Raw genomic sequence first — 64,438 nt, forward strand, 5'->3', positions numbered from 1 at the left:
CATTTCATATTAGTTGGGTCTCAACATCATCACAATGCCTTTGATCCAACAGACTCTCTGGTTGTCAGAGTTTCTGTTCAAAAAGCTGTAGAGACAATACTGGACTCTGGAACTAGCAATACTTTATAATCTAACAGTAATCTTTACCAAATAGTTTTGTCAACTGCAGTTTCTGAAAGCCTTTATGACTAGCCTGTCATTGCAGAAAACCTCACAAGGTAAAATTCATATATGAATTATATATATTATATATATGAATCACATTTTATTTATATTTTTTGGGGGGTGAGGGGTTGTTTTAAATGTGAGAACCTATTTACCTACTGTAGCCACTACAGGAAACAATAACAGGCCTGCTAGCCAATTTTCTGGCCCCTAAGTATTTGGGACATTCTGAAGTCCCTGTTCAGCTCCTGGCCTCCTCTCCCGCACTCTGCCCGGTCCATCCCACCCCTCCATCCCATCCCATCCTCCATCCTCCATCATCCACCCTCCATCATCCATCCACCATCATCCATCCTGCGCCCGTCTCTCCACTCACTTTCATTTCACTCCCAGTGCAGAGGATTAGTGTAAAACAGACGCGCCTCCCGCCTCCACCTCAAACCGGCCCTTTGTTTTTCCCAGAGTCTTATTCTGGGTGCCCCCCCCCCCCTCCCCCCCGAGAGCCCCCCCCCCAACACCCCACCCCCTCACCCCGCATCCTATCTTGCTGATGCAGACCTTTCGTAATCTGCGCGAAATAAATAAATAAATCACGGGGGCCCCCGACGACTGCTTTACACGTTCCTCGTTTCTCTCTCCCCCTTTCTCTTTTTTCTCCCCCCCACCCCCTTTCGCAAATTCTTCTCTTTTTTGATAAAAGGAATTCGGGGGGCTTTTTGACAAATCCTGGAGTCTGGCCGGTCTTCCTGCGTTTTTTGGGAACGGTTGAGTCGTGCTCCTTGTAAAGAGGATGTGGCGGAGCAGCGCTGTTTCCTGCCTGATAAGGGGAAAGCTTCTCTCCGTCAGGATGTTTGGGCCTGGCTGGTCCTCGCATTAAAGAGCCCGAGCCAGGGAAGGGAACCCGCTGCTCTCCTCGCGGGGGAGGAAGCGCGGCCTCGCTGATTAACATCTCACACCCGCCTTTTTTTTTTTCTTTTCGGGGAAGGCCTCGTCGACCCTGGCCCGTGGAGCCGCCCGCGCACGCAGGCGTACGCACGCGGGCGTACACACACACATGCCGACACACACGCGCACACCAACACGTTAGACACTGATTTCTTACCCCACCAATCCAGTCCAATTTGACCTCGGTGAAGAATGTCCGAGCCCCGAGTCAACAACACCCATGGGGTGAACACATGCGTCCGGTTAGCGCTCTCCTTCCCAGCACGCCGTCACCACGTGTCTGGTTCCCCTCAACGGCTCTTCGCTCCCGGTCAATTTGATTAAATTGACCGGAATGACAACATTCATCATGCGTCAAGAGTTTACAGTTGTGAGACATGGTGCTCATTTCAGCGGGGCTAGATCATTATTCCTGTTGTGGCCCGTAGGGCGGCGAGAGCACAGCAGAGGGCCCCCAGAAACTAGAGGGTGATTTGGACGCGGCGGCCGAGGCGACATGCCACCCCCAGGCATGGGGCTCTTTAGTGTAGCGTCCCCCCCCCCCCCCCCCCAGCACCACAGGGGTCAGGTCGGGGGCGTTTAGCTAGACTCCCTTGACAAAGACTCCCCGCGGTGTACCCCCCCGACAAGCACTTCCGCCACCCCGGGGGTAGGGCATTGTGAGGTGGACAAGGACGAACGCTCGGTACTCAAACAAAGGATCGAGCCTCCGTGGTCAGTGTATCACTCTCGCTTGGGGTTCAGTACAATTAGTTGTCACATCATCGTTTGTTTTGAGTTTGCCCCCCCCCCCCGTTACGACTATCTAGTGCTTATACTTCTGTGAGGAGACATTTCGGAGGGACAGTGGGAGACTCTGACGATGCCCTGGTTCTCCAGCAAAGCTAACGCAAAGAACAAAGTCAGTAGAGGTTATCCCTATCAAACAACGTCCACTTCACTGGACATTCACTGATCTGATCAATGAATTTCAAATTCCCATGGTAAGATTCCTTGGATGAATTTCAGTTTAATCCAAAATGGATTAGTTCAGTTTCTTGATCATTTAAAGCCCACCGTGTAAATAATTCAGGAGGTAGGCCTAGTGTTTCTTTAGAAACAGTTATGACCTTACCTTGGAACCAAAACTGCTCTCTCAGTGACCTGAACAGAGGAATGCCACTTGCTGCCCTCGACGTGTTGATTCTGAAACGATTAGTTCTCAGGAAGCGAGGGCAAAACACTCAGCTTGTCAGCTTCAATCCCTTCCTCTCCGAGAGACGACTCGTCCTCAACGTAACCTTTGTTCGCAGAGCTCTGCTGAACACCACAACAGAACTGGCTCCCGTTTTAGCGTGTAAGACACTAACTCAAATCAAGGGTGAAGAATGTGCACAAACAAATGGCACAGCATCGATGTTCATTATTGAGCATTAACTGTACTCTGACCACCAAAACAATGGCTACTGTACTTCAATTTGACTTTAACATAACTCTTGACACTTGTACAGTATAGGATTGCCACATATTTGTCAGGTAGAGATAATCGGATGCACTCATTCTTATCTACATCAGTAGATGAACGGTGTTTACGTTATTAGGATATAGGCTGAACAAACAAATCGGACTAGCTCTTGTTATTCCTCCGTGATTGGTCCCTGGCTGGGCTCCAGTCTCAGGTCAGGTCGGTGGAATGAGACGGTCAGGTAGTCTGTTATGTTTCCTGCTTCCACCCCTCCTGCCCCCACGTCACTTCCCTGGACAAACAAACAACTCAGCCCCCCGCGCTAACGGCAACCGTCGCTAGCGTAGCTGATATACCGCCTGTGGACGGGGCTAGGGCGGGGTAGTTACAGCTGTGTAAAGTATTAGCGCGGCGATGACTTTGCGTATCGTGTCCTCCGGAGGTGCTCGGGAGGCTGTGTGTCGCCCCTACGTTGAGACGCGTGGGTAATTACTTTCCCAAACGTGTCGCGCACCAGGGCGGCGAAGTGCAAAGGAAGACGTGTGTTGCTCATCAGCTCCTGAGCAGGGGGGGAGAGGCTGATGGGCTCTACGTGACTCACGCTGGTGTGTGTCGTGCGAGCGAGGCCAGGTTCTCCTCTCTGTCGGCCCTGTGAAGTCTTTTTCGCCTCCGCCCCAGGAAAGCACAGGGCGACTATAAGTGTTTTCGGTGGGGTGTGTCGGTTTATTGGTTTATTTGTTGGTTTATTTGTTAGGATTACGCTAAAACTACCAGACCGATTTTCATGAAACTCAGTGGAGGGGTGTACTGTAGCATGGGCCAACTTAGAACCCATTACATTTGGAGCGGGTAGGGGGGGGGGAACCACAAGCCGCCCAAACACGGCTGGCCATTGATCTCCATTCATTTTTTGGGCTCAGGAGTGAAAAATTCCCCCCATTCATTGTCAATGAAGGGGATTGAAACAGCCATATCTCGACATGAGAAGTTCTGAGATAGAGAAGACTGAGATATAGTACAGGGTTCGAGAAGACTGAGATACAGTACAGGGTTTGAGAAGACTGAGATGCAGTACAGGGTTTGAGAAGACTGAGATACAGTACAGGGTTTGAGAAGACTGAGATACAGTACAGGGTTTGGACTGGCATAAAGCTCTCGACCTAACAAATGCAGCAATACCAAACATGTCCTGCTAGGGCACACAGAGCCACGAAATGCATTCATGGGCGAAGGTCTGTGCTCTCCGAGTACCATTTCTAGTTGTTCATGGTATAATATACTGTATGACAATAATTCTTAATGGAATATTGTTTATTAAATCTTGCACATCTTTGTTTGCACAACCTATTGTATGCATCCCTAGGAATATATCCCCTCGTTAAACACTTATTATTCTGTAGCATGATTGTATAGTTCATCTTTAGATTTGCATATACTGTATAATGTATAATGAGTCGTTGGTACCTGCACCGATTGTGCTTTGTTTCCTAATCTGCTTTGATGTCCTGAGAATGTGACTGGTGTAACAAGGTGTGCAATTTCTCTTCAGGAATTAATAAAATACTTACCTACTTACAGTTCAGTCACTACCTACCTGCCTACTGTACCTACCTACCTACCTTCCTACTGTACCTACCTACCTACAGTACCTATTGCATGGAAGCCCTGTAAAAAAATAAAGTATATATAAAAAAACAACTATGTAATGCACTGAACTTACAATAATGTAAAAATGTTTCTGTGAGAATAAAGACATTGGGTAAAATATAAAAACTGTCAACATGAGATAATGCCACAAGCATTGCAGGAGTAAATTTCCAGTTGGAGTGTGTTACAGCACCATAATAACCTGTTTACAATTTGTACCTGGCTTCAAGCGTGGCCAACGGAGAGAGAGAGAGGGAAAAAAACCACATCTTACAGCAAGGGATTATGGGTACAGCTATTCTCCACCTCATTGTGGTCGAACAACAGGCACAGCGTGCGGCGGCGAGCGGGCCTGCGCTCGCCGGGCAAAGAATGGACCAGACTCGACGAGGGACGGGCGCCATGTGGCAGAGGAGGCGCGGGGACGCAGATGGGGACCCCTGGAAGACTTGGGGGACGGCGCAGGCGGCCAACGGGCCACCCACCTGTACCTGCGCATGAATGCTGCAGCCGGGCGCGGTCCGGCGCCTGCTCCGAGCAGATATACCGGCAGGTTGAGTGAACGCGCAGGGGGGGGCCAGCGCACTGCTGCCAAGCCTGAGAAGGGAGCAGATTTCCATTCACCCACAAGAGCAATCTGAATCCCCACGAAAATCTACACAGCTAAGAAGCCTGTGTTTTCCGATGCATTTTGTTGTTTTGCTGTTTGCAGAAATAAAATAACACTACTGTATCAGGCAAAATTTGGCTTAATTTGCATTTGACGAAAGTATTCTTACAAGGATAGGTGATATCTCTGCAGAGCTAACAAGCTCATTTGTCATTATGTTGTGTCACATATGGCAAAAAGATCCATTCTTTTCCAGCTATGCAAACAGCATAGCGGTGTGTCCTATTTTTATCAGCATGGCCTCACTCAGTACGATAAGAGGCCGAGTTCTCTGGTTGTTTTTGACCGGCGTGCCGTGTCCCAGGGGTGATATAACTCTTCACCTCAATATGGAGGAGGATGTTCCTATTGTGCTTCCTAATTGCAATGTGGAGCTTTCATTCAGTGGACTGGTCCGCCCTCATCTCTCCCTTGTTTGCACGTTTTGATAGGGGGACAGGTTGGTATTGAGAAATGTTATTCCAGTTAATTTTGTAGGTCGAGGTTTGACAATTTCAAGTCATGACCTTGATTCCCGCCCTCCCCAGAAAAGACTTAGTGGAGTATTTTTGTGCATACACCCAACGGTACTAGCACCTATTCTGCCCCCACAATTGTGAAATAAGATAAAAACAACTATTATTTGAAAGTAGCAAAGCCCCACAAATAGATACTAGTGTTTGTTGCTTAAAGCACCTCACACAGCTATGTGTTGATGATGATGTTTATCAATTGAACATACAAATTACATTTCACTGCTCCGAGCACTGAGAGTTTTGGAGCCTCTCGCGTTTGGTCGAAACGTTAACGGCTCTGATCCCCATTCAGTCTCCCTCGTTTCCATCACTCGTCCATATGGACTTCCATACTGCGACAGGGCCAGCCCGCCGCCCCGCGCCCTCTGAGTGTACTCAGCCTGCATCCTGAGAAGCAGACAGGGTAATGATGTTGATGAGTGACAATATACGGTCAGCTGTTTGAGAGAGCCCCTTTTAACGGCTACTCTAGATACGCTAGACATAGCAAGCCACTACATGACCTGTTGAAAGTTTTAGGGGGACACAGGAACTCAAACTAAAAAAAACACTAACATTTTCTCTAATTGAACGTCTCACCATCAATCTGACTACAGTGAATTGCTTGTTGGAGTCCAGTGCCATAACAACCAGTCCTGTTTTCTACATCAGAACGATGAATTGTTTAAATTATCGATTAAAAATGTCTTGAGAATAATGTACTGTACTCCACTCAACTCAAGGCCTTGGTTTTTGACATCCGACTGATCTCAGCCGACACTTCATGCTTGTTTTGCCTAACATCTCCCAAAGGCTTACACATGGAAACGTAAAAAACCAAGATGTCCGCTGAATGATGCACGTTCCTGTACATGAAAACAACAGAAACTCTGGACATGTAGCACGTCAGCCATTACACGGATATTTCCGTTGCCTTGATGTGTAGTGTTTACACAAGGAGCATTTGGGGAGACACAGAAGCGGTGACCTTGACAACTGGATATGGTAGCATCATTTCCATGCCAACTCCCACCCAGCGATCCACACACGGGCGCGATACTCGGGATGTTGTTGATGTCTGAGTTTGAAGGAATCCCTTCCTGGTGGATGCTAGCTGGCTCATTTCCTCTAAGACTTCACATCAAATGAAACGCATGGAAATGACTCACACACTGAGTTTGGACCCTCCAAACACGTACTATACGCTAACAGGTACTGTACCAAACAGGATATGAGCTATAGCCTATGAGTTTCACATATAGGCCAATAAGACAGTCGCTGGAATTGCAGTAATGAAAGCTGTTTAAGCTCTTTAAAAGCTGAGGTGTGCATATTCACAGGGTCTAATTTGCAGCAGGGTCGTTCTTAGAGCAAAAATTGATGAAAAAAAAACCTAAGAGGGATCCAAAAACCCTTCCTGAATTATTTCAGTAGGCCTGAGCTAAACCTGTTGTTTAGAAAACTTGCATCTGCAAAATGGACATGGTTTGCACTTCTAAAAGGGCATCATGCTTGCCCTGGGGTTTTAAAACTATCCCGCAAACTTTTTAATTAGTGTCTGTCATGACCTTACAGACTACTGTCATTAGTCTGCTGACCATTTTATGAATTACACTTGGCAACATTCAGTAAGCGTAAGCATATTAATTTTGCACCTTTAGGAAAATAACTTCCCTGGAATCTTTCAATAGGCCAACTGATGCTTCCTCAGAATCTACAACATGAACTAATTGAATCCTTGTAGGCTACAGTAATGTAGTTGATAGCAGGAATATTTGCTGGCTACTGCAGCTCATTAAATGTACTGGCTTTTACGTGCAATGTGGCCTACACGTCTTTTTCTTTTATCCAAAAATCACACCCAGGCGGTGAAGTAAGCAGTGTAGGTTTATGGGCAATCTGTTCAAACCTGACTACTAGTAAGTAAATGGACCGTTGCTCTAGAAGAAAGAAAATGAACGGCCGTTCGATGGGCTATTTAAGTGCAAAAAAAGTGTTTTTTAGATGGGGGATGAAAAATCAAGCCACCTCAGAGAAAAAATAGTCTTTCATCATTTGAAAACTGTCTTCACTTCGGTGTAAAGAAAGTATATTATTTCTAGACACTGAAGAGTAAACAGGGTGAACAGTGGTAATGGATAAATGTATGATCCCTGACAGGGCATAAGTGAGAGCTGCCTCACTAACGCCCTGAACCAGAGCTAATGTTAGCCAAAGTAGCATTAGCCTAGCATGCAAGCTGCTAATTAGCCTACTATGCGATGTGTGTGGAACCAAATAATGTCTGAGAGTTGGATTAACCAAAATACATGGTAACTACAGTATATGAGTAACTATGCTCAGGTTGCAGTCTCTATCCTCCTCTAACTTCTGACAACTCTAACTCTTCTGACAAGATTACATTTTTTACAATTCAAACATAAAGAGATTGTCAGAAAAAAAGATTATTGATTAACACACTCAGGCAATCAGTCAGAAAGGTAAACTTATAGGGTGATTTTTTTGAGTAGCCCTATTCCAGAGGGATGGATTGAGATGTCATTTTTCCTGTTTATGGTTCCACTGAGTCTATTGATTTTAGCTGGGCCAAAAGGCCTAGTTCTTACAGCTTGATGTCAGTCTGTCAATGGAAAGTATTCTTTTACTAAAATATTACATTAATCAGCTTAATTTTCTATTCCATTATTTGTAGATTTGTAGAAAGTTGTATAAGAAAAGGCTTCAGCATTGATCACCCAAAACAACATGTAGGCTACTGGATATCTGAATAGAATAGAATAACTTTTTTAAATTGAAGTTTAGATTGAATATCTTGAAACTTCACAATAGCTAATAGAGCACATTGAATGCATGCGAATTATAAGACTGGATTGCTCATCAGGATTCATTTTTCTCATTGTAGCAGTAGGCATATCTTGTAATCCAACACAAACACCTTAAATGTAGAAGAGGCTTTACTGTTATGGAGATGCTGCATCCAACTAATAGGATTTTTTGGCCTCCAAAGATGGTGCCTTTGTTGGACAGCTCATGCTGGCAGGCTACATTTTTTAGAAAAAAAACCCACCCCCCCACCCCTCTCTCTCTCTCTCTCTCTCACTCTCTCACACACACACACGCGCATACATGCATGCACACGCGCACGCACGCACACATACACATACTACACACACGTCTTTGAGCACAAAATCTGGGTACTTGAATTATTGTTTTAGAATCGTATTGTTTTTTTTTTAGAATCACAGGATCCTTCCAAACGTGATCCTGTCTTTAAAACCTGCTGTGTTTGCACTGTACAGTATGCGCTGATACAATGTGCTATAGTATTAAAATAAGTATTATAGAATTAGCAAGGCTTTGTTATTCAAATGAAATGGAATGCAAATAAACATGGTAATAAGCACTGTAGTCAGTTTCAACTGGCCTAAAAATATGTATTCTTTCAGTTTGGCCTAAAAATATATATTCTTCTAATAAGTTATTGAGCAATACAGCTTGGCTTAGCATTAACAGCATACAGCTTGGCTTAGCACTCATCGTTCACTGCTGAATAAGCTACGGCCATTGGATCTATTTAACAGATGTGCCACACAATCTTGTAGAGAGCACTTACTCTAGCTCAATATTTCGGCTTTATAAGATCAAACAAATCATATTTTAAGTATGAAGAACACTTAATACTTAGTGTTTTGTAAGATGAAACTGCCCAGGTTCATTGGGCATATCATCAACGACTTTGAGAAAAGCACTGTGCTTCCTAGACGCCAGAAATAAATGATAGAGAGGAGAATCCTGTGGAATCGGGCCCAACAACTCTGCGTGAACTCTTGTGTGCTACGGAGGGATTGTGTCAATTGTATTAGAGGCTTAAAAGGCCAGGGGTCTCAACTCTGTTACATTAATACTCTCTGGTTCCCCTGGCCTGGAGACAGGGAGGTGGAGGAGCCTCTACGACCTGCTCAGTCCTTCTTGGAGTTTCTCACATCACAGGTACAGTATGAGAAAAGGATCGTGAGTAGCACCTGTTGCTGGCACCATGTTGCTGGTACCTCGCTGCTAACGCCCGAAGGATAACCCACATGCTAGAGTATCAAACTGGCCCTTTGAAAAAGAGGCCACACACCTACAAAATGGCATCGGAATACAACATAGGCAACATATTTTTTTTTAAAATTATTATCAAATTGTGCATTAGGTCCTAGGTATTTAGGTATTTTGTTGTTTGAAATAACAATTTTGATAAAAAAAAAAAAAAAAAAAATGTGCATTAGGTTACTTAACTCTGATTTGTAATTGCTTATGCAATATTAATATGCCAGTGTATCAGTAGCTGAGGTGGAAAGATAAACTGACACATTTTCTCAAAGTCTTTGACCGGGGGAGACATCTCTTCCAACGCCGCCCAGGTCCAAAGCTGGGGAAAGATGGCGACCAACGCAGCCGTGGTTCTGCTGCCGAGCGGTTTCTGCTGTGCTTAGCCCTGGCGGAGGGGGGCGAGGCTAAGCCTGGGCGTCATGTGGGACTGAGGAATTAGCCTCTCGGCGCCCTGCTGCTCGGACAGTGACCCAAGCAGGCGATGGGTCTTGACCGCGCGCTCGGAGGAGGAGGGGATGACGGTGCTCGCTGTGATACTGCAGAGTCAAATTGATTACCGCATTACCTTGCAATGCTTCCTCAGAGAAAGTAGGTTGGAACTGGAAGCACCGGTTGTAGTGGTTAATAGTGGTTGTATAGTGGATGCCTGGATGAAGGCCTTCAATAATAACAGGACTCTGTAGTACAGTATGTCTTTGAGCTCTGATAATCAGGGTTGTAGACCAGAAAGGGATGGAATTATATATTCTCCTTGAAAAACGTACACATATGACTTTTAGAGTACTGTAGTCTAATCCACACATTCAGACATTTGTATCACCATTTGCTTGAGGGTTTGGGGTTGTAGCCACTTGTATCCCAAGTGTGTGTGTCAGCAGAGCAGCCTATGGTGGGGAGGGGGCCCTTGTGTCTTCCTGGTTCAGGAAAGACCCCTTGTGGGAATGTACAGTACGTTTGTTTGTGCATGACATCATCCGCACATCCTCTTGACTCACCAGCCGGGCAGAGGCTCAACAGGGGGTCTCTCGCCTTCTGTGAGTCATGAGAGAATAAATCTGTCCTCCTCCAACCGTGATCTGACCGGTACCTGACCCGGCCCGGGAAGCTCCTTAAGACAGGAGACAGACGGCCGGGGGACGACAGCAGGGACTCCGTAAGCGCGCGTGTTTGCGGGAGCCGGCCCTCCCATGATTAAGCACTTCTCTTACCGGAGACCAACCAGTGTGACGCATCACAGAGAGTGGGTCTGCAGGCCCCTCATAAGAAAGGACACTCGCAATTGTTCTGTGGTGGGGCATTCGATCTTGAGAAGAGTGGGCTGACCCCGAGTGATAAAGACTGACCCAAATTAAGGTTTTCTTGTTTTGATGGTGTCTGATTAAGTATTGGATTAAATATTGGATACATTAGTCAGACTTGGGAAAAGAAACGATTTTAGAACCAAGTCCTGGATTGGACAGTATGTGTGGAATACAATGTGGCTATCGATATTATACAAATTACAAATAATAAAATAGCTTATAAGATTTCGTTAAATGAATCAGGAAGACTGATTTTTGACTAACAAAGCAGAATGATGCTCTTTCATGAGTAGTGCCAGACAAGTCTCTCCTTGGAGAATGTACAGTAACTTTAGCCTACTGTAGCAGGGTAGGTGAAATAAATGCTATCCTTGGCAGGTATGCAGCTAATAAAGCAAAAACAATTGTAAAAACCTTATTCTGTCTAATTTCTAACTGATAAAAATAATAATATAATTACACAACTTTTGCCAAAAGTTTCACTTTCAACATAGGCCATTATATAAATTAAAATGCACTTGGGTTCCCTCTGAACTTAATTGATTAATTACTTAATTGAAAAGGAATTGACACTGACCTTATAATGACATAATTATTATTTCCAGTTCCAGTTGTAGCCATTTAGAACTGATTGATCAATTGAAACGAGGAGAAAGTGGAACCAAACATTTTTTTAACATTCCTATTGGACCCACTCAAATAGTACTGTACACCTCCTCCATTCAAAAAACGTTCTATTTAATTTCCTGTGGGCTGATTCATTGGAAGTACTGATGAACTGTCAATAATCTTTGGAATGACTGGAAATCAACGTCTTTGTCTCACCATCATAAGAAGGCTTTATAAACTGCTAAATTAGTGATATTAATCCTCCCTTGGTGTTAATCCCTATATTGACAGGCCCAGTCACTTGTGATTAATCCACTGGAATCAAAATATAACTGTACCCCTAGGACTGTATAATATAAAAGTGTTTTGTGCTTAAGTCAAATATTAACATTATAAATTCAGGCACAAGACCTCTTTGTAAATGTGTCTGGCTTTATGAGCTTGTGCTTATCGTTGTGTAAGAAGTTATGTGCTTATCCTTGTCTTCAGAAGTTGGATTTGATTCTTCCCTTTAACACGTCATCTTGCCTGTCTCCTTCAATCCACACAACTACATTCAAAGGTACTTGAAGCCTACATCTAAACATAACAAGTCACAAAATATTGCATCTCTTCCTCTGTCACCCCAGACCACTGTTGTGGTATCCATGCTCCACATGGATGAGTGAGGTGTGGGGTCCCACATGGATGAGTCAGGTGTGGGGTCCCACATGGATGAGTCAGGTGTGGGGTCCCACATGGATGAGTCAGGTGTGGGGTCGGGTAATGCCAGGGCAGCTGCCGCTGGCTCCCAGGTTCCTCTGTGGAAAACGTGCCGAGCTGGTCTCTCCTTTATGCAAGGGTGAAGTCCTAGTCATGTGTCCAAAGCCTCAGCAGATTTCAGCGCGGTCTCATGGTGATTAGAGGCTTTTCGTTCTATCCTTAGACTCCCTGGACCTGATTAGCAGATGGGCCCTGGTTTGCAGGAGGGCTTTTGAACTGCCTGGTCGGTTCTGCACATGTTTGCACAGAGGGCACACGGCTTGGCGTCTTATTCGGACCGTACGGCTCGTCTCTTGTGGCTTTTCGTGAATTTTGTTCTTTTTAAGTTTGGTTCTCTTATCTGTTGGATCATGACTGTTGACTGCGTAAGTATACAATTCTGTAAATAACCTTTTGGCTAGGAATGTTGCATCTCTAGAGTTTACACCTAAGATACACCTCTAAGTTTACACCTAAGATACATGTTACACAGCCATACAAGACCTATCCTACACATCTATAGATTTGAGGAAAAGAGTGGTATTCCAGCTTCTGATGAAACTGTGTCTATATCATTGACCTTCAAGTCCCGCTTGCAACCAATTTCCATGCACTGTAATTTTCTGCATGTTGTACTGAGTGATGCTGTGTACGAGAGTTTTGTGCGCAATACTTTGTCCTAACCTACCATTTGCAGCTAGCTGATTGGTTGTTCTCGTCGGTTGTGACTTGTTTTTGGAACTTTAAATGTGTTCCCTTCTCGTGGCTCGCTTGTTTACATCGTAGAGTCAGTGATGTTTTTATCAAAAGCAGAATTCGGAAAGGCCTGTGGGTAACTGGAGGATATCGAGCTGCCTTGATTCTCATCAGGGGGTTTTAGTTTCTTCATACCCCTATGACAGCATTGATCGTGGCACCTTGGGGCGAGAATAGCTAAGCTGGGATAAATTGGGTTCATAGTCAGATGTTCTCCCTGCAGGTTTATGGATGCGCCGTTCTACTAAAGGTCAAAGATGGAGGCCTATTCCATCATCCACAGAGCAGCTAGAGATAAACGTTTCTAATCAACCGGATGCTTTTCATGTTTGATCTTTGCTTTGAAACTTCCTAAAGTACAACAATACTCCTACAGTACAATAACAACTCCTGTAAGTAGGCGACCTGAGTTTAAAAACAATGTTCAGTATGAATATGCAAAGCATAAACTTTTTTTTTTCAGAAAAGTAGAATTTACAATGGCAAGGCAAATGTTCTTAGGATTAACTATTTTGATCCTATCACTATACGAGCAAACCTTAAATGCCTCTTCATTTGCAGTCCAGCTTTTTAGAAACACAAATTGAAAACAATTAGTAGTCTGAATTTTGTTGTCAAACGTTTCAGTTAAGGCAGTTAAGAACTCTGGCTCAAACTTTATGCTAGCTCAGACTTTATTAGGCAACCCATAAGCCAATCAAAGTGAGCGTATGCACAGTAGGCTATAGTTAGCTCTCTGTAAAACAGTTTTGGCTTAAAGGTACACCTTGTCATATTATGTAAAGAAACGCTGAGGTTGTCTGAGGCCATACCGTAGCATATACTGTACACATCATCTTACAACACCATACTGTCACCTAAAGATGTGTAAAGATGACTGGAAAGGCAGATGTTCCTGGTGATATTACCTGTTGTTAGCTAATACATTGCTGCTGTCGCTTTAAAACCTTTTATCTCCAAAATGTCAAGTTTTCAGAATTTTGAAAAGAAAAGACCAATTTCTATGTTTTTGAACATAAAATCACATATGATGAACTGTTTAGAATACATTTAATTGGTCCCAGGGCTGGGAGGTGTTCAGAGGTTGTAAAGGGTAGTCCAACTTTCAATGAGGATTAAAAAAAAGAAGAAATTATTACCAAAATGGTAGGTTACAGCAGGTTACCCTACAGCAGCCATTCATCAGGTTAGGCTATGAGTTTGGTCTGTTTATAGTAGGCTATAGTTCAATAATTATAGTTCAACATAATAGTTCAATATGGTCTACTTCTGTCACTCACAGAATATTTTAGCTGTTATTTCTGGCACTTGGTAGTGGGCTCACATCCGTTTCCATCAAACACAAGAACATGGGCCCACATTATTTCTTTGTATCTGTATGGGAACAACATGCTTATTTCAGGGCTTTGAGTGTTTACTGTATGTGTATTTTTGGTGGTTAATCCTGGCATTATAGACATATTTAACAATAGCGTAGTCATAATGTACGTGAGTGGATTCTTATCCATGACATACTACACACCAAGCCAGCGTCCACTTTCTCTGTCGGTAAAGAGTTAAGCTCTTTATTTCCAAGTTTATATCTGCTCCCTGCTCCCTGACTTCTTCTGGGATCTGTTCACACCATCCCTGAAGGTGACAGTACAACTTCAGTCGCTTGATTTTAAAATAATCGCTAAACTCGCTAGACTTCCGGTGTGCATAAAGAGAAAAAACTGAAATCCAACAGTCTGCTACAGTACTGCATGTAAAGAGGCCCTCTGTAGACGTATCCCGTACAGACATAGCTCAAGTTAAGCGCTGAGGATGTAGAGTAGTCTTTAGACTAGGTTGAAGGGGTTTCCATGAAAACCTGTGAGAATCTCAGACTCAGATTATAATTTAATCCACATGCTGTTATATTCTGCATCAAGCGATGGCAGATCATCTTGTTTTGTGTTTTGGTTCACGCATGGACGTTTCATCACGATTCGATCGAGGTTTCAAGCTTTTGAGTTTAGAATAACATTATGGTAGTGATTTGATATAGCCTGGGCCCAATGCATTTTGTTCCTAAAGCGTTTCTTATTGTCAGACTCGTTGTGAACCGTGTTCTCTGTGCTCTCTTTCAGTTCGGGAAGGGTGGGAGGAACACGGACACCCTGTGGACTACCAGTCCCTAAACGGTGTAGCCATGACACCCACCGTCACCCCCACCTCCCTCCGTTGACCTGCTCCCTCTCTCCGCTGGGCTGAGACGCACACCCTCCTCGTCCAGAAACTGTCGGGCAGGAATCAACATGGCTTCCCACAAGCGCGGTTTCCACTGCTTTGACGACGCCCGCCACAAGCCCCCGTCCCGTTTTGGCCCGCGCTGTCCGGCGACCCACGGCGCCGCCCGGGGTACGACCCGCCTGGAGCCGCTTGAAGGCAGCGGGTGCTGCCTATGCTCCGAACACTGGCAGGCCCAGGTCACCGGCGCGGACATGAGAGAGGCCAGGGCCTCTGCGTGGTACCACCCTCAACCACATCACCACCACCAGCACCACCAGTACGTCCACAGGAGGCCCGTGAGGCCCGAGGAGGACCCTGCTGGACACCCTGGCCACCGCCACGGCCACCTCCTCCCTCAGCGAGACAAGAAGAAGGTGGTGCTGGTGAAGAACAGCGACCCCTCGGTCCGGAGGACCGTCATGTTGCACCGCAGGACGCTGCGAAGCCTGGGCCTCTTCCTGGACGAGGTTTCCGAGTTCATGCAGTACCACGTGAGGAAGCTGTACACGCCGGGGGGCCGCAAGGTGAGCACACCTGCGCTAGGAGCCAAACAAATGTGACATATGATTATCATGGCCAACCCAGATCATGTGCTGTTTTTTCACATTGTCCCATACAGCATGTTGATGGGTGCATTACAGTTTGGCTCGGCTCTGTGTTGTGTGAAATGGTATTATTTTCCATGGTGCAAAGTGTCAGGTTACGACAACTGTCCGATGGCTGGCACAGAGGTATTTTGTTATAAGAAGTCTAGCCTCCGAATGGGACAATCTGTCTTCAGTGAGAAGCTAATTTGCAATGCTGACAATTTGTATATTCTTTGTCTAAGCTTTAAATCATCAATCAGTCAGTCAATCAGTCAGTCAATCAATCAGTCAATCCACTTGATTTGTATAGTACATTTCAGACAAGAATGTAAAACAAAATAAAAAAAGGAACGAGACAAAATGCATAAATAAACAGCGTGATAAAATGTGAAAGGGAGTATACAGTAGAAGAGATTAAAAAGGTGTGTTTTAAGAGCTTTAATTTTTTTTAAATTATTATTATTATTATTTTAAGCATCATGGCTTGAATAAAGTTAAGGTTTGTGGTGTTTCTGTAACAAGTGTAGTACAATATTCCTAATGAGACTTTTATTTGAATTATTCAAAAGGGAGGTGTAGCCAACACTATCTAAAGATTAGATAATTATGTGCCTTCATTTGGATTGGTTCTTTAAAATTGTCATTAAGACATTTTAAAAAATAAATTATATATGGGCTGAGTAACCCAGAGGCATCGTAGCGCTACGTTCATCGTAACGCTATGATGAACGCCATAGCTTACGATGAACATAGCGCTACGATGCCTCTGGGAAACTCAGCCATGATGTTTCTGAAAGAGCAGGCACAAGTATTTGGCAGTGAATATGTGATAGAGGCTCATAGAGAAGCAGAGGAGTGAGAGAGGCCTCTAGTGACATGAGTTAGGATTGCTTCATCTCCTATTGGATAGTTCCCTCTGGCCTCTACAAGCTGTGGACTTGTTCACTAAATTGTTTATCTCACTGCAAGAAAAAAAAAGGCTTGCAAAAACTGCTTTTTGAAAGTCTTACAGATATAGTATAATATTCACTGATAGCACAATCACATTGATAAACATGACTATGCTACTGTGCCGTAGGTTCAAACACGTATTATTGATCATTATGCATATAACACTGTAAAAGCACCCTGGGGTGTATTAAGTGTTTGGCTCCTTTAACAGGCAGATAGATACAGTACAGTAGTAGACCCATGTTTTGTAGCAGGAGTTAGTGGCTGTGCTGGCGCTGGCCCAGGCGTTTCCTGTCTGTTGGGGCGACATGCTCCTGCCCCCGCCCGTTCTGTCCTCTCTGGTAGCAGGCATGTCCTATTAGCACAGCCCCTCCACATGTACTTCCCAGGACAAACATGCTGTACAGCACTGCACTGCTCTCCATCGGGGCCTTTTAGCTACAGTACATCTTGTGCCATCACTAGTTACCCCATGAGGACACATCAATACCAAATCTTCACCACAGGGGCAATAGTCCTATAAGAAGTCTGAATCGGCTGAAACTATGTAGGAGCTTAGTGGTTGTTTGAAATGGTAAGGATATTTAGCAAGCAGTGAATTCTTTCTATCACAATCTATTTTATCTTATGGAGGACTTTCTCCTTTCCCCATAGCTAATAATATATGAAGTAATATGTGAGGTTACCTTTGTGGTTCATAGAGAATATGCTACTAAATGTAGGATGATGTGTTTTGTTATATCTGTAATGTCTAGACCCCCAGGAAGACTGGTGGTAGCTAAGGCATCAGCTAAAAGGGATCCAAAAAAAGAATAAAGGTTATTTTTGTTTCCTTTGTTGAAGTGCATCAGCAATGAAAATGTTCAACTTCATATGAATAGTCTTTGCATGTCAAAAGGCTATTCTGATGGTTTTCAACCTGGCCTCTCGTTATTATTATGACATGTTGTCTTTGGGGAAAATAACAACGATATTTTCTCACATAGGATGTGGCATTGCTTCTAGAATAAACATTAATCTTGGTCAAATATGAGCTATTTTGAAAGAGTAGAAACAGGTCAATGTTGAGAATAAACACGCCAGCTTGAGACCTGAAGTCTCTCAGAAATGCATCCTCCTCCACAGGGGCAATTAATTATCTTCATCTGGGCTTCGTGTGTCTGTGGATGAAGTCATTTATCTGTTTCGACTGCTGTACATTTTTACAACTGAGAACTGCCCTGTCAGCAACAACTGAATACATAAAAGTAAAGTGATTAGAAAAAAGTATTTTTTCTATTTTTCGATTTACCCGACTCATCATTTTTGTGTACGGTGTACATGTCGAAGAATGTGTGTGTGTATGGTGTACAGTACATGTCTAAGAAGGTTCTCAGTATAGAACCTTGTGACCCTCTTGGATTGTGTGGAGGCACCTCAGGTCATTTTATGAAAATGATTTTATAAACCAACCATGGGATTCACTGGATAAATCAACATCATTCAATGATTAATATCCTTCAATAGCAGCACACAGTACAGAACCCCCCTGTAGTTCACAATAGGGCCTGAGGTAAAATCACCTTGTTACTTGGTTCTCAATATTATTGTTAAAGGACACATTCGGTGTAGAAAGGCATGTTTGAAACAATGCAATTAATTTTTTGTGTTTTATAATTTTATAGGCCACGGTGTTCTGACACATTATTTCAGTGAAATACAATACACCTTTTTGACCTGACCTAAAACTGAATACTGGATTTTATGCGATATAATTCGTATTTTCTGCTGTTCTTCAATATCAGATTATCAAGTGAGTTGTATTCTGACCCAAAACTACATATCTAAAGAAAGGAAAGTGAGAAAAGTATTTTTATGTTAAGTTACCAAAACAAATTGGCGTACAATTTATTGAAATTAGGTCAACTTTATTTTGAATCTGGTATGGAGATTCCGTGTGAATCAATGCAGCACAGGAATTTGGAAGTAGATGGTGTCCTTGAACAAATAAATCATACATTAATTATGCTTGGTGTAATGGATTACAGTGACCAAGCCTTTGCGTATGCTTGTCTCTTGTAATTACTGTTTTTGCTTTGTCAGCAAACTTGTAAGGCTGCTGGGCCATCCTTGAGCTCTTTGCATAGTGACAATGGAAGTTGGGTAGTGATGGAATGTACTCAGATGATTCTTAGTGTACTTTATACAGGATTATGATGACAATCTTGTTGGCCTAATTGATACTCTTTGCTGCAGGCATGCTGCTAATCCAATGTTCAGTCTCCCTCTTGGAGGTTTTACATATCTGTTGGCCTCTAACACAATCTATATTGCTATAGATATTCCTGCAAATATTTAGACACAGTTTGGGAGGATGAATGTTAATTCACCTTCATCAACTCGTCATATTTATATCTATTTATGTCTTTTTTTCTAGATCGACAGTGTTCAGAGTCTCTTGCGGTGCCCCAGTGTGCTGGTCTGTGTGGGGCGTGAACCCTCACACCCCATCATCCTAGAACATTTTAAGCAAAACTCAGACGAAAAACTTCCACAGTTGACCCCGAGGTCACAGTCCAGTGTCCGCAGCGAGGGACATGAAAGCAAGAAAAATGGTAAGAATACATGTCAGGAATATTTCTGTTTAGTCTCGCATCCTATGAAATCGAGTATTTCTTCGGAAAACATATTTGACCAAGGCATACTCTGTCTCTGATCTATCCAACATGATCAAATTACCAAAATAAGAGTCATCTGATCTATGAACTAGAGCAGATTCAACTTGGCGCTCAGGTGAGAACAGGGTAATACAAGTCTTTCAGGTGCTCTTGGGGTTTGGGAGGGAAACTTCAATGCCAAAAACAGCAAGTCCCCAGGCACTCGAAACCAGAAGGCGAGGAAGGTAGGAGAAAAAAGCCTCTTGGGCTTAAAAATATTAAAAAACCGACATGTTTCGACCGGACTGGTCTTCTTCAGGGCAGAGAATGATCTGGTCTATGTTGTGAAATATAATAACTACTAACCACAATGCCCCTAATCTCGATACTACCATATGAGAATTCAAACATTAAGAACAAGGACCAAAAGAGCTCTTGTGGATTTAGAAAGTAGACAGGCTCCGGAGTAGAATAGATTATATTTTTACTGAGACATGAACTAAAGTTTTTAATGTACAAAGATAAATGTACTTGACAATGGGAAAAATGAATTGTGGCGACTGCCCCCAGGTAGTGGGCTCTCATACATGTAATGGTTGAATGAATGAACACGAAGGAACACACGCATGTACTAATGTACAGGGGTCAATTCAAACACCCCCGTACACAAATATCACATTTTCACTCCTTCATTACCACAAAGGAACATGCGTTATGGGTTGGAGACAATGTTTCCTGTGCACTTGTTTCTTTTTATACTATAATTTCATTGCTTCATATTAAGCAAAAATGTCCTTTGCCAAGGATGATATTCAATAAAACATTATTGTCCTATCATATTAAAACTGTTAATTAAAATGTTTATCAAACTGTTACTGTTCAATAAAACCTTTTGTAATTTGCCTTTTTTCTTTTTGACCGCAGTAAAGAAGAGCATTATCAACCCAAGATTTGAGTCCAGCAACAGGTCTGCACAGCACTCAGAATCATCTGAGAAGTCATTTCCAAACAGACTAAACTCCACATCACCAGGCCATGACTCCTGCCCTCAAGCAAAGGAAAGAAGTAATACGGACGATATAGAGAAAAGGGTACTTGTAAACAAAGATGGCAGCTTAACAATGCAGATGAAGGTCCGTTTCCGGATACTGGACGACGAGACGATACATTGGTCCACAGAAATAAAAAAGACACCAGGAACAAAAAATGATTACTCACTTGGGCACGGTCAAAATCACTACTTACAAGAAAGTAGCGTTGAAAGCTGTTCAGAACTAGAATCCATTTACGCAGGCGAGGCTGAAGAGGCATACATGGCCCAGCTTCATCAAAATCATCTGGTGGAGCCACATAGTCAGCATTGCTGTAGTCACTGCCAAGAGTATGACGGCTGGAAAAGACCAATGCCAGGTATACGGAGATCCATTCAGCACATTAGATCCTCCAGTTCCAGTGCATCCTCACACACAATGGTCTCTAAAAGCAGATTGGTGGAAAGCACGCGTACTATGTCCAGATCTAGTGAGGAGTATACAGAGCATGTAGTAGAGAAAGAAATTTGCATTCAGCAAACTGTGGAGGAGAGTGACAAAATAGAGTATTGCACCGTTGATCATTGTAATGGGAGTGAGGTGTCTAAGTGTGTGGGTGTTGATAAAACCCAAGCAACAGACAACGATGAGACCAGTGCAACCTCAGATCCCCCCAAAGATCAAGTTAGTGTCAAAATCACTGAGATTTCAGAGGAGGAGCGACCGGTGTCTGCTGTCAGTGCGTCCTCTGAAATACTGGCATCCCTCAAGGAGGACCAAGATGATGTGGATGATGACCTCCCACCAAGTGCTTCAAGAGTGGCTTCATGTTCTGAGAATAGTAACATTGAAGATGAAGAGCCCACCAGAAAGGCAGTTTTGAGTGCAGCAGCCCCTATGCAGCATTTGTCACCTCGTCCTCCAAGTAAGGCATCTAGCTGTTCTGTGCAGTCTGTCAAGTCCAGAAAGTCACTCAAGTCTGTGTCTTCAGCAGCAAATGGACTAGATGATCGGGATGAATGTAATAAACGGCCAACCGGTGCTTTGTCATCTACTTCTACAGTTTCCTCCAAATCCCAAAGGTATAATTGTCAGTGTGAAGCAACAACAGGTGTAGCGATGCCAGCTCATGATGATGAGGGGAAAGCCTTGGAAGAAACAGAGGGAAAAGACATAGGAACTGAGGGTAGGGCGATTAGCACAATGTCCGCCAAATCAAATGTCTCTACTAAATCAAGGTTAAGGCCCGAAGGGAAAGAAGAGGGAAACAGAAGCCGATCATCAAGTGCCATGTCTGTCAAATCAAATGCCTCTTTAAGATGTAATAAGTCCAAAGTAAAAGAGAATTTGGAGGACGAAGATGTAGAAGTATGGCAAACGGGCAAAATATCATCTAGTGTTATGTCTGTTAAATCAAACGCCTCTACAAAATCTGATGTGTGGGCAGCTGAAGAAACTACATTAGGTGAAGACTTACAAACCAAGGACAGACCACTGAGTGGTATGTCTGCCAAATCCACAAGATCAAATACATCTAACAAATCAAATATATCAGATATGGCAACAGAAGAAAATACTGAAGAACCCACTGCAGAAGACACAGAGAAAGAGGAGGATATTGAAAAGAGAGCACCCAGTACTAAGTCAAATGCCTCTGTCAAATCAAGGACGTCAACATTTTCTGAAAGCCCAGCTGACGAGGAGAACCAAAAAGAAGGGAGAGTACCTAGTTCTTTGTCAATCAAATCAAATGCTTCAACAAGGTCAAAGAAGTCACTTGTCTCTCATGTTCCTGCCGAGGAAGGAGCAGCAGAGGATAGAGTTCCTAGTGCTATGTCTATGAAGTCAAATGCCTCTACAAGATCGAGGAAGTCTAAAGCTTCTGAAGTTATTTCTAATGAAATAAAGGAAACTGAAGAGAGGGCACGTAGTTCAATGTCAACAAAGTCAAATGCTTCGGCACGATCAGGTAAGTCCAAAGCCTCTGAAGTTCCTGCTGAAGAAAATATGGAAGAAAAGAAAGACACGGAAGAGAGAGCTCCTAGTGCTATGTCTTCCAAGTCTTCTTTGAGATCAAATAACTCCAACTCTGAGGTTCCTATTGAAGACAATGGAAACAATGGGGTAGAATCATTTGAGGAGAGAGCACCTAGTGCTATGTCCGTGAAGTCCAATGTTTCAGCAAAATCAACTGAATCCAAGATTTTAGAGGTTCCTGCTGATGAAACTGCAGAGAGAGCTCCTAGTGCCATTTCTGCCAGATCCAATGTTTCCTCAAGATCAAGGACGTCCAAATCTTCAGATAATACTGAAGAGAGAGCGCCCAGTGCTTTGTCTTCCAAGTCTAATGCTTCTACACGATCAAGGAAGTCAAAAGCTTCGGAACCCCCTACCAAAGTAAATGATGTTGAAGAAACAGGTGAGAGAGCTCCTAGTGCTATGTCTGCCCACTCCAATGATTCTACAAGATCAAAGAAGTCCAAAGTGTCACATGCTCCTCTTGAAGACAATACAGAAGATGTTGAAGATGCACCTGAAAAGAGAGCTTCAGAAACACCTCCTGAAGAAGATGCAGAAGAACAAGAGGCAGATGAAGAGAGAGCTCATAGTGCTATCTCTGGCAGGTCCAATGTTTCTACAAGATCAAGGAAGTCAAAAGCTTCAGAAGCACCTCCTGAAGAAAATGCTGAAGAAGAAGCAGCAGATGAAGAGAGAGCTCCAAGTGTTATGTCTGCAAGATCCAATGTTTCTTTGAGTTCAAAGTCATCCAGAGCTTCTGACGTTCCTGCTAAAGATAATGTGGAAGATTTAGAAGAACTTCCCGTGGAGAGAGCTCCTAGTGCTATGTCTGCAAAGTCCAATGTTTCTGCACGATCAAGGAAGTCAAAAGCTTCAGAAGCACCTCCTGAAGATGCAGAAGAAAAAAAGGCAGATGTGGAGAGAGCTCCTAGTGCTATGTCTGCTAAGTCTAACACTTCTGCAAGATCAAGGAAGTCCAAAGCTTCAGAGCCCCCTCTTGAGGACAATCTGGAAGATGGTGACAAAGGCCCTGAAAAGAGAGATTCAGAAACACCTCCTGAAGAGGATGAAGAAGAACAAGAAGCAGTTGAGGAGAGAGCTCCTAGTGCTATGTCTGCAAAGTCTAATGTTTCTGCAAGATCACGGAAGTCAAAAGCTTCAGAAACACCTCCTGACAAAGATACAGAAGAACAAGAAGCAGCTGAGGAGAGAGTTGCAAGTGCTATGTCTGTAAAATCCAATATTTCTTCAAGATCAAAGAAGTCCAGAGTGTCTGATGTTCCTGCTGAAGACAATGTAGAAGATTTAGAAGAACACCATAAGGAGAGAGCACCTAGTGCCATGTCAGCTACATCAAGAAGTTCCTCAAGATCAATTAAGTCGAATGCCTCTGAAGTTCCAGCTATAGAGGTAGAGAGAACTGAAGAGAGAGCACCCAGTGCTTTGTCTTCTAAGTCTAATGCTTCCACAAGATCAAGGAAGTCAAAAGCTTCGGAAGCGCCTCCCAAAGTAAATGATGTTGAAGAAGCAGGCGAGAGAGCATTTAGTGCTATGTCTTCTAAGTCCAATGTTTCTTTGAGATCAAAGTCATCCAGAGCTTCTGACTTTCCTGCTAAAGATAATGTGGACGATTTAGAACTACCTGTAGAGAGAGCTCCTAGCTCTATGTCTGAAAAGTCCAATGTTTCTGCAAGATCAAGGAGGTCAAAAGCTTCAGAAGCAACTCCTGAAGAAAACTATGTTAAAAAAGAAGCAGGTGAGAGATCTCCTAGCGCTATGTCTGCTAAGTCCAATGCTTCTACAAGATCAAAGAAGTCCAAAGCTTCAGAGGCTCCTCTTGAGGACCATGTGAAAGATGTGGAAGGAGCACTTGAAGAGAGAGCTTTGGAAACACAGCCTGAAGAAAATGCGGAAGAAGCAATTGAGGATAGAGCTCCCAGTGCTATGTCAGCAATGTCCAATGTTTCTGCAATATCAAAGAAATCAAAAGATTCAGAAGCACTTCCTGAAGAAGATGCAATAGACCAGAGAGCAACTGAGGAGAGAGCTTCTAGTGCTATGTCTGCCAAGTCCAGTGTTTCTGCAAGATCCACAAAATCCAAAGCTTCCGAGGTCCCTGCTGAAGAAGTAGAGGAAATTGTAGAGAGGGCATCCAGTGCTTTGTCTGCTAAGTCCAATGTTTCCACAAGATCAAGAAAGTCAAACACTTTGGAAACACCTCCTGAAGGAAATTTTGTGGAAGAGGAAGCAGCTGAGAGAAGTCCTAGTGCTATGTCTGCGGGATCCAATGTGTCTTTGAGATCAAAGAAGTCCACAGTTTTGGATGTTCCTGCTACAGATAATATGGAAGCTTTAGAAGAAAATCTTGAAGCAAGAGCTCTCAGTGCTATGTCAGCAAAGTCCAATGTTTCTGGAACATCAAGGAAGTCTAAAGCTTCGGAAGCTACTGAAGTTCTGGCTAAGGAAAATAACAAACAAGAAGAAGAAACTGAAGTGAGAGCACCTAGTGCAATGTCATCAAAGTCTAGAGGTTCAGCAAGATCAAGGAAGTCAAAAACCTCTGACGTTCCTGCAAAGGACAATGCAGGGGGAGCAGAGACAGCTGAGGAGAGGGCTCCTAGTGCTATGTCTGCCAAGTCCAATATCTCTGCAACATCAAGGAAGTCCAAAGCTTCTGAGGTCCCTGTAGTGGATAATGCTGAAGAACAAGAAGAAACTGAGGGGAGAGCTCCTAGCACCATATCTTCTAATTCTCATGTTTCCGCAAGATCAAAGAAGTCTGTAGCTTCAGAATTACCTCCTGAAGAAAATGCTGATCAGGAATCCAGCAAGAGGGCACCCAGTGCTCTATCAGCCAAGTCCAATGTATCAGCGAAATCAAGAAAGTCCAACTCTCCTGATCTTTGTACAGAAAACCATGCTGAGGATGTGGTAGATGCTACTGAAGAGAGAGCCCCTAGTGCTCAGTCGGCTACGTCATCCGGCTCAGTACGATCAAAGAAGTCTAAGGTGTCTGATGTTCCAGCTAATGAAAAGACTGCAGAGAAGGATACTGCATATAGTGCATGTGATGTTCCTGTACACAGCAATGCTGAGGAGGAAAATGATGCAGAAAATAATGAGGACCAAGATGAACCTGCAGAAAATGATGTGGAAGAAGTACATGAAGGGAGAACACCTGGAGCCATGTCAACAATATCTAGTAAATCCAAAACCACTGAAGTTTCTGCTGAAGATGATAAAGAGGTGTTAATAGTAGGAGCTCAAGAAAGATCCCTTAGTGCTATGTCTGCTAAGTCAAATGTTTCTGCAAGATCAGGTAGGTCCAAGGTGGCTGACATCCCAGAAAATGAAAAGGATGAGGAAACTGAGGATCAAGCACCAAGCACATTGTCTGCAAAGTCAAATATTTCTGCGAGATCAAAGAAGTCCAAAGGCTCTGAAGTCCCTGCTAAAGGAAATGCTGACAAGGATATGGAGGAAACCAGCAGTGTTATGTCTGCAAAATCAAAGAAGTCTAAGATGTCAGAAATAGTTGCTGAAGAAACCATTGATGTTTCTGAGGTTCCAACTGTGGAAAGTCATGAAAATCTAGAAGAGGAAACTAAAGAGAGACTACCTATTGCTTTGTCTGTTAAATCACAAGGATCAGGCTCCACCAGATTAAAAGACGCTGAAAAATCTAAATGCATTCACTGTAACTCTCCTGTGCAAGAGGTCTCATTGACTCCAGCATCATGCTCTAGAACTGTTTCTAATGCCTCTGCTCATTCTGAATTAACACCCAGGCCATGTTCAGCCACCAAGTCTGTTGCATCAGAGAGACTCAGCCCAAGACCACCAAAAGGAAGTCCAACTAAAAGCAAACAGCCAATCATTTTACTTGGTGGTTCAAATGACATGTCCCATGTTGTTTCAGTGACTGGCCCTTGTAAAGAGAAGTCTGAGAACATGAGTCCATTAAATGGAGAATCTAAATCCAACATATCTGAAAGGTCTTGTGGTGGTGCTTTGAAAGCAAGAGACTGTAGCAGAAACGCCAGTGACAACAAAAGTGACAAAAGCAGCAAATGCAGACACAGGAAAGGCAGCAAGTCCTCGAGAAAAGAAATAGATGATGACATCTGTGAGCTGGTTCCATTAAACCTACCTAACGCCTCTCCAAATGAGGTTGTAAGTGAGTGGCTGAAAAAAATTCCAGTGGACAGTGCAACGTATGATGTCGGGGATGAATTAAATGAAAACGGACTAGAAACAAGACATTCCAGAGAAAAATTGACACACACAGAAAAAATGGATGGGATTGAGGACATGGTTACCACTGTAGAGTGTGACATGCAGAATGAAAAAGAGCTTAAAGAGTCAGATCAAGGTGCCGTGAACAATGTGCCTGATGGTGACAGCCCAGTTGAGGCAGAAGGGGAAGACCATCACCCCTGCACTGGTTCTCAAAGAGAGGATGCTTCAAAGACATTCCACTCCTCGGTACAGGTGATGAAAGTCTTGCTAAGTCCTAAGCTTGATAGATGTAACAGCTTACCAGTGGTTTCACCAGTATATGGCCGTAAACTAAGTACCTCAGCTAGAGGTCTCCTGGATTGCCTTGCAAAATTGCAATTAATAGAATTTGATTCTAATGACAAAAATGCCAAAGATACAAGATACTGGGAGCTAATGAATATCCTCCAATCTCTTTGGTTGTGTGACCCCTCAGTGAGCAACCAGAAGTTAAAGCAACATGACAAACAGAAAGATCAATGCCTGGGAGATGATGAATTCAACCTTAGATCATCCTCTGGTGTGGATGTTAGCAGTGGCTCAACAGGGTCAGGCAAGAGCAGTGTTAATAGTGGTGTGGCTAAGACACTGAATACTCAAGCCATTGTGGAAGGGGAAGCATTGGTGCAGTTACAGGAAGTGGATGAGACAGAAGAGGAGAGTCCAGAGTCTGCAACTCCGAGAACTGATCAGGCAACTCTAGATATAGCCAGTCATGTTGAATGGACACCAGAGAAAGGGAACAAAGGGATGGAAGAGGTGAACCAAAACGAAGATAATGTCTCAGCATCAGATGAGACTATTACAAGTAATGTAACTCCACAAAAATTATTAGAAACACCTCCGTCTTCAAACAAGAGCTCAGGAAATGATAGCAATGCACTTAAAGTACCAGACGAAAGTGAAAGTGACCCTCATGACAACACAAGCTCAGGTAGTCCCCCATCAGTGCAAAAGGCACAATTAACCCAAAAGATCCATCGGGATCCTGATCCTGTGTGGGTCCTAAATTTACTGAGCAGACTAGAAAAGCAGTTCATGACCCATTATGTTGATGCAATGGCAGAGTTCAAGGTCCGTTGGAACTTGGATGACAATGAGCAACTTGACACAATGATCAGTGAACTGAGAGATGAGGTAAGGAGGAGGATCAATAACAGTATTGACAAAGAGCTGCGGAAAATATATGGTAGAGCTGGAAGACCAAGACCTCCTAAAGAAGCCCTGTCACGAGAATCAACAGCAGTAACTGAGCAGAGGCGACGGAGGTTGAAGGTCATGCGCAACCAATCCATTGAGCCAGCAGAGGCAAACAGTGATGACGACACTGCCACTGGTACATCTTTCAGTGACCAACGCAGTGATGACGAATATTGTCCTTGTGAAACGTGTGTCAAGAAGAAATTGACATCTAAGCCTCCAGAGGTCAAGAGTACTGCTCCAGTCATGATGGATTTCGATTTGAGGAAAATTCTCCAGATGAAAAAGGAAGTGCCTGCATGTGAAAAAGAAAAGGAAAACACCTCAAATGAAACTAAGACTATAAAAGAAACCAATATGGCTGCTATCATGCTAGTTGACAATGTAATCATTGAGGCTTTTAAAGAAGTAGAGGACAATAAGGAGCACAGAAGAGCTGAAGATGAATCAGCAAAAGAAGCTGCAGAAGCCGCTACAGCTGAAGATGAATCTGCAGAAGAAGAAAGTGGTGAAGCAGCTATAGCTGAAGAGGAGGCTACAGATGAAGAAACTGCAGAAGCAGCTACAGCTGAAGATGAATCAGCAGAAGAAGAAACTGTTGAGGCAGCTACAGCTGATGAGGCTGCAGAAGAAGAAACTGCAGAAGCAGCTACAGTCAAAGATGGGGCTGAAGAAGAAACAGCAGAAGCAGCTACAGCTAAGGATGGATCTGTAGAAGAAGAAACTGGCAAAGCAGCTACGGCTGAAGAGGAGGCTACAGATGAAGAAACTGCAGAAGCAGCCAGAGCTAAAGATGAATCAGCAGAAGAAGCTGCAGAAGCCTCTAAAGCTGAAGATGAATTTGCAGAAGAAGAAATGGAAGAAGCAGCTACACCTGAAGATGAAATAGCAGAAAAAGAAACTGCAGAACCAGATACAGTCAAATATGAAGCTGAAGAAGAAGCTGTTGAGGCAGCTACAGCTGAAGAGGAGGCTACAGATGAAGAAACTGCAGAAGCAGTCACAGCTGAAGATAAATCAGCAGAAGAAGAAACGGAACAAGCAGCTACAGCTAAGTATGAATCTGCAGAAGAACAAGAAATTGGTAGAGCAGCTACAGCTGAAGATGAATCTGCAGAAGAAGAACCTGTTAAAGCAGATACTACTGAAGAGGAGGCTACAGATAAAGAAACTGCAGAATCAGCCAGAGCTGAAGATGAATCAGCAGAAGCTGCAGAAGCCTCTACAGCTGAAGATCAATCTGCAGAAGAAGAAAGTGGTGAAGCAGCTACTGCTGACGATGAATTGGCAGAAGAGGAAACTGGAGAAGCAGCTACAGGTGAAGATGAATCAGCAGAAGGAGAAACCGACGCAACAGCTACAGCTGAAGAGGCTGCAGAAGAGGAAACTGAAGAAGCAGCTACAGCTGAAGATGAATCTGCAGAAAAAGAAACTACAAAAGCAGATACAGCTGAAGGTAAATGTGCAGAAGAAGATACTACCGAAGCAGCTACAGCTGAAAAAGAGACTGTAGAAGCAGATGCATCAGCAGCCTCAGATACAGCTGAAGATAAGGGCGAAGAAGAAACTGGTGAAGCAGCTACAGCTGAAGATGAATCTGCAGAAGAATTAGATGTTGAATCAGCCACATATCAAGATGAATCAGCAGAAGAAAATGCAGAAGCAGCTACAGCTGAAGATGACGCAGGAGAAGAAACTCATGAAGCAGCTACAGCTGAATATGAGGCTGAAGAAGAAGAAGAGGAAGAAGAAGAAGCTGCAGAAGCCTCTACAGCTGAAGATGAATCTGCAGAGGAAGAAACTGCAGAAGCAGCCACACCTGAAGATGAATCTGAAGAACAAACCACAGAAACAACTACAGCTCAAGATGAATTAGCTGAAGGGGAAAAGGCAGAAGCAGCTACAGCTCAAGATGAGGCAGGAGAAGAAACTCATGAAGCAGCTACAGCTGAAGAGGAGAGTGGTGAAGAAGAAACTGCAGATGCAGCTACAGGTGAAGATGAGGCTGAAGAAGTAGCTGCAGAAGCCTCTACAGCTGAAGATGAACCTGCAGAAGAAGAAACTGGTGAAGCAGCTATAGCTGAAGAAGAGAGTGGTGAAGAAGAAACTGCAGATGCAGCTACAGGTGAAGATGAGGCTGAAGAAGTAGCTGCAGAAGCCTCTACAGCTGAAGATGAACCTGCAGAAGAAGAAACTGGTGAAGCATCTGCCACTGAAGATAAGTCTGCAGAAGAAGAAATTGCAGAAGCCGCCACAGCTGAAGATGAATCAACCAAAGAAGAAAAGACAGAAGCAGTTACAGCTCAAGAAGAGGCTGAAGTAGAAACTTGTGAATCAGCTACAGCTGAAGAGGGTGCAGAAGAAGAAACTGCAGACGCAGCTACAGCTGAAGATAAGGGTGAAGAAGAAACTGGTGAAGCAGCTACAGCTGAAGATGAATCTGCAGAAGAATTAGATGTTGAATCAGCCACATATCAAGATGAATCAGCAGAAGAAAATGCAGAAGCAGCTACAGCTGAAGATGACGCAGGAGAAGAAACTCATGAAGCAGCTACAGCTGAAGATGAGGCTGAAGAAGAAGAGGAAGAAGAAGAAGCTGCAGAAGCCTCTACAGCTGAAGATGAATCTGCAGAGGAAGAAACTGCAGAAGAATTTGATGTTGAATCAGCCACAGCTGAAGATGAATCAGCAGAAGAAGAAATGGCAGAAGCAGCTACAGCTGAAGATGAGGCAGGAGAAGAAACTCATGAAGCAGCTACAGCTGAAGAGGAGAGTGGAGAAGAAGAGGAAGAAGAAGAAGCTGCAGAAGCCTCTACAGCTGAAGATGAATCTGCAGAGGAAGAAACTGCAGAAGAATTTGATGTTGAATCAGCCACAGCTGAAGATGAATCAGCAGAAGAAGAAATGGCAGAAGCAGCTACAGCTGAAGATGAGGCAGGAGAAGAAACTCATGAAGCAGCTACAGCTGAAGAGGAGAGTGGAGAAGAAGAAACTGCAGATGCAGCTACAGGTGAAGATGAGACTGAAGCAGTAGCTGCAGAAGCCTCTACAGCTGAAGATGAACCTGCAGAAGAAGAAACTGGTGAAGCATCTGCCACTGAAGATAAGTCTGCAGAAGAAGAAATTGCAGAAGCCGCCACAGCTGAAGATGAATCAACCAAAGAAGAAAAGACAGAAGCAGTTACAGCTCAAGAAGAGGCTGAAGAAGAAACTTGTGAATCAGCTACAGCTGAAGAGGGTGCAGAAGAAGAAACTGCAGACGCAGCTACAGCTGAAGATAAGGGTGAAGAAGAAACTGGTGAAGCAGCTACAGGTGAAGATGAATCTGCAGAAGAATTTGATGTTGAATCAGCCACAGCTGAAGATGAATCAGCCGAAGAAGAAAAGGCAGAAGCAGCTACAGCTGAAGATGAGGCAGGAGAAGAAACTCATGAAGCAGCTACAGCTGAAGAGGAGAGTGGAGAAGAAGAAACTGCAGACGCAGCTACAGCTGAAGATGAGGCTGAAGAAGAAGAAGCTGCAGAAGCATCTACAGCTGAGGATGAATCTGAAGAACAAACCACAGAAATAACTACAGCTCAAGATGAATCAGCCGAAGGGGAACAGGCAGAAGCAGCTACAGCTCAAGATGAGGCAGGAGAAGAAACTGCAGATGCAGCTACAGCGGAAGATGAGGCTGAAGAAGAAGAAGAAGCTGCAGAAGCCTCTACAGCTGAAGATGAACCTGCAGAAGATGAAACTGGTGAAGCATCTGCCACTGAAGATAAATCTGCAGAAGAAGAAACTGGTGAAGCATCTGCCACTGAAGACGAATCTGCAGAAGAACCTGCAGAAGCAACTACAGCTGAAGATCAGCCTGCAGAAGACGAAATTGCAGAAGCTGCCACAGCTGAAGATGAATCTGAAGAACTAACTACAGAAACAGCTACAGCTGAAGATGAATCAACCAAAGGAGAAAAGGCAGAAGCAGCTACAGCTCAAGATGAGGCTGAAGAAGAAACTGGTGAAGCAGCTACAGCTGAAGAGGGTGCAGAAGAAGAAACTGGTGAAGCATCTACAGCTGAAGAGGGTGCAGAAGAAGAAACTGCAGATGCAGCTACAGCTGAAGATAAGGGTGAAGAAGAAACTGGTGAAGCAGCTACAGCTGAAGATGAATCAGCAGAAGAAGAAAATGCAGAAGCAGCTACAGCTGAAGATGACGCGGGAGAAGAAACTCATGAAGCAGCTACAGCTGAAGATGAAGCTGAAGAAGAAGAAGAGGAGGAAGAAGAAGAAGCTGCAGAAGCCTCTACAGCTGAAGATGAATCTGCAGAGGAAGAAACTGCAGAAGCAGCCACACCTGAAGATGAATCTGAAGAAGAACAAACCACAGAAACAACTACAGCTCAAGATGAATCAGCCGAAGGGGAAAAGGCAGAAGCAGCTGCAGCTCAAGATGAGGCAGGAGAAGAAACACATGAAGCAGCTACAGCTGAAGAGGAGAGTGGAGAAGAAGAAACTGCAGACACAGCTATAGCTGAAGATGAGGCTGAAGAAGAAGAAGAAGCTACAGAAGCCTCTACAGCTGAAGATGAACATGCAGAAGAAGAAACTGGTGAAGCATCTGCCACTGAAGACGAATCTGCAGAAGGAGAACCTGCAGAAGCAACTACAGCTCAAGATGAGGCTGGAGAAGAAACTGGTGAAGCAGCTACAGCTGAAGAGGGTGCAGAAGAAACTGGTGAAGCAGCTACAGCTGAAGATGAATCTGCAGAAGAATTAGATGTTGAATCAGCCACAGCTGAAGATGAATCAGCAGAAGAAGAAAAGGCAGAAGAAGCTACAGCTGAAGATGAGGCTGAAGAAGAAGAAGAGGAAGAAGAAGAAGCTGCAGAAGCCTCAGGTGTATCTGCAGAGGAAGAAACTGCAGAAGCAGCCACACCTGAAGATGAATCTGAAGAAGAACAAACCACAGAAACAACTACAGCTCAAGATGAATCAGCCGAAGGGGAAAAGGCAGAAGCAGCTACAGCTCAAGATGAGGCTGAAGAAGAAGAAGAAGAAGCTGCAGAAGCCTCTACAGCTGAAGATGAACCTGCAGAAGAAACTGGTGAAGCATCTGCCACTGAAGACGAATCTGCAGAAGAAGAACCTGCAGAAGCAACTACAGCTGAAGATAAGTCTGCAGAAGAAGAAATTGCAGAAGCCGCCACAGCTGAAGATGAATCTGAAGAAGAACTTACTACAGAAACAGCCACAGCTGAAGATGAATCAACCAAAGGAGAAAAGGCAGAAGCAGCTACAGCTCAAGATGAGGCTGAAGAAGAAACTGGTGAAGCAGCTACAGCTGAAAATGAATCTGCAGAAGAATTAGATGTTGAAGCAGCTACAGCTGAAGATGACGCGGGAGAAGAAACTCATGAAGCAGCTACAGCTGAAGATGAGGCTGAAGAAGAAGAGGAAGAAGAAGAAGCTGCAGAAGCCTCTACAGCTGAAGATGAATCTGCAGAAGGAGAAACTGCAGAAGCAGCCACACCTGAAGATGAATCTGAAGAAGAACAAACCACAGAAACAACTACAGCTCAAGATGAATCAGCCGAAGGGGAAAAGGCAGAAGCAGCTGCAGCTCAAGATGAGGCAGGAGAAGAAACTCATGAAGCAGCTACAGCTGAAGAGGAGAGTGGAGAAGAAGAAACTGCAGATGCAGCTACAGCTGAAGATGAGGCTGAAGAAGAAGAAGAAGCTGCAGAAGCCTCTATAGCTGAAGATGAACCTGCAGAAGAAGAAACTGGTGAAGCATCTGCCACTGAAGACGAATCTGCAGAAGAAGAACCTGCAGAAGCAACTACAGCTGAAGATGACCCTGCAGAGGAAGAAATTGCAGAAGTCACCACAGCTGAAGATGAATCTGAAGAAGAACTAACTACAGAAACCGCCACAGCTGAAAATGAATCAACCAAAGGAGAAAAGGCAGAAGCAGCTACAGCTCAAGATGAGGCTGAAGAAGAAACTGGTGAAGTAGCTACAGCTGAAGAGGGTGCAGAAGAAGAAACTGCAGACGCAGCTACAGCTGAAGATAAGGGTGAAGAAGAAACTGGTGAAGCAGCTACAGGTGAAGAGGGTGCAGAAGAAGAAAGTGCAGACACAGCTACAACTCAAGTTGAGGCTGAAGAAGAAGCAGCTGCAGAAGCCTCTACAGCTGAAGATACATCTGCAGAAGAAGAAACTGGTGACACAGCTACCACTGAATATGAATCTGCAGAAGAAAAAACTGCAGCAGCAGCCACACCTGAAGATGAATCTGAAGAAAAAAACACAGAAACAGCTACAGCTGAAGATGAGGCTGAAGAAGCTGCAGAAGCCTCAGCTGAAGATGAATATGCAGAAGAAGAAACTGCAAAATCAGCTACAGCGGAAGAGGACATTGCAGAAGGAACTGTTGAAGCAGCTACAGCTGAAGAAGAGGCTGCAGAAGAAGAAATGTCAGAAGCAGCTACAGCTGAAGATCAATCTGCAGGAGAAGAAACCAGTGAAACAGCTCCAGTTGAAGAGGAGGCTGAAGAAGAAGATACTGTAGAGCCTGCTGCAGTTTCTGTGAAGGGTAATACATTTGGAGAGGAGGAAGAAACAGTCCAAAATGTCACAACTGGAGATGAGGAGACCGAGACCGGAAAAGAAAAAACTGCTGTAACCGAAACAGCTGAAATTGAAACAAATAACGAAGAGGAAGAGAAGGATGAAATTGTGCAGGATGAGAAGGACCCTGATGATGCTGCCGAAGAGGACGAGAATCAACAGTCTGAGACTCAAGGTGAAGACTTTCAGGGGGAAGCTGAGGCAGATACACTTGAAAATGAAAATCCAAATGACAATACTGCACAGGAAATGTCCAACGATGACACCCGTGCAACAAACAAAGGACAGGCTGAAGAAGAGGATGGCAAAGAGTCATGTGAAAAGAGCCCATGCAGTCAGCCAATCAAATCTTCAATGGAATCTCAACCAAGATCACCTGAAGAGGTCCTTGATCAAGAGACAGAGAAAGAGTTGGACAGTAAGATTGTAGAGAGACATGTTGTCTCCCCAAAGAAAAAATCCACAGCAAGATCAAGCAATCCTTGTAATCCATTGTAAAATACAGCATAAGCACTTTATTTTATGACTGTGAATACACACATGCTCAGGGACAAAGTTATGCAAAAAGGGAATGTGTAAAACTTGAAAATATACAAACTATGATGAAGGAACAGTTTTCTCTACAACACAACTACAACACAGGAAATGTTTATTTTGGTGGATTGACACTGTTGTATATCTTTGAATACATTATGAGTCAATATTAGTGTACACACTGTATCTATCACTGTAATGAGTAGAACTTGTAAGTCAGTGATTCAAAAAAGGTTTATATTCTACTCAGCTGTAAGCCTTAGCCAAGAAGCTTGTAAGGAACTACAGACATACACTATGGAGGCGTTATGTGTAGTTATCAAGCACTGTATATTAAACTGTTTATTCTCAGGTAGCTGGAGCCACGCATTGTACATGTTTGCATGGGAAGCATGATCGAAGGAATGTATCTTTTATTGTATTTGTCTAATTTGAGGAGTTTTCTTTAAATTATATTGTGGTAACACGAATGTTTATCTGAGATTATTTTTCTAGATGAAATTGCACTACTTTTGACTATACCAGATGGTACATGTTATGCACATACTGTACATTAGTTTTGAAATGAGTTGAAAACCCCCACAATTTTCTTTGTCACTTTTCATTTCCATTTCAGGGATACAATTGGCACGAGATAGATGAGTATACAGGAGTACAGTATTCTCAAAGTACTGTATAACATCTGAATTACCATTATTGTACATTGCATCTGAAATGCACACATTGGACGCCTTTATCAAAAGTAAAATATATGCCTTAGAAGCTTATTGATTAACATCAGTGTAAGCTATTTTTCCACCATTTCCATTTGCTTATAAAAACGTTTTACCCCAATACTGTACTGCCTAGCTATGGCAGATAGAAATGAATAGTAATTGTTTTTTTAGCACTGATTACAATGTATAGCCAAGGGAGCACCTTGTACCAACTCAGTACTGTAGGTGTATATTCTTCAGGGTCTGCAAAATACTTTGATTGTATTAGCTGATATTTTGGAGCCTGGACTATATCCCCGTTAATTTGATCCATTCTTCAGATCGTCTCTGACCTGTTCTCTGTGGTGCTGTTCATGGTGATGGTAAATCAACATGCTGAATGTAGGCTACTTACTCTATATCATTCACAAAATAAAATGTATAATATGTCTCTGGCTGGTTATTTTGTAAATTGTATGGATATTTATGCACACTATTTCATGAAACAGGTCTCAGCTAAGTAGAAATTCTGAGGGAAGGAACAAAATGTCTGCTGGCTCTTGAAAGTGAAAATCATCAAACTATTAACCGCTTGCTTTGCCATCAATCAATTTCAATCCTCTTTGGTGCGTAAACACCCTAAGCTGCATATTGTTTTGCCATCAACTGTTATTATTATTTGTCGAAAGGCGTGCCCTGCAAGTGTCAGTCCCAGTAACCAGCGATTACGTCTAGGACTGTGGCACCATCTGTATTGTGAATAAAATGTAAGACAGAGGGACTGTTGCTATATTTAACATGGCATCTTCAACATCCCACTCTCTTTATATGACTCTGCTGACTCGCAAGTTCTTGAGGTGCATTTTAACAAATGTATTAAACCTATTATTATTTAATTCCACAGCAACAATGAGTCAATTAAGAGGCTGACTATTGCCACTGAATTGATATGACTCACTATCAGGTATAATCAACTTCCCTGTCATGTCAGAATGAGCTGGTGGACGAGTACATGGAGTCATCCACCGAGGGGCTTCATCCTCTCCCCATAGGGACCTATAGCCACAGGCGAGGTGCCCCATTGGACAAGGCTGATGGATGTTCCTCTCTCTGAAAGTTCCCATTCGCTCTTCCTGTGGGGATGTGACATATAATTGGTGTCACTCTGATCGAGGGCATACCACAGAGGTGGAGGGGCAGAAACAGCTGACAGAACATGTCCCACCAGTCAGCCAGGTCCCCCTGAAGCACCGTTAGTCCCTGGATGCCAGCTCGAAGTGATAGTAAACCACACATGGAACTGATTGAGGCGTTTCCTGTTAAATGCTTGGTTGAGGAATTTGATTGAGGAATTCTGATGCAAGAATTCGCTGCATACAAAAAAACAACAACAGGATACAAAAAAGTGATTTGGAATACATTTTACTCCACACATTATAAAATAAAAAGTATAAGGTTTTGTCAATGCTTTACTGTCTTATCAAGGCTAAAAAACAATGTCTTGATTTAATGAACACTTTAATTACATTACATTGCAGTCATTTAGCTGACACATCCTAAGCGACTTACAATAATTGCATTTAACGTAGGAACAGCCAATGTACTGTACTACTACTTGCCAGAACTCACAAGTGCATCTCCTTTCTAAAACAAGTGACTAAGAGCATAATTAGTGCTTAAGGCAAAGTGCAAGAATAGCAATCTAATTACCTCTATAAGACTAACACAAGACTGATTCAGTCATCAAGCAATAGATAGATTAGTGGATCTGGAGCTTGTCCTTACCTATAACCTCTATGCTTATCACCAGTAAGCTGATCCAGAAATGAAAGCTTCGACATTGTACTGTATGTAAATCTACACTTCAGTTTTCCTGTAGATCACAATTCAAACAACTACAAATATTTTGATAGTTTGAAAGAATTTCCAGAAGCAGTTTTGAATTTCAACATTAGCAAAAGTTCAATGTTCCAGAAGTAGCCTAGCCTACTCTCTGTTATGCATAAACCCATCCACTTACAGTAGATGAGGAGTCAGAGAAAAAAAGTAAATACAATTGCTCCTCACGGCCTCAATAGAAAAACACAGGGGTGTCAAATACACATAGAAGTGTCAGGCTTGTGAAAACACAAGCATATTATTATTTTATTTTTTTACCTCAGACTGATAAATGGCTAGCTTCCGACACTTAGGCCTCCTCAGCGCTCCAAGCCATTGAAAGGTCATCTTTAGGACGTCACCTTCCATAATCTAATCAAGCTTCCTCCATAAATCATTTGGAAATATTTATTCAGCTCGGAGGGTGGCAGACTCCTGGCTGCATTTAAGGAATATGGGATGAATTATATTTAAAGTCTATGTTCAAAGGACTTTTAACCTTTAGCATTTATTATTTTATTATGGGTTATTAAGCACATCGTGGCAGAAACACAAACCCAAGCCCGCTATTAGGCTGATAATTTGGTCTCTTGGTCACATCAACACATCATGTCTATAGTCCCCGAATCATCTGGAATTGTGGGCAGATAAGCAGAGTGAGGTTTTCAGGAAGCACCTGCTAGCTGGCAGCGGGCTATTTCCATACTCAACACTGGGAGACTGGGAGATGGATTCCGCAGGAAAATAGAAGGGGCTTCCCCCCCTCGGTCCTGTTTACCACTAAATGTGTTCTGTCACTCAGTCAACCAGATGTGTAGACCTGCTACCAACCTCTCTCACACAGCCGTACCCTCGTCCAGGTGTTTCAAACAAACAAGTGCCTCAGCTTCACTAGGGAAAACAGCCATTTCATTGTACTACTTGTCGGGACACGTGTCCATATAACTCATTACAGATTTATTATAAAGGCTTGCTATGCTGTGCATTTTTCTTAAACACAGTAAATAAAATTTACTCATACAGTATATAGGCTACTTGAAAAAATAGGCTACTTGAAATAACTAGTTTTTTGAATAAACTCAGTAAAGATCTTTTTCCTAAGTCAATTCACTCACTACCACATTTTGTAACATATTCCTATATCATGATTCCAATTCAGTATGCATTGTGAGTTACCCAGCAGTCCTCACCTATGCCAGCCCTTAGACAAGCCCTCAGGAGCTCTGGGCCGTGAAGCCATTTGGATTAGTGTCCAAGCTCGGTATTGCAAGTCACAGCAAAAATACTGAAACGGCTGGGGAAAGACACTTTCTGGGTATCATTCAAAGTCAAAAACGACTCTCTGAATGATCCATTTTTAAGTCTTTGGGTGCATTGTTATTTGAAGCCACCAAAAACCAGAGTTTAACAGCTGTTTCTCTCGCCATGTACAGCTATGGCAGCACCGTGCTGATCTATGGTGAAAAAGAGATAGGAGGGCCAGCGAAAAACACTACTGCGCATGCGCTGTGAACCTCGGAAATAGGATTTGTTGAAACGTTTTCGGCTTCATGCGCTGGGTGAGCGACTTTCATAGGAATGAATGGGCGGCCATCTTTCAATGCCTTATCCAGTTCTCTTTATACATCCATGCTTACAGACAACTGGTTAGCTTTGTTAGCCTAGTGTAAGTGCAATTTGCTATTTGTATACTTACTCTTAATCACATTATGAACCCTTTCATGAAAATACACATTCATACCTAAGTTAATATAATATCTATGGTAAATAGTAAAATTATAAATAGGCTGCGCTTATATAGCGCTTTTATCCACAATGGCCGCTCATTCACCCATTCAAACACACATTCACACACCAATGGTGGCAGCTGCCATGCAAGGTGCTAGCCTGCTCATCGGGAGCAATTTGGGGTTCTGTGTCTTGCCCAAGGACATTTCAACATGTGGACAGGAGGAGCTGGGATTTGAGCTGCCGACCCCACGATCATTGGACGACCCTCTCTACCTCCTGAGCCTCAGCCACCCCAGTTTTCCCCAAATACACACATAAATTATGTTTAATCAGCATTAGCTAGCTTAGCAACTACCTTAAGTACCGGGTTGAACCTCATAAAGTGCCCAGTTGTCGAGCAAATTGGGATACAGACACACGCAGACAGACATAAAGTTTTCTTGGAATTATAGTAAAGATGATATAATACAAATGAATGATGTAGGCCTATATTGTACATAGTTCATGACATATTGATACAAACCTCATTAGCCAATCTCATTTTTTTAGATTTTGATGTAACATGTAATGTTATTTAATGAGAATGTCATATGAGAACCGTATGACAGACTGTACCAACTCTGAATTCCTGCATAGATACTACAGTACCTCTCCTTAGAGATGCAAACGCACAAGAAACTAAACGTACTGTACATAGTGCATGTGAAAAGCACTGACTCTACTAACTTTAAAGGACAACTCCATGTTAATATCCAGTGGCTCACATCCAGAAAGGTGTCACATAAGCCCTGTGAACCTGCCACGCTGGCCGGCCCCCAATTGGAGGAAGAGTGATGTGTGAAGCTCTCCCAAAACTCACGGCCGTCCCCGCGGAGCAGTGGGGGGGTCGACTCTCCAAACTCCATTGTGGACGGCTGATTGTTCCCTGTTTATTGACCATCAGCTTGTCTTTGTGAAGACAAACGCAGGAGGGAGGCCTTCTCGCGCTCCACGTGTGAGAGGGGACAAACATGGTTCCCACACACAGAGGAAGCGGACAGGGGGGCGTCCTGCAGTGGAGGGGGGGGGGGGGGGGGTGAGGGAATCAAAGTGGGACAAGAGGAGACAAAAGTGTGTGACAAAAGTGTGCGTGTGTGAGTGTGTGTCTGTGTGTGCGTGTGTGTGTGTGTGATATTTGATAAAGACTGCTCCCTGTTGAAATTCCCCTCAGTGTCAAGGTGTCAAGATATTGACAGATCTGAGATCTGGTGACTCACAGGGCTCACAACTCAACCGTGAATCACCATACATGTAAATCACCGTGACTCACCGTACACTCACACACTGCTCTTAAAACTTGACTCCCATGCTGACTCAACATGCATGCACCTTTCTTCCTCCACACACACATACTGTACGCACACACAAGCACACACACACACACACACACACATACTGTATGCACACACAAGCACACACACACACACACACCCTTTGACACGCAGGTGATTGTGCCTGCTGTGCTAGCGAAGGCGACGCACACTCCATCTCTTTCCCACCGTTGTCCAGGTTATCCTGCGGGGCTGCTCGGACCCTGCGCCGGCAGGATGCTGTGTCTGGGGACCCCTGACGGAGACGCGCACGGCATCCGCAGTCCCTGGGAAAAAAAAACAAAAAAACAAGGACTTGATGGAAATTCACAGTAGGGGAAATGTAGAGTTAGTAGCCAGGACACACTCAATAACGCTCGCTGTGCACCTGCAGCCTGCTGTGTGTGAGAGCTGGGGGGTTGGGTTTACGGCGGTGTGTGTGTGTGTGTGTGTGTGTGTGTGTGTGTGTGTGTGTGTGTGTGTGTGTGTGTGTACACAGCACAGGTGGTCCAAACAGAAAGCTGTGAAGTGTTGCCCAGACAGCAATACGGCCCCCCACATTCAGCGTTGCATAAAACCCCGATAGGAAATAAATACTTCCTTTGCCACGTGATTGATGGTTCCCCTCGTGCAGTTCTCATCATACTCTTGAGAGATGTCTTCCTTATAATTTGATCTTTGATACGTTTTGTTTGTGTAAGAGGGAAATAAAACGGGAATTATTTCTTGGCGTAACAGAAAATTATTGACAGACATATTGTTTTCTGTTTATTGTTCCTATTCCTGCGGAAGTTAAGTCCATCAACAACAACACGCTAGGCAGTGAGAACGAGGAAAGCCTCAGTCACGGTTATGAAGTGGGAAAAGTAGAACATTGTTTCGGTTTGATGAATTGACTGGGCGTTTATCAACTGGAAACTTTTTTCTTAATGAAACTCGCACCTTGCACATTGTTTCACTCTCCTTTGTCCTCGGCGACCGATTCAGAAACAGAAGTGTTGGGAATGTTTGACATGTTTCCCTGTTATGAATGAGTATTGGTGTTTGTTGGGGGTTTTGTAGTTACGCAATATTTCTTGTTGGGGAAAGTATTTGCGAATCCTATCAACAGCCGATGTTGTGTCAGTCTGTTATGATAGAATTCAAAATATGTCCTCTTCTGCCCTCTAGTGTAGGTATCATATAATGACCATCCCAGGGTGAAGGATATTACTAGCTGGATTTATATATTTTTATATTTCATATCTACACTACACATTATAAATACATTTAACATATATATATATATATATATATATATATATATATATAGAGAGAGAGAGAGAGGGTGAGAGAGAGAGAGAGAGAGAGAGAGAGGGGGGGGGTAATTTACAGTATTTTCCAATGTTGAAAAAAGGCAGATTTACGGACAGTGGGGAGTTCAAATATTTGCAGCAAGAACTTTGTGGGGGCAGTACTTCTGAAACTACCTCTAAGAAATATTCCCAATCCGCTCCCTTCAATCAAGTTTAAGGTTGTAATAAGTACTATTTCCAACTGAAAATGAGTCTTACATGTACAGTATTTATATCAAGATATAAAATAAGGATTACAAAATTGAGACTGGTTACCTGGAACACCACAAGCTCAGACCATACTGTACCACACTACAGGAACTGCGCCTAGTGTCATGGAAACCACACACACGCAGACATAGCATACACCCCCTCACACACACACACACACACACGCACACGCCCACAACCACACACACGTACATGCATGGCATTATTTTCTACTAATGTGCACTTTCCAACAGCAAATAAGATTCATTTGGAAACCAGAAAAAAGAGGAATTATGTAAAGCATCATACCCCAAACAGGAAATGCATCACCGTAAGCTAGTATACAACATCCCCATAAGCAGAAAGCTGGAAAGAGCTCATTCACAGTTAAGAAATACTGAAAGTGTATGTTCAAAACTGTTTTAACATTACGTTTTGTACAAGCTTTTTATCAAAGAATGTAACCCATACAATTTGGCACGAGCATATGTGTGAGAGTAAGTTATTATTGGTCCACACTTTGTTTTGAGAGGTCTACACTATTTAGGCAAGGCAAGGCAAGTTTATTTGTAGAGCACATTTCAGCAACAAGGCAATTCAAAGTGCTTTACATGAGACATTAAAACCATCAAGACAAAGTGCAACACATAAAAGGTCGTAAATGCAAAAAAGGACATTTAAAACAAAATGCTGGAGTGTAGACAGTAGATCAGCGAGGCTTGGAAAAGGAAGGGCTTGTGATACTGTACATGTGCAATACATTATGCTCTAAATACTTGGTTTATGCTACACATCTAAAACCATCCTTGACACTATTGTTGTCATTGGACACTTCCTGAGCAGTCTCCTCCTTTAGATTTCCATCCTACAGCAAGGCCATGTGACGATGTTGGTGACAGGTCAGCCATTTTGTGCGCAGGGGATACATTAATGAGTAGTGTCTTCTGACATTGTTGTTGAATAGCACAATGTTCCATTAATGACACTTATAGAGAGATTCAAGTCAAACCTACAACTGAAGTGTCTCTTTCTGCACACAACTGCACTCATGAGTATCCTAGTATCTTAAACCCCCGAAGTGTCTACATGTCAGATGTTAGTCTACATGGTATTTTACATTACTTGGGACACAAACTTTACTGTTAAGTTTAAGATAATAGGATGACTGTGTAGTGTGTGAAAACATAAAAATACTATGTTACTTTGGGTTTGGTTTATGTGTACCTCACAAAAACTAGTAAGAAAGCAGACGTATATGTGTGTGTGTTGGTGGCATCAATGGATCTGTTTACTCGGTAGGTTTTACCATTGCAAATGTGACCACAGAGGAAAGAGAGGGGGCGGCTAGACAACATAAACAGAGACACCACTGTGTAGTTACGTCTATCTATTTCAACTAACGTAGGCCCTCAGGGAAGCCACTGGGTGTGTGTGTGTGTGTGTGTGTGTGTGTGTGTGTGTGTGTGTGTGTGCTAGTGAGTGAGCAGGGAAGCCACTGGGCCTTAACTGTGTGTGTGTGTGTGTGTGTGTGTGTGTGTGTGTGTGTGTGTGTGTGTGTGCTAGTGAGTGAGTGAGAGAGTGAGTGAGAGAGCGAGAGAGAGAGAGAAAGAAAAGCTTTGAATGAGGAAATTGCAGACACTTCAAACTGGATAACATTTGATGACACAATTCAAGGCCAAGTTAAAGGTATCTATGAATGCTTATGTTTCTCAAAACTATTCAGAGTTTCTATTTTATTTTATTTTTTAGAAATAGTTTAATTTCCTTAAGTACTAAATCTATTTGGATTCTTCATTCTATCAATGTTAGCATATCAAATCAAAAATATTCTGCTTTGTTAAATATTATAATCATATGAAATAATGTGAGTATTGATGAATGTTTAAATCTTAAGTCAAGGGTTGGAAATTATATAAAGTAATATTGCATTGGCGACTGGAAAATTGACCAATAAATGTCCATTACCCTATTCTAGCAATAACATCTGACAGCTCAAAACAGCACCCACTGGCTAATCGGCACCTGACTAATCAGCACTGTTATTTTATTTAGTTTGCTAGCTTTACAAATATTGTCCTTTTATAGGATTATACCCAGTCCAACTCACCATCCCCTTCATCCGAAATATTTCAAACAATTTCCCCTGAGGTTATGTTCAGAACGTTCCAAAAACCCTGGCGATGAATGCTTTGACATCCGTAGCGAGGTCAGGTCCCAGTCAGCCAGGCAGGTGTGGATATCGGGTTTGAATAGTACGAGGCCTACTTGATTTTATGGTCTGAAGCCATCACCTAGAACCGTAGTAACAAAGGTGGTGTAATTTCGGACAATAATACATAGCTGTCTATGGCCATTGGTCACATACTGCACATACACAGTAATGTACAGTACTCATACACGTACAGTGCTAATGTGTGCTCTGTGGTCTTAACTTGGGACAGCCAGAAAATCCCAGTAGCGGGGATTCAGACAGTTACTGTATGTGGGGGAAATTTGGTCTCAAGGGAATATAGAAGCCCCTGACTTCACGGTGTCTACTGTAAGTCAAGGTGTGAAAACCTCTGAATCTACTGTACCACTTCCCATGCATGAAAGCAAAATTGGAGCCAGTTATCTATCTAGACAGAACACATACACCAAATTGTCACAAAGGAAATGTTTCATGTATTCAAAAAGAAAGCATTGTATCTTAAAGGAGTTTGGTATTTAACATGCTCATAGAGATCCATACGTTATGTTTAGGTGTGACGACTGAGCTGTGACATGAGCAATGAGCACTTATATCTCAAGAGTGCACTGAGAGTCTGTCAAAATGTTGATATGGACCGTTGGTCGTAAATTGACTGAGACAGGGCTTATAAAATGCTAAATACCAAACTACTCATTACTGTAAGATGTGTATATTTGCAAGTAAACATTCCAATAGACAGTCTGGCTTTTGAAAACAGAGAACATGCAGTGATGAAGTGAAGCAGACAGAGGCAGTAAGTTGTGAAGGGAGCAGATGGAGGCTGTGTGTTCAAGGCCCATACCGGTTGATTGGGATTGCTTTGAATCGAAACAGTGAATAGGGAAGAAGGCTGTTATCTAAGTGTCCTGTAAACCAGTGGTTCTCAACCGTTTTTGAGCTTTGGACCCCTGGCATATTTTGAAAAAACCTGAAGGACCCCCAACCCCTAGCCTGGGTCCAGACTTTCAAATACGCCCACTCCACCGAAGTTGACTGATTCTTGAAGATTACAGGAGTGTAACGAGCTGACATTCTGTCTGATATCAGGCTACCCCACACCAATATTATTTAGTAGCATGGCCGTCGCTATGGGCGGGGCCCTGGCCCACCCCAAACTGGTGCCCATAGTTATTCATTAATAACATGAATACTTATTATATATTGTAATACATATTATTCATAGTATTTTTCTGTTAAAATAAAAATACTAACTTTAGATTCCTTATAAATGAAGACATTAAGAACGGTGTGTTTTTTGTTGCTACGGTCACCGTACTGAAAGAGGAAGTTACATTAATGCAGCCTAACGGTTACTGCAAGTTTCAGTTGGGAGTCTAGCCGAGCTGTACACTCCTGGCAATGCTGACTGTCATCACAGTTGATAGGCCTACCCCGAACTTTGAGGACTAATCTACCGCAATGTGTGATAGTTGCTTTTCAACACTTGGAAACGTTTTCCCCGGGCATCAGCATAATATGTTGCACACACACAAGTTCAACATACGATGGAGGGAGAACGAGAGAGCTCAGTATAATTAGTAGGCCTATGTGTCAACGCTGTACAAATACAATAGCATGTCGTATTATCAAAAATACCATATTTTATAATAATTGTGCGCCCTCATGCAGTTCATGTGCCCCCCCTTAAAAATGAGCCCTAGCAACGGGTCTGTTTAGTAGATCCATATAAGGAGCCATAACAGTCATTTCTATTATATTCATATAATAATATAACATGAATGATCTTAACATAGACCAGTTTCAAGCTTTTTTCCTCACTCTTTTCGCACCACAAAAAGTAAAAATTGTACACATTTTATGGATTTTCCCATCTGTTTGAATCAAATAGATAGCAAGAATGAGTGAGTTAGCTCCACTAACGTAAGAGTTAAATGTGTGTGAATAAGCCTAGCCTATTGGTTCTTTTTTCTTTCTTTTTTTACATTATTTTTTGTTAAACATAATGGCCTTATACAATATTATTTAAACATATTTTTGATGCATTCAACAAAAATACCATATATATATTTATTTTTTTACACTTTCCCAATGACCCCCTGTAATTATGCCAGGGGCCACAGGGTCCATGGACCCCTGGTTGAGAAACACTGCTGTAAACGGTGACCTCATTTCCTTTTCACTTTAATGCTTTCACTTAATGTTTTCTGTTTTCGAGGTCCAGAGTGTCTATTGGATTGTTCACTTGCAAATACACATCTTAAGACACAGCACTTTCTTTGTGAACACATGATACGTTTCCTCCATGACAATTCAGGGGAAGGTTTCTGTCACCAGGTCCTACATAGGTAACATATACTGTAGGTAGGTCCTACATAGGTAACGGAATACTATAGGTAGGTTCTACATAGGTAACGGAATACTTTAGGTAGGTTCTACATAGGTAACGGAATACTATAGGTAGGTCCTACATAGGTAACGGAATACTGTAGGTAGGTCCTACATAGGTAACAGATACTATAGGTCGTACATAGATACTGTAACACTATGCCTTTGATGTTGTGACTGATATTCTCTTCGTTCTCAGCACAGGGCATGACCCCCCTCAGACCTATGTGGAGCAGACAAGGCCTTCACAGTGGGCCGAGCGGAGACTGACATCAGTACTCCAAGAGACAGGAAGAGTGACCAATCAGGTTAAAGTTTAGAATTGCTATTGTAAATACACACATATGTACTGTATGTATAATATCTCGGCTGCAAATTTGTTTACATCCTTTTGTTTATGCCTTTAGCATGGGTTGCGCCTGCAGCGATCAGAAAGACCTGGAAGACGACAAATGTCACGCAGGGAAAAAGGGCGATCGTTCATCCAGGTCAGCCAAACACACAGTAAGTTGGTCTACTGTATCTACTGTACCTCAACCTGGGCACTGGATCCAGGTCCAAATACTACTTTGAAATCCTTCCAGCTTGAGTCTGTCTGGAGTGTCAGGTGGGTAGAGTTTCCACTTTTGGGAACAGCCCATTGGTTCCAATGTGCAAGACGAAAGCAATCACTAAAATAGTATTTTTGGACCCAGATCTGACACATGCACGCACGCACGCACACACACACACACACACACACACACACACACACACACACACACACACACACACACACACACACACACACACACAAAATTGGCTTCTGCAACAGTCCGGTAACTGGAAGATAGAGGTGGAATATACACTATAGGCCGGCCTACCATCCATCAAGTTCAGGAGAAAAAGAGTGATAAAAGAACAAGACCCTTTAATCTGAGATATGATAAGTGTTTTTCTCTTTCCAGAAACAGAATGGACAACCTGGCTCAAATAATGGTACGTTTAAAAATGGCAAATTAACTGAACTTGGATGGACTGCACAAAATATGTTAATTAAGGAAATTTAATTAGGCCTACCATTTATTAACTTGTTATGGATACAGTATGAGCCAAGAAGGCTTACACTGTGACTGAGTACTGTGCTATTTCAAGTGAAAATACCAACATGCACACTCTCACAATGTTGTGGTGCTGGGAGTAAATCCCCTTAAAAGTTTCAAATGAAAAATGACATACTCCCGCACACACTTTTTCTCTGCTTTTAATCTGCCAACGTTTCGGATTTACAGATTTTTTCTGTTTTTTCTGTGCTATTTCTGCCTCTATTTAAATGCCTGTGGTAACTGAGGTCTGTTGAGATGAAAGATATCAATTTGTTTCCTCTAAGACATTGCGATTGCCCAGCATGACTTCCAACCAACCAGTGTCAGCGATCTACCCTTTAAAAAGGGAGATAAACTCAAGATCTTACAGGAGTAAGTAGTCTGAATGTATTATTTTGGGGGGTATGCTTTTCAAATGAAACAACACTGGATTTATGACAATTTCTTATCTTAAATTAGGCCTGGCTCTAGGGTGGCATCCTATTTGCTATCAAATCCATCCGATTTTTTAAATGTATTTATTTAAACCTTTATTTAGACTCGAAAAATCTCTGAGGTTTCCCTCATTTCCAGAGATGATGAGTGTACAGACAGAGAAATTGCATATAACAGGGATACAGAGAAATTACATACAACAGATACTGTAGCTATGTTTAGTTCTGTGACATTAAATGCAAACTTGATTGGTTTGTGTAATTTTCCCTTTTAGAAAAGGAGACTGGTGGTTTGCTAGATCTTTCTTGACTGGAGAGGAGGGGTACATACCTTGTACATATGTAGCCAGAGCAGACACACTAGAGGTTGAAAAGTGAGTGAATCTGACTAAACAAGTTTAGTATTAAGAATATAATGATTCAACAGTAGTTTAACTGTTTTTGTATTGAATCTCCAAAATGATAAGACATGAATGTATGTCCTGCAGATGGTTCTTCGAGGACTTGAGCAGGAGGGAGACTGAACGCCTGCTCTTGGGTCCAGGGAATAAGCCTGGATCCTTTTTAATTAGAGAGAGCGAGACGAGTAAAGGTGAGTATCATTATAACCATCATCATACTGTCATGAATCTATAAGGTGTTTGACACGGGTAGCCCATTTGAATCTATTTGTGTAACTCTTTGTATTAAGTTGACTTTAAAAATGTGTTTACAGTACTGTATTTGCTTTATAGGCTGTTAATCAGACAACTGAGTAAAGTTCCAAACAAGCTGTTATTGTGAAATGGTGGATATACTGTAGGCCTACTGTGTATAATTAGCCTTGCTTGAATACTCTAAACAACATGCTTCCTTCTAATTTACCTTGAGAAATCACTGATCTGACGAGGTGGCATAGATGACTTGTATACAGTAGTACATGCTTTCACCTATCCAGTCACTTAGATCAGAGCTGACCTCAAGGCAGAGAGCGAGGGAAGGCTAGAGGGAAAGTATTCAAACGTCGGCCATTTTATCTTCCCCCAGGGGCATTCTCATTGTCCATGAGAGACACGGGGGAGGATTTTGGAGACGTGGTCAAGCACTATAAGATACGCTCCCTGGACAATGGAGGCTACTACATCTCCCCATCCACTTCATTTCTCACCCTGCAGGAGCTGGTGAAGTACTACACACGTAAGATGGAGACGTTTTATAACAGTCCTGAACTGGGTGGCAGCATAATTGAGTTAACATGCAGAGCCTTGTGGACCTGTGTCTCACCTTGGTTTAACGAAAGAGCTTCACCAGTGAAAATCATTTAACATGTTTTTAGTAAAGAACTACAGAGCTTTCATTGTGTATCATTGTGTAGCCAAAAAGAAAGAATAGTTTTGAATGGTTCAAGTTGAAGTTATTTTCAAAGTAGCTCCGATTAAAGGTTAAGTAGGCCCCTTGAGGTGCGCTAAGCATTTCCTGTGTTGGGGTAGAATCTTTCCACTAGCTCGGCCTAACCACCAGATAAACAGGCCAACCCGCCCTCCCCCAGCACACGACTTCCCTCACAGCAGTTAGAGATACATGCTGCCTTGCTTTCACATGCCAGGGCCTCAGATTGGTGTGATAACATTTTTATATACTCCACAGCCCACAAGTTGGGTTGACAAATTTCATGTGTCGACACAAAAATATCAAAGTGGCGAATCTATCATTCTGTTATCGTTGCTGCACTTTTGCATATCCTCAATCAAAAAACTTGGTAAGAAAGATGAATTAGCGAGTACGCCAATGCGTTTCATGAAACCCTAACTTGCCCATCTAACCGTGTATTTCCCCTCCTCTGATTGGGCGCAGGCACAGCAGAGGGGTTGTGTCAGCGCCTAGGCAACCCCTGCAAAGCCAAGGCGCCCCAGCAACCGTGGGCTCAAGACGAGTGGGAGATCCCCCGCGAGACGCTGAAGATGGTGAGGAAACTGGGAGCCGGGCAGTTCGGAGAAGTCTGGATGGGTAAGAGAAAGACTTGTCTGAAAATCTGGTCGAAATCGGACCGTCGCGTTCGGATGCAGAGGCTGATATAGGCCTGGTGCGTTGCGCATCCGTTTTTTGCATGTGCGTTGTTGGTTAGCTCACGACCTTCCCCATGAGTAGGGCTGGGTATCGAGTCGAATTTCAAGAATCGATTCGATTCCGATTCACAAGGTTCGGAATCGATTATCACGATTCAATTCGATTCGATTCGATTCAATATCGATTCAGTTAGTGTTACTAAAACCTGTTTTTTTTTAGCTGTAACCTTAATTACATGACTGCCAAGTTATGCAACACATCAATACTAGGGCTGGGTATCGATACTGATTTCCAAAAATGAATGAATGAATGAATCATTGAATGAATTAATGAACTATTCATTCCTTCATTTATTCATTCAATAAATAATAATAAATATAAGATCGATTTTGGGATTCAGAATCGATGAATCGATTTTTTAAACCCAGCCCTACCCATGAGTGAACCGATGTCGAACAATCGATGGACTCCCGATGTTTATATCTAAACTGACGTCCCGCCATGTCTGCCCTGTGGCCAGGCTACTACAAGAACAGCCAGAAGGTGGCCGTCAAGACCCTGAAAGAGGGCACCATGGAGCCTGAGGCCTTCCTCCAGGAGGCCAACCTGATGAAGACCCTGCAGCACGACAGGCTGGTGCGCCTGCACGCCGTGGTCACCAAGGAGCCTATCTTTATCGTCACCGAGTACATGCCCAATGGTGAGGAAGAGTAGAGTTTCTGTTTGGTTGATTCATTAATAAGGATTCCCATTTTCTGCCATTGTAACAATGGGTCATGTTCCTGGTGGTGGTGGCAGGCAGTTCTGGGGGATCCAAATGGCTGAATCAAGCTTTTTACATTGCAAAGTGGTGTAATTTTAATGATTGTTTTTTTTACAATATCTTGGTATGGTTATGAGTAACTACAGTAGGCCCCAGCAAAAAAGTCTTGGACTGCAGAAATACGCTTTCTACTACAACAGTTATTGTGAAAGTCGTATAAAGTTCTTTACTATTGCTCAGGTTTCCTTTGGGGATAGAGAGAGAGAGAGAGAGAGAGAGAGAGAGAGAGGTCTGTGATATCATGAAAGGGAGGAAGAACGCCATGGTGGCACTGTAAATATTTCAAAATGTCCCCCACCCCCCCTCTTACACACTGTTTTCTATTCCCATGCTGACGGGCTTGTGTGCTTCTTATCTCCAGGAAGTCTGTTGGACTTTCTAAAAACAGACGAGGGGAAGAAGATGAAGCTGACCAAGCTGATAGACATGTCAGCCCAGGTGAGGAAACTTCACTTCTATGTCTAACAATACAAACTGCATTTCAGGACCTTGCATGGGAAATTGCTTTTACGCACTCGCGTCTCTAAGTTGTGCCCAGTGCTATGCAATTTGTGCCCTTCAAATGGCATATGCAAAATCACAACAGTTCTAGACAGCATCTTGATTAAGAATCACAAAGACAACATTCTCCCCTGACAGAATGTTTGCATTTGGGATTCGCCGGGGGTAATGTTCCCTTGACAGATATGTACTGTAAATATGCGCTGTACACTACTTGCTATTGTGATAGATGCATCCACCTGCCGATGTCTCTGATAGCCTATTTACAGAGGAGGGAAAACAAATATTTGCATTCGCATTCAAACTGTCTACACTCAGAGATCAGGGGTTATTTATAGCCTCCGGCGCTCAAGTGGTTTTCAGAAAGCAGCCCTGGTTCCGACACTCGAAATGTGGAGCTACGCTCATGGAAACTGTCGTCATCGATTCACTGGCCGTGAGGTTTCTGTGGCGGCCTTGAATAGCTGGGCTGGTTTGCAAGCCGCGTTCTGTGTATATTATTATCTAGACAGGAAGTGATGTTTGTTTTATACAGTCTGCTTATACTTCCTGAGATCAGGCACATCCTGCTTAACCCATTTTACTGACACACAGTGTGTCAACGTGGAATCACCACATTATGCTGCTAAATATTTTACTTGTTTACTTTGTCTTTTTGACACTGTGCACAGTGCTAAAGTTGCTTGATTTTCTCCATCCAGAAATTTGTTGAGACAATGTTGTCTCTAACTTCACACTTCACGGGTTCAAGTGGAGCGTAGACCCGTTCACTTTGTCCCAGTGGAGCAGACCTAGAAACGTCTTGACATGCCTTCTTTCCTTGTCTGGTATAGATCGCTGAAGGCATGGCCTACATTGAGAAGAAAAATTACATACACAGAGACCTGCGAGCTGCCAACATCCTCGTCAACGAGACCCTGCACTGCAAGATAGCAGACTTTGGCCTGGCCAGGATCATCGAGACTGAATACACTGCACAGGAAGGTATATATATAGATACATATTATATATTATTATTATATTGATTGATCTGTATCCCTAGTATCTCATATTGATTGATCTGTATCCCCATTGGATTCTGGTCAGCAGTTACTAGGTATTAAGTCCCTGAAGATGAACAAATGGGTAAGATTAGTAGTAGTACAGTAGTTTATTAGACGTTTGTTGAAACTTGTTTAGGGGGACTCTCCAAATAAAGTGCAACCGACCGGTCATCCAAACTCTTACAATTACTGTACACGCTGCGTCTTACATACTGTACACTTACAAACGCCACCCCCCTCTGTACAGTATGCTGAACTTTGAATCAACAAATGTTCAACTAACTATCCATCAACTAACCCCCAGGACCTCTTGTAACTTTAGCCCGAAACATAATTTGATATCAACAGAATTACAGAGGATAGTCTGTTGATAGTTCTGCATTTTATCTACAGGGTTCTATTGCATACTGTATACAGTGTAGCAGGAATGGGCTTACAGTGGATAGGAACAAGAAATGATGTAGGAACACAAAACAACATTTCTAGCGAGCTGATAGTTACTGATGATAATCTACATTAGGAAAGCTGCTCAGCCGGAATCTAGATTAATCATACTTTAACAGGAAATGCAACTTTAAATTCAAAATAGTATTGCATGCAATAATACTTTGATAATCAAAAGGGACAGTGCAGATTAAACCCATATCTACTGTACTTCTGTTCCTGAACTGAAACTGATGTCAACAGAAGATCTCGACTGAAGATTATATTTGTTCCTTACACTCTAATTGTACCCTGAAACCCGTGTCTAAGCATACAGCCAACCTACTATCAGCAGATCTTTTGAAGATCCCAGATTTAAATAAAAATTAAAAAAAAATATTATCCTTGTCCCATCCCATCCCCAAACCTTCTTCTCTTTTGTAAAATATTCCATCGGTGTTTCATTCTTCAAACTCTGCAGCTTATTATTATTATTATTATTATTATTATTGAGTTTATCATTGTCACAGACCAATGTGTCACTAACACCACTGAACACACTCTTCTCTATCTATTCTCTCTCTCCTTCACTCATGATCAGGCGCAAAGTTCCCCATCAAGTGGACCGCCCCGGAGGCCATCAACTTTGGCACCTTCAGCATCAAGTCAGACGTCTGGTCTTTTGGCATCCTCCTGACAGAGATCGTCACGTACGGAAGGATACCTTATCCAGGTAAAAAATATATATATATATATATATATATATATATATATATATATATATATATATATATATATATATATATATATATATATAAATAAAAAGGTATATGTTTGGAAAAGCTCCCTGTCTACCCCTGGACACACAGACAGCAGGAGTCAGCAAAATCCTCAAGATATCAGATCGCCTCTGGCCCCTGAAATGTCACGAGGTTCTTCGTCAAAGCAGGATTCCACTGGAGGACAAGAACAACTAAAACTATAGATGATTTCCAAAAAGAACATAGTGCTTATTTAACTCTCCTGATCAAACATAAATGTGAAACCTAAGCTCATTGTCCCCCGTGTCATCCTGTGAGATAGAAGCCTTTTTAGTTCTAGAACATTACCTCCATGTAGAACCTTGTAAACGACCATTGCAATTTAGAACCAAAAGTGGTTCTGTCTAACCTGAAAAGGGTTCTAATTAGAACCTTTTTTCAAAGGGGGTTCCCTTTAGGCACACATTTCTACACAGAGCCATAATGGTACAGTAACACACACCTCCCACCCTCTCCGCCGTTAGGAATGACCAATCCGGAGGTGATAAGGTGCCTGGACAAGTTCTACAGGATGCCCTGTCCCGAGGGCTGCACACAGGAGCTCTACGACCTCATGCTGATGTGCTGGAAGGAGAAGCCGGACGACAGGCCCACCTTCGAGTACCTGCAGAACACCCTCTACGACTTCTTCATCGCCACCGAGGGCCAGTACGAGATGCAGCCGTGAGGGATGTGGTGGCCGAGCACTGCCGGTGGAACCGTTACAGTCAACATGAACAGTTTGAACATCGGCCTGCGTCAACGATAGACTCGTCATGTGCTGCGGTGAGTTTGACGAGGGACACTCAGCGCTGCACTTCCTTGGATCCTGAGATATACGACTGCTGAATGTCAACTTCAAAATCGAAATACAGACAGATAGACAAACTCCTTCCATTATACTGTAGCATGATGAACAAACAAGTCATCTTGAGACTATTGTTAGCCAACTACCAAGCCATTCACACTGGACTTCACGGAGCATACGGAAGCACTTTTTGGTGGATTACTTTTTCCAACATTTTACTTTTTACTATTACTTTCAGGAATGCAGCATGCAAGAGAACTCCCTGAAGTTGAACCTATAGTTATATATTGTCTGACATAAAAGGCTTTTATCAATAAATACTGTATATAGTTTGTAACTCTTCTTCAAGAGAATGTTAGGTCGAGTTGTTATTGATTACTAAAACATGCAGACACATTATTTTGTTTAAATTAACCATACCCTGCAAATGCAGTACCTGAGTGTAGACCAAATATAAATATTATTTTGACTCCAACTTTGTACATTTACTGTACTGTACCTATAAGATAGCAAAATGAGAGGGGTGCTTTAAATGCAGGTTGATAGATGTTTTATCCAAATAGTAACATTAGGCAATCAATCAATGTATTCCTTATAAAACCTACAACAATGGTGGATAAAACATAGGCTAGAAAAAGGCAAAGCAATGTAAATGTATTAGGCTCAAAGGCTACAAAGGCTGTTCAAAGGCTACAAAAATGGGCTATGCTTACTCGCACAGAACATAACTTACTAACAAAAATCTCTAGGAGTTAGTCCTAAACAAAACTCTTACTTGGGATGGGTACCTCATCAGGTCAGCCTACAAAAGAGAGAGAAAATTAGATCTTTCAAGGAAGAATATATTTTTCCGTCAATCAAATGCTGGACTATAAATTGATTTTAAATGTAATATATTTGCTATAATGTTAAAAAGGATCTTCTGCAACATGACCAAAATGTTTCTCTCTATTGGGTTACTTGAAAAAGGAAATGGTTGGGATGACATTACTTTTAACTGCAAACCAGGAAACCACAAGATGAGTCATCAAGCGTCAGTTTGCAATAGTCGCAACCACATACAAGCATGTGCTGTCAGTGTGCATGTGCAGCCTGACCAGACCAGACCAGACCAGACCTACTCTTTGTGGGTATTTTTGTGAACCGACCGACCAACCGATCGGTATGCTGGGTCACCAGCATGGGATGCTGGTTGAATGACTAGCATACCAGCATGGAGTCACCAGCAGCGCAAACAAAATATAATTATGTATTATGCTGGAGGTCTATATGTTTCTTTGTTGTTGTTTATTTCTAGCAGGCTGGGTGGACTGATGATATGCAGACTAATATGACTGTGTTTAGTGTGAGTAAAAAGGTGCAAATTGGTTTGTTTTTAACCTAGCATTTCAACACAATATAATGCCATAACTATTCAATAAACAACAAGCTCTGCTAGAGTAGGCTTACTATCCATTGAAGTCCTGGTTACACTACAGTACATTAGCAACACTATAATTCATCTCTAATACTACTAATGAAGGAAACGGAAACACCCGCAAACTGTCTTCCCTTGCTCAATGGAGCTCATTTAATATACACAATGTTTCGTTCAACGACCTTCTTCAGCTGTCCGTTATACCTGAAGAAGGTCACTGACTGAAACGTTGGGTATATTAAATGGATTCTATTGAGCAAGTGAAGACAGTGTGCAGATGCCTGTTTCCTTCATTATACTGTACATACAGTACTGTACTCGGCCTCCGCACCTGTTACCGAGACTATATCCAGGTGTAAGAGACTCTTTATCTATCTTTAATACTATAATATTACTATAATTCTACATTACTGTAGAGATGAAGGCTACATTTGGACTTAAATTGGGTGTTATTAGCCCTTTATAACAGTATCAGACAATAGAGACATTATAGCTAATCTCTAAATAGTCACAAAGCCTACAGCATGGCACGACAGGACAAAAGTTGTACCACAAAGCCCCCCCCCCTATATTTTCTTACAACGATGCCACAGGCAGTGGAATAGGTTCTCTCTCATGCCAGCCCAAAAGGTGTGGCCACCCATCGCTTGGAGATAAGACAGTGGAATGGCTCTACCCCCCTAGGGGCAGATCCTACAGCTTCCTGTACGAACAGGAAACAGGAAGTGTGAGTCAGCATTCCTGTCATACCACACTGCTGTAAGCGTGCTCGCCGGTCAGCGATAAGGCGCCATGTTCCCAGAATGTTTGGCTCTCTGAAGGGTTTGTTCCACGTCCGTTAAAGCAGAAGTGTGATGTTGGCAGCATGTTTTTGGGAAAGTTTGCTCGTGTCTAGACAGGGGAATAGCGTCTGTGCCAATGGCACTGATGACATGAATCTGTTTTACATACAGAATGTGTGGTGTAAAATAAACATGATCTTCTGAACGTTGATAGATAGGTTAGCAAGAATAGTACATCAGTATCACAATAACGGCTCACAATAATGGTTAGTTAAATGGAAAATGTATGTGCTCTCTGTGGCAGTGAGGAAAGAAAGAAATGAATTAGGAGAGAGAGAGAGAGAGAGAGAGAGAGAGAGAGAGAGAGAGAAAGGGGGGAGAGGGGCTCAGTGACACACAGTGGCACACTAATGCAGTAATGGCTTATGCTTCAATCACCCCATTTAGCAACTTTAATCACTTTGATCACTTTATTACTCCAATTTATTACCGAAAAAAAAGTTAAACTGCAACTTTGAACCACAATACGTCTGTGATTAAATGAGGTGAGGAGAGGTTCCTAATCCCATTTTGTAAGTTATTCAATGTATCTCTCAGCACATGACAGATAGAAAGACTAAGGGTTTAGCTCTTAGTGAATTATCAACATATGGCATCATCCTGAACCCTGTCTGCCAGTGATTTATGCATTTGGTGCACTTAACTTAATTTATAGTTGAATATTGCTTATCTGTAAAGGTACCGGAAAAATCCAAACCTATTAGAACAATTAGAAGAAGGCTGAGCAAAGGAGTTTCTTTGAAAAACGTTTGAGTTCATGGACTCGTGAGTGTCCAAATGTATCTCTAACGACATAATGCAAATTATAGATAAATAAATACAAAATATATTTGAGTAATACTGTATGTACTATGATAGGTACTGAGGGTTCTGCACTCAAAGCCATGCCTCTCTTTCCCACTGCAAATAACCTGGACTACACTGTAATATATAAATATTAAATTAAAAAATGTAATTATATCCTTGAAGCCCTGTTCGCAGGCAGTCATAAATAATTTGCATGTCGACTGATAAATGGAAAATTAAAGTGAGCTGGCTTTAACTTTGGCTAGGCTACGGTATCACTTTATATTACAGCTCGGTAATAACAGGGTAAAACCATGATACCGTGGCAATTACAATTAGTTACTAGTGACCTGTGTAGTTCCCAGGGTAATACCAGGGTAATAACTACATTTTTACAAGGAAATTACCAGCAAATACTAGTTGTACTGTAGTTACCGGTGTAGTTACCCCCCAACCCCCATGATTTGTTACATAGAAACAGAGACGGTAGTTTCCATGTAATAATGTGGTATCAGAGCTGGAAAATGCAACATTGTCAGTTTCTTTTTAATTCCATGGATATATCCTTCCTAAAATCTTAACTAAGCTCACGATTTGCTACGTGTACCTGGAAACAAATATGGTAGTTTCTATGCAATCATGTGGAATCAGAGCTGGAAAATACAACAGTACCTGTTTCAATTTAATTCTAGGGTTACATCCTTCCCAGAGTACCTAAGCTCTTGCTCCGGCAAGAACTTCTGGGAACAAGCTATAATATCCAATCAGAGGCCAAATCAGCGTCCCTTCACAGCCCACTGTGCGGGCCAATCAGCATCCGGTTCTGACCGGATTCTCATTGGTGTCCACAAATATAATAGCTTGTTCCCAGAGGTTATTGCTGTAGCAATTAGCAACTAGCTCATTCAGAGCATTCACTCTGCCTATGAACTCATTCAGTGGAGCAGTGATCATCATGCCGTCCTGCAGAGGTCAGTGTCACACAATCTCACAGCAGCACAAGTGAGCAGGTTACTGTCTCCCGCCCCCCATATAGAACATGGACTGTGTTTTTGTTTCTTTTCTGATTTAACCTTCATTTAATCAGGCAGGTCAATTAAGAACAAATTCTTATTTAGAGTACAAGAACAGCCTGGAGAATAGACTGTTTGAAAAAAGACAAAAACAAAACTTAAGTATCTAGTGTTAAATCATGAACGGGGACTGGTACAGAAATAGTTGGTTGCCTTAGAAAATAACTTGTTTTGCCCAAGAAAACGTACAGTAAGTAATACAGACACACTGAGAATCTCAAAGAATGTTTATCAGCACCATAGTTCACATACAGTAGGTGAGTTAGAATCACAGTCATTAGAATACCACAGAGATATTGTTTGCTTGTCTCTGTGGTAATATAGCCACACAAATTATGACACTGCATACAAATTAAGGGGTCACTAATTATCTCTACTCTTGTGAAATGTTCCTCTTGATGAATAACCCCATAACTCTGCTTAGATGACTTCAAAACATCTGAACAAAGCAAATTTTAATGAGCATGTACTGTAATCTGTTATCAAACAGCCCACTTGTTTGCATAACTGCATCATCCACTATTTTGTGTTTACTTTAGTATTCAAATTGGTCTTTGGAATACCAAATATATCTATAAACTAATACACTTTGAATACTAAAGTACTGTGTGCTAAAATATCCAATTACTGATCCCCCTACCAACCTCCTTACTGCACATACCCCCCAAATCACACGAGGGCTACCCCTACATAGTAATCTCATTTTGCATTTACAGTATAACACAATCCAGTGCAGTGGCATCCTTTCTGTTCATACTACGACTATTAGATTTCCCTCATCTTCCAGACACCACAGAGTGTTGAGAGAGGCTGTAACCTTCTTGGAGAAGGTATGTGGTGATATTTCCGCCATTTTGTTTTGCCTGGATCCCAGAACCTTCACCCTTCGACTTCCGTCAAACTCCCCCACTCAAAGACAGCCTGGTGATTAGCCACTTAGCCTTCCAAGCCCACCACGTGGCTCCCAAAGCCCACTGGTACATACAAATGTGGCTCATGCAATTACTACAACATCAGCAGAACCAACAACTTTGTGGATGTCTTTAACGGTAGATCCTATTCAGTGCAGACACTTTGCTAACTGCAACACAACCCATGTGGTCTACAGGCTCGAGTGCAAGTGCGGTTCATTCTACGTTGGACACACCAAACGGAGAATGCGGGACAGACTGGCGGAACATAAGTATGCTATTAGAACCAAGAACCCCACGGTATTAGAACCATTTAGGGTTATGTCAATAGAAGTCATCCCCAGGAATGCCAGAGGTGGTGATCAGGTCAAGCGTCTGCTCCAAAGGGAGACTTTTTGGATCAGCACCCTCAGGGCCACTATCTTTCCAGGACTCAATGAAGACATTGATTTTTCTCTTTTCTTGTAATACATGTGATTTTTCTCTTTTCTTGTAATACATGTGACTTTTCTCTTTTCTTTCAATACATGTGACTTTTCTCCTTTCTTGTAATACATGACATGTATCCTATGAGCTTATAGCACTTTTGTACATTTTTAATGATTTTATTTATATTGTCCTTGTTCTTTGTTAGTTTTTGATCATCATTGTATTGAAATTGCTCAGTGATTTTGTATGGTATTGTATATCCATGCGGCCATTTTGAGTATTGCAGCACCTGCTATCATGTCACATGACCACCCACTTAGCTTTAAATAGACACACCTGAGCCGTTTCCTGTATGATACCCCGATGAAGACCTGAAAAGGTGGAAATGCGTCGGTCCCAGCTCCAATAAAGGATTTTTAATATTATGAGTGTGCCTCAGGCATGGATGTATTAATAGAACGGCCTCAGGCTGCCGACACCTCCACCCAGCCAGTCTCTCCTCTTACTGGTCTTGTATCCCAAAGAGTTGGCATCTCCCTGACATGCTCAACTTTTGTCATAGAGCATTTTACGAAATTAGAACTTAATTGGAAACTGAAAAAAAAACTGGGGGGAAATTAACAACAATAAAACAACAAGAGTAAAGTATATACTATAAACAAACAACAGATTACAGTATATATACTGTAAACAAACAACAGATAACAGTATATACTGCAGGAAAGGGATTAGGCTTTTTCTTTCATTGAACCAATCGACGATCAAAATGTCCCCCGAAAACATTTCATAACATTTCAAATGTAGGTGACTAAAATCTCTGTCCAGTAGCACATCATAATGTACAGTATAGGCTACAAAACGTCCATGAGCCTTCTGCTAAAGAATGACTGATACAGTATGTGGGCTCACTATAATACCTTCTACCCTCAACACACATCAGAGACGCTGAACAAACGCGTACACACACACACACACACACACATACACAGAGACACACACACAAACATTTCTCTCAGGAGTGGATGACTGATACTCAGATTGATGGGTGGTCTCTGGAGGGAGGGCCTATCATCTGCACCCCGCATAGCCCCCCCCCCCACCCCCTTCCCCCCCCCCCCCCCCCCCGCCTCACCGCGCTCCAGTTGAAAATGAGCACATCAGCGCAGATGTGAAGGAATGGCATCTCATCCCCGATTCCTCCGCTGTGTTCCGTTCCACGGTCATTATGATCCTGATAAACATGGCGTTGTCTCCGGAGCTTTGACAACGTTTGAATTAATGGCCGTCATAAATAAAGTGTGAGAGCAGGTACGGAGGCACTAATCAAAACTATGCTAAAATATGTTGATAGGCTAGTAGGTTTGTATTTGGCATCAGCTCAGACAAGCCGACTGGAAAAGCTGCCTTGAAAACTCTGTGATGGGATCCTCAATCAACTTCAATGGGATTCATGGGGCGGCTGTAGCTCAGTTGGTAGAGCGGGTCGTTCAATGATCGAAGGGTCGGTGGTTCGAATCCTAGCTCCGACTGTCCACATGTCGAAGTGTCCTTGAGTAAGACACCTAACCCCAATGAGCAGGTTAGAGCCTTGCATGGCAGCTACCGCCATTGGTGTGTGAATGTATGTGTGAATGGGTGAATGAGAGGCCATTGTAAAGCGCTTTGAGTGCCGCTAAGGTGGAAAAGCGCTATGTAAGTGCAGTCCATTTACCATTCATTTATCATACCATCTGTCCTAGACATGATAAGCAATTTTAAGTCTCATTACACTGCTAGAAATCAGCAATGTAGTTCACTGACAGATGCTCGCACAGACTGCTAAAAGGAGAAAGGAGGAGAGGAGTTTTCAAAGACTGTGCTTGCCATCCATCCTGGTTTTCAAGGCTCTACTTCCAAGACCTTTGAAATGGATATCATTCATGTTCAGTTGCTGAAGAAGCAACCGTGGAGGCCTTGATATAGGCTATGATGGAGAGGCTTGCTGTAGAGACAAGGAGCTCACAGAAAAAGCAATATCATCATTCTAGCATAACCTCCTCGCCATGTTAACTGTATTGAATGCTTTTTGAGAGAAAATGCATGCAGAGAGACAGATTAACTGCAGTGTGCTGTAAATAGACAATTCACCACCACATACAGAGCAGCAGCACTGGTTTTCATTGCTAATGGGAATGCAAAGTCACTTACTGTAATGGCATGCATGAGACAGTCTGCACAATTTGGGTGTATTCACTCTTACTGACTCTCATTTAAAAGCCCACACAGCGAGATGTTTGGACAAACCCCAAATTCCGAAGTGATTCCTTCTCAAAATGTCACCTCGCATAACAACCCTCTTCCTCAAGCTCGGTCCAAGAACTGTCCCTAATGGGAATGTTTGCTTCATTAAAATGCGGCTCTGACAACATTATAGATGTACTGATACCACTGTGCTTGGGGGGGTTCTCTAACTGTTAACCTCACATATGGAGCGGGATATCGTTTCATCCCAGAGAAACCACTCCATCTTGGACTCCAGGGTTTCCAGACCATCAGTGTCTAGTGAGTGAGATGAATGCCAAGCAGCGGAGTAAATAAAAGAGTCCACGGGGGAGCCTGCATTCATTACCATCTCTACTGTAAGTACTGTAAGCCACATAGGCGCAGCGCTCCCCTTGTCTTCTCCACCATAATGGATTTGAATAAAATGGGCACTGTAGCAGGCTATTCTTTGATAAAGCTAATGGTCGAGACGAGAGGCCTGAATGTGGGGGTACAATGTACAGCCCCCCCCCCCCCCACACACACACACACACACACACACACACACACTCTCCCCTCTTCCCCACTCCTCTTCGGCCCTCGGTCTGTGGATAAATTCAGGAAACCATCTGCCGGATTGACATCTTCCGTTGATATACGAGCGCATGCCAATACCTTTAACACGTTTCGCGGCGAGCCTCGTAAAAAAAGCCGTGCCACGCGTGACCCTCGTGTGCGTCCGCAAATTGACCGTCCCGGTCGCGTGCTCAACGGTGAGCCAAGGTCAGTGGGCTCTAGCAACCACCGGGAAATGTGATTGCCAGCGCGCTGGCGCAGTAACCTGTTGTTGCGGACTGTAATAGTAGGCTCTGCGATGCCGGCTCGGATGTAGCTACAGTACTCTTGTGTCCCGCTCTAACACGACAAGACAGGAGTACAAAGTACAAATCTGTAGCACAGTCACCGTTGATAAATGCTTCACAGCCTCCGTCACTGAGGGGTTAATATATAAAGTACTATGGGGCACCAGCTTTACTTCCTGTTTCTTAAGAGTCGCCGACCTCTAAGATTAAATTCGTCATCCGAGATCAGCATGCTCCGTGTAGGCCATATTCCATACTTTATCTCTCACGTACAGATGTGAATACTCTCACACACTCATGTGAATACTCTCACATACACATATGAAATACTTTCACATACTACTGAAAATCCATGGTGAACCAGACCCTATCAAGAGAGTCCACAGACAGGTGCCATGGTGAACCAGACCCTATCAAGAGAGTGACCCTATCAAGAGAGTCCACAGACAGGTGCCATGGTGAACCAGACCCTATCAAGAGAGTGACCCTATCAAGAGAGTCCACAGACAGGTCCATGGTGAACCAGACCCTATCAAGAGAGTCCACAGACAGGTCCCATGGTGAACCAGACCCTACAGACAGGTGCCATGGTGAACCAGACCCTATCAAGAGAGTCCACAGACAGGTGCCATGATGAACCAGACCCTGTCAACATCAAGCGTGTTCAGTGGCCCCGTCACCACCGGGCTATGGTGAACCCGGCTTCATCAACATCAAGAGAGAACAATGATGACTATAACACCTACGTATCACCTTAAGTGCACTGTTATGTCCTCAGATGATGAAGAACTTAACCAAGCAATACTGGCCAGTTTTGGGAGAATGTACTCCACCATTTAAAGGCCTGACCTTCAATCATTAGGAACCCCACAATGATAGTGATGGGACACAATATTGTGACAAATAATTCTGCACTATTTATACAAATAACATGAGCTGATATCATTGTCCACCCATATCATTGGATTACAATGACCGTTCCTTTAGCAAATGGTGACTCAGAGAGCATACTGTAATACAACCTTCTGGAGGTGATATGTCAGTTGGGCTAAGGGTACTGAAGCCAGCACCGCCGTGCCAATAACCACTGATAAAGCACTTCCTCTCATGTTTTATTGCTTAAATGTGCAAATAGCGGTGGCGTTATGCAACTATAATTTTATGGTCTG

General features: G+C 42.8%; 2 protein-coding genes across 2 annotated transcripts; both read left to right on the forward strand.

Annotated features, from left to right (window-relative positions):
• Window positions 1-15,146: 15,146 nt before the first annotated feature.
• On the forward strand, window positions 15,147-28,345 carry rp1l1b (rp1 like 1b; the record flags this gene model as incomplete). The annotated part of the gene is made up of 9 exons (XM_084454044.1): window positions 15,147-15,644; window positions 19,075-19,252; window positions 20,219-20,521; window positions 20,960-21,166; window positions 22,433-22,536; window positions 22,832-23,054; window positions 23,310-23,456; window positions 26,264-28,113; window positions 28,235-28,345. The coding sequence occupies 9 exons, from the start codon at window positions 15,147-15,149 to the stop codon at window positions 28,343-28,345; spliced, it is 3,621 nt and encodes a 1,206-aa protein (XP_084310170.1).
• Window positions 28,346-34,552: 6,207 nt separating this feature from the next.
• Window positions 34,553-54,587, forward strand: blk (BLK proto-oncogene, Src family tyrosine kinase; the record flags this gene model as incomplete). Its single annotated transcript, XM_084454045.1, has 15 exons — window positions 34,553-34,612; window positions 36,008-36,049; window positions 36,658-36,739; window positions 40,219-40,269; window positions 40,824-40,907; window positions 48,114-48,201; window positions 48,539-48,637; window positions 48,752-48,855; window positions 49,290-49,439; window positions 50,097-50,249; window positions 50,830-51,009; window positions 51,494-51,570; window positions 52,467-52,617; window positions 53,701-53,832; window positions 54,385-54,587. 15 exons carry the CDS (start codon window positions 34,553-34,555, stop codon window positions 54,585-54,587), a joined length of 1,656 nt encoding a protein of 551 aa, XP_084310171.1.
• Between the last annotated feature and the right edge of the window lie 9,851 nt (window positions 54,588-64,438).

This window comes from Borostomias antarcticus (assembly GCF_949987555.1).
Source record: "Borostomias antarcticus genome assembly, chromosome: 19".
NCBI classification, from domain to species: Eukaryota; Metazoa; Chordata; class Actinopteri; order Stomiiformes; family Stomiidae; genus Borostomias; species Borostomias antarcticus.